Here is a 72,089-nt window from a genome sequence, read left to right on the forward strand (position 1 = left end):
TTCTGAGATGAAACAGTGGGTTTAAATAAAAAGAGCAAATCAGTATAATCGCCCAAATTTATTATATCACTTCACTAAACGCACTAATACAAATCACTCATTTCTTTATTACTATTGTTACTTTGTCACTATTTATATAATTTACACTTGTTTACACAAATGGACATAGTTTCAGCTTACAATGCGTACGATAGAACAATAATACTAAAAATGAGCTCGCATGGCTTTATATGGCGTTATCCCCACCGAAGGCATTCGGTAGTAGTGGCTGTCATGGCGGTACTTGGCTATGATTGGCTGTCATGGCGGTAATTGGCTATGATTGGCTATGATTGGCTGTCATGGCAGTTAGCTCGGAGCGGCTGGTTTGAATGGCACGTTGCGACGGGCTGTGGCGGCGTGGCGTAACACAATATAAATGCCAGAAAGTTTAACCAAATAAAACAAACTTAATGAGAACTTAGTGAGAATGCAAACGGCACACAATTTATAATACATATTATGTTAGTCGTATATAATAGATATTATAGTAGTCGTTCACTTTGGTAATAGTCAGATTGTCATCAGTAAAATTGATATTGGTTGATGTATCGTAAATTATTGTTTTGGTGACAAATATTTTTATAATCTATTTATCTTTGAACAGAATGGAATAGAATGAAATGGAATGGAGTACAATGATAAATTTTTATTCCTGTAAACTTTTAGGTAAACTTCAAAGTGTTTTTTGGTCAGAAAAATTTACCACTGGTTCGGAATGCCGTTCCTACGTTTCTAGGGTTTCGTACCTCAAAACGAAAAACAGAACTCTTATAGGATCACTTTGTTGTCTATCTCTCTGTCTGTCGAGTGTGTCAAGAAAACCTCTAGGGTACTTCCCGTTGACTCAAAACCATGAAATTTGGCAGGTAACCTAACTGCGTAATTTTGACTAGTTTTTTAATCGATAAAGAAAGTTTGCGACATTGTTCAATAAAAAATTTGGATTCCAACTCCTCAATCCTGATGTTGCAGGGGACCTGACTACTAAAGCTAATGGGATTTAAAAAGTGTCGATTATTAATTGATATTGAAGGTATCTATACCAAGTAAATACTTTGTCGTTGACCTCAACCCTGATGCTGTAAGAAATTGCATTCCTAAATCCTGGTGATCCCTCGGGATTTGAAAAGGATCATCCGTTTAAATGTTCTTACGTGATACAGAAACAAGTTGCATCCCGGGGACGGGCTATTACGGAGAGGCAACTTTTGTTCTGGGAAATGAAAGGATCGGGATTTTCAAAAACCTAAATCCACGCGAGCAAAGCTGTGGGCATTAGCTAGTTGTAAATATATTTAAAAGCTACTATAAGATAATAAATAAGGTACTTATTTCCTTATATTTTTATTGTATGGCAGCGCGCGGTTTTAAATTATAAATTGCACGTCCTGTCCTTTTCTGTAATACATTTTTTTCTCAATATCTATCGCTTTATCTCATAGCAAGAGTCCGTAAGACATAATAGAGTGAATATAGGCAAAATATACAATTTTTGCAGTTTCCACGTCAGTACCTGTCGAATTTTTCTAACAGTGTAAGCAACAGAGTTGAGTTTACCATCAAGTGTTGATATGTGGGTGTTCCATAGAAGCTTTGCATCTAACGTTATACCGAGAAACACGGGGTTCTCCTTTATTTTCAACATATGATTATTAATCAATGAATTTATGTCATTTAAGGTCCTGGTATTGGCCAGTGTGAATTGAACACACTTAGATTTCTTTGCATTTGGAATTGATTTGGAAGTAAATTGTTAGCAATAAATCAGAGAGTGACCTGTGATATGGCATTACATATAGTATACATTGTCAAAAATTATAATATTAAAGCTGTGCGTATTGCGTGAGGAATTGCGTATTGGGTGAGGAATAGGTGCAACTTGCAGGGTTTGATGCATGCGCTATTGCCAGCAAACATGAGACATATTTTTATCTACAGGCAACGTCTGAGTAGGTAACGCATACGTCTAACGCAAGTTGAAATGTACCAGTGTATTTAGTTAGACCTATCGACAAGTTTAGAGTCGGGTGTAGTTTAAATGTGGCCCGTGTGTTTAGACCAGTTTAGACTGTCAGTTTCCGCCCCCCGTCACCGTCGGGGGTTGGTCGTCCCCCGCACCTCACCACCCCTCTTGCAGAAATCGAGACAGCACGAAATTTTCAAGATTTCTGGGTGTAATTTCTGGTTTTCGTAGTTCCAACATAATTATAACAATATAAAATATATAACGATAATTTTTTTACTGCATGATATTCATTAAATTTTCTAGGTCTGTGGTTTTTCCAAATTTCATTAAATTGCTTCGTTGTCTAGAAAAACGAGCACAAAGTTGGGCCTTTTTTTAAAGAAAAATACAAATCTTTGAACCCCTGTAATTTTAAAACTACATATTTTTAGAAAAATCTAAAACACCACAGACACAGATATTAGTTTCTAGACTATGTCTGCAAAATTTCATGGACTTTGGTTGCTTAATATTCAAATGAAATGGGAACTACGATTGTATGGAGTAAGTGACGGAGAGAGCTCTGTTAAGATGTTACAAATGACTTCAAAAAAAATACATAAAATACTATGAAAATGCCGTTTGATTTACCTACTCCCATAATTTAAATCTATTATAAGGAGATATTTATAAGGATTTTTAACCCCTTATAAATATCTCCTTATAATAGATTTAAATTATGGGCGCCAGCCAGGTAACCTCCCAGTGTGCCTGGATGCTGCTGGTCCCTTTTGGATGCGTCCGAGGGGAAGAGCAGTGTTCGGGCCGGTGCGCCCCGGTAACATGGCTAATAATTTCTCTTCGGAGATATTGTTGGCTATGGCTAATGACCTGGCAGGGGGGGAGGTTTCTCCGCGTGTCCCTCTGACTAGCAGAGGGCACAGTGGATGAAGCGGAGGATGGGACGCGGGCGACGTGCGCGTCCCTAGGTCGGGGGACGCACTTCGTTGGTGCGTCCCGGAGGTGCGTCGATGGGGACCGAGCAGGTCCCCGGTAGAGGGTCTGCCTTGGCAGACGTCGCTGGCTGGGTCGCGGTTGTTTGCTTCGGCCGTTCCCGTGACCCAGTCGCCAGGCGACGCGCAGTACCGCCGCTGGGGTTTAGTGGGTATTCCGGTCGCCTCTCGGCCGGCGAGTCCCACATACCCTCCCTCCGGGGGGGATGCGTAAATGCATTCCCCAGCGTCAACAAAAAAAAAAAAAAAAAGGATTTTTAACCCCCGACCCAAAAAGAGGGGTGTTATAAGTTTGACGTGTGTATCTGTGTATCTGTGTGTCTGTGTATCTATGTATCTGTCTGTGGCATCGTAGCGCCTAAACGAATGAACCGATTTTAATTTAGTTTTTTTTGTTTGAAAGGTAGCTTAATCGAGAGTGTTCTTAGCTATATACCAAGAAAATCGGTTCAGCCGTTTGAAAGTTATCAGCTCTTTTCTAGTTGCTGTAACCTTTACTTGTCGGGGGTGTTATAAATTTTTAATTTACACTTGTGTAAAGCCACGTCGCATGTTGGCTATATTTTATCATACCTATTTGAAATAAGGACACGCTATTATTTTGCGGCGTTAATTTTCGGGTCGTTTTGAAGCACTTATTGTCAATCCTTAGTAATTAGCAAGTATCACTAGTAATATTACAAAATAGCTGATGCCCGCAGCTTCGCCCGCGTGGATTTAGGGTCTGAAATCCCGTGGGAACTTTTGATTTCCCAGGATAAAAGATGCCTATCCGTAATAGCCCGTCCCCGGGATGCAACGTGTTTCTGCAACGTGTGACCACTTGGATTTCGGAATGCAATTCCTTACAGCATCAGGGTTGAGGAGTTGGGTCCTCGAGGTCAATCAACGACAAAGTTTTACTTGGTACAGATATCTTCAATATCAATCAATTTATAACTGACACTTTCTAAATTCCATTAGTATTGATGGTGAGATCTCCTACAGCATTAGGATTGAGGAGTTGGAATCCAATTTTTTTAAAGAAACAATATCACAAAATTCCTCTATCGATTAAAAAAAAATTACGCAAATCGGTTCAGGAATCTCGGAGATTTCGGTGTACATAGGTAGAAAAACACAACTCCCTTTTTGGAAGTCGGTTAAAAAAGTAGTCTATGTTACTCCCTGGCCAATCCTCTACTTGTCTGTGAAAATTCCGTCAAAATCGGTTCAGCCATTCCGAAGATTAGTCTTTTCAAACAGACAGACAGACAGACACACTTTCACATTTATAATATTACTAGCTGACGCCCGCGACTTCGTCCGCGTGGATATAAGTTTTTCGAAATCCCGTGGGAACTCTTTGATTTTCCGGGGTTAAAAGTAGCCTATGTGCTAATCCAGGATATTATCTATCTCCATTCCGAATTTCAGCCAAATCCGTCCAGTAGTTTTAGCGTGAAGGAGTAACAAACATACACACACATACACACACACACACACACACATACAAACTTTCTCCTTTATAATATTAGTGTGAACAACGGCGTTGGCTCTCCATACTTAATCTCTAAAATTTCCTTAAGATGTCCACGGATTAACTCTAGGCATCCGAAATTGTTCTACATAGCACCAAGCAAGACAAGACATGCTACCAACACATTTATTAGAAGTTGCAACCAGTTCAATCAGCAATTTTCAAATTACGATATTTTTCATCTCTCTCCTTATAAATATAAATCTGCAATTAGGGACATTATATCCAAAACTGACTAGCTTCACTAGTCAGTTTTGTTTCGTTTTTGTTTTTGTTTTATTATTTACTAGCTGATGCCCGCAGCTTCGCCCGCGTGGATTGGTCAGATCCCCTGCAGCATGAGGATTGAGGAGTTGGACTCCAAATTTTTTATGAAACAATGTCGCAAAGTTCCTCTATCGGTTAAAAAAGAAATGACGCAAATCGGTTCAGAAATCTCGGAGATTTCGGTGTACATAGGTAGAAAAACACAACTCCCTTTTTGAAAGTCGGTTAAAAAAGTAGCCTATTTTACGCCCTGGTCAATCCTCTACTTGCCTGTGAAAGTCCCGTCAAAATCGGTTCAGCCGTTCCAAAGATTAGCCTTTTCAAACAGACAGACAGACAGACAGACAGACAGACAGACAGACAGACAGACAGACAGACAGACAAAAATTTTAAAAACGTGTGATTCAGTTATGGTATCGTTCAAATAACCATATGAGCTTAATATGAGGTAGTTATTTCGAAATTACAGACAGACACTCCAATTTTATTTATTAGTATAGATATATTAAGTATAGGTTTGTATGAATACCTAATTATACCGTTATCATGTTAAGCAAATCGAACTAACTGCGAGTAAAAACCAAAGCTTCTTATCAAATTGACCCCTCCGGTTTTTTACGGATATTCATCCTCACATTCATATAAAAAGTCTTTAATTTAAAAGACTAGGACAGTATTGTCAACCGCATCAATTGATACACATCTGCCTAATCTAAAATATCTTTAAATATAAAAAAATTAGAATGCAGAAGTCTTCGTTGTTTATTCTTTGCATCGTCATTCTTTCAGCGATAGTGGAAGCGAAGCCGACACCTAATGCGCCGTAAGTACCATAATTTTTTTATCTAGGAATCTTCAAAAAGAAGTTTTTTGTTCCCTCTGCATACGTTTTAGTTGTGATTTGCTTTTTAGGGTTCTGTACCAATGGAAAATTTGAACAACTTATGATGTGTATTTCTCCGTCCGTCGATCCGTCTGTCAAAATCGATTATAACAACATTGGAATAAAAAAAAATTAAATGGCCTTTACTAAACTTTTTCTTTTAAATAAAACAAATAGGTTAATTTATTTTACATATCCTTTGATGAATGAGGGGTCAATTGATTCGTTGTAAAGGTCCTGAGGTAAACTCTGGGGTAAATTGTGAGTTCATCAGTATAAAAATATGTATAACATCATTCTAGGATATACCAAGCGACAGAAAAACATGTTCACTCCAATATTGCAGCTTTTATTAAGACGGGTTTATTAGTCGGGTTTTAGTTTTCAACTATATTGTATAAAAAATGCAATTTAACAAAATGAAATCAGTATTCTTGATTTATTTCCACGCGGGTATTAATAAGGACAGTCTAGTTGTGAGTTTAATTATAACATTTATTTGAAATATATAAACTAACATTGCTAATTTTTGTAACAGCTGCTCCGGCTCCACCCTTACTATCGGAAAGGGGGACAACAATAACAACACGCTAAGAAACACACTGGCACTGTTGCAAGCAGCTGGCTGCAAAATCGACCTTAGCATTGGAGAGGGTAACAATAATAAAAACGATATATCCTAGTTGGTTATACTTATATTATGCGCTTCAGCTAGAAAAAATGTTTTTGATGTGCACCACAAAAATAAAAAAAATCATATAGTTATTAATTATTTATTATTTATAACGGGTGATAAAACGGACACAAGATCATAATAATAATCTAAACTTAAAACCCAGTTAAGTACTTAAAGCCTTCTGAAATCAATTTTTAATTTTATAATGTGAGTATGAGTTGACCGCATTGTAAATATTACGAGAGTAACTTAAGGTTCTATTAAGAATGTAGTATTTAAATCGATTGTAATTTGTAATATTTTAATTTAATAAAGTGTTTATATAAAGCTGCTCATAGCTCATACTGGTTTACACCTTTTATAAAAAAATACTTGACTGTTACATTAGTGTGTTATTGATTATTATCATAATATAATTAAAAAAATCATAATTTGCATTAAGTCCCTAGTTGTCGGCTACATGCTGTTACTAAATGTAGCCGAGTTCAGAAACGGAATGTTACTTTGGAAAAGATAACAATGAACATACTTTAAACGTTAAGATGTTACAAATAACTTCAAAACGATTTTTGCCATATCATTAAAGTAAAGGGCTCAAAATAGTACCTACTTCCAGATTCGAGAAAAGTGGCAACCATGGTTAATTTTCATATCACGATCTTTCACGAGTTTTCATTTCAAAGACCCATAGCCTAGACTAATGTAAATAAACAGTGTTCCTATTTCCTTCGCCATTTCCTATATTCATAATGTTCGGTATCCTGCGTGAATCTCTGAAAAGAATAACATATGATAAGTATCAAGAATACTTTTTTAAAGCTTATGGGCTAATTTGTACTATTAACTTTGATGACCTCCCTAAAGTAATGGTGAGCGTTGTGGTCTTATTAGTGGGAGGATTGTGGTTCGATTCCTGGCAGGGGCAATTTAAGCAATTTCTGAATTGTCTCTGGTTGAGTTTGGTGAAACGCTTCAGGCGTGGCTAGTAATCACCCGACTTACAAGGCCTTACTGCCAAGTGATTTAGCATTCCGGTATAAATGCTATGTAGAATTCGAGTAGGGGTAGGTAAGAATTTCATATAAAAACTGCAACATCTCTTCCATGTTACACCACTGACAATGCACCCTATCTTGTAGGGCAATACAATCTCTGCACAGCGTCTTTGCCGGCAAGGACGACGAAAAATTCGAAACTGGAAATTGATATGAAACACAACTTTACATCAAAATAATTTGAAATCTTTTGTTCAAATTGTATATTTTTTAACTGACCTGTTTATACTACGATTGTGGCCTTGATTTTCATCCCCATTTTCTTCATTGTTACTAGCTCGGCCCCTGTGGTCAGCTTGACTCCTGAAGCCAGTTTCACCTCTGTTGCCAACTTGACCCCTGAAGCCAGCTTCGTCCCTGTTGCCAGCTTGACCCCTGAAGCCAGTTTCACTCCTGTTGCCAACTTGACCCCTGAAGCCAGCTTCGCCCCTGTTGCCAGCTTGACCCCTGAAGCCAGTTTCACTCCTGTTGCCAACTTGACCCCTGAAGCCAGCTTCACCCGTGTTGCCAGCTTGACCCCTGAAGCCAGCTTGGCCCCTGCTACCGGCTTGACCCTCGTTGTGACTACCGTAGTTGTAACCACCGCGGTTTCCTTTACCAGCTAGCTTTTCATTCTGATTGCCGTCGGCGTAATCCTGGTCACCGTCGTATTCCATATTTCTGTTGTCGTTGTTTTCATTTTGGTTGCCATATTGGCATCCGTTTGTATCTAGACCTCCACTGGCAACTTGAAATGTGCCATTGCCAAAATTGCGAACGGTATTGCCGCAGTCACCTTGACTTCCCGGATAACTCTGTTGCCATCTTCTAGAAATAAGTAGGTATATTAATTATTTATATATTCTCACTTAATAAAAATAATATTACTTTTACTTTTTAATATATTGCATTTTCATTACATTGTTTCATTATCATCATCAACCTATCGTCAGCTCACTACTGAGCACGGGTCTCCTCTCAAAATTTGTAGAGTTTTGCCATAGTCCACCACGCTGGGCAAGTACGGATTGACAGACTCCATATACCCTTGAGAAACACCCTTATGGAGACGGTTTTAATTTTTTACAATTTATTAATTTGGCTATCGTGCACTCACCTGTTTTCATCATCACTAGAGTCTGGATTTCTGTCAAGTTCTTTGTATCCATTATGGTCTTGGTCTTCTTCTTCGTTATTATTTTCGTTGCCATTTCGACCTTCATCTCTATAACTTGGGTATCCTTGACCTTGGAATCTGCTGCCTCTTGGATACTCGTAACTCTTACCAACCTGGTTCTGTCTGCCGTAGTAGCCGAAAAAGCGCCGTCTTACTTCTTGCCATCTATTCACCAAAAATTAAAGTATGTATCATATTTTTTTAACTTTCAAAATTAGCACAATTTTATTAGTTAAATCATCGATGAGTTAAATAGTGTCTTTTTACAATTTGTATGCTCGTGTTTCTCCGTCTACGTGTAATAATAATTTGTTTCTAGGATTAAAACTGTATTATTAATACGAGCATTATTTTATAAGCCTCTCTCTATAAAGCTCTATTTTTACCTCAGCGCGGCATCTTCAAAGCTGTCGTCTTCATCAGATGTTTTATGGTATTCACTACAAAATAAAAATAAAACATTATCATAATAAGGCCACCTATCTTATGCTTATAATAGATAAAAATATTCTATGTACATATCCAGTATGTACGCTATCTCTTTGAATATCATCAAGATCGGTTTTGCGCTTTACAGTCAAAAGGTAACAAAAAGACAGACAGACAGACGGGCAGACTTATATATGACTTAAAAATATGACTTAAAAATTTAAATTAATAGGTAGGCAAATATTGATATTACCTATATGAAAGTTGGATAAAGTATTTTTTTCAGAAAGTAAATTAAATAAAAAAAAAACCAGAACTTTAGTGCTCGAAAGATCACTGTAAGTTATTTTAGTATCACATCACATACAATTCAAGTACCGATTTTGAGCGCGAAATTCACATCTGATTTTAAAATAATAATAATTATTATTGTACTCGTATGTGATTTATCAATTACGCATATTTCTATATCTAATCTCGTATATCTTATTCTTTATTGCTACTAATTCTTTTTATTTTAGGCCAATGTTTTCAACATTAACATTTTAAGGTAAGATTTTTGTTTTTTTTTTTTACGGTTAATGAAAGTCTTTAAATGAAACTGAATGAAATAGACATTTTTATTAATTTTATTATGAGTGTATAAAACAAATTCAATTTTTGTAATTGAAATTAATATTCTAAGTATAAATTAAATTATGTAATACTATTAACTATTCGATGTCAACAAAAAAGCCGATTTTTATTACACTACAAATTACGTGATTGTTTATTTATTTAAAGATATACCTAATACAAATTCTTAACAGTTTTTCTTTGAAACTACATTTTAATCTCCATATAAAAATACTTTATTGTCATTACTAAAACCGTTGCCAATGTTAGTCCGTCTACATCCCCTGCAATCGTGTTTCGGTTTCTCAGTATATTCATGCGAATCATCTTCACTTTCGCTATTCACCCGACCGCGACGTCTGAAAAATAATATTATTATTACGTGCATTATTTCACCTTATTAATTATAGTGCTCGTACAGTTGTTAAAAAATACTTATTTTCTTCAAAATTTTGTTTGATACTACCCTAGTTCTTATTTGACATGTTAATATATTAATCCTATGTACTTATCGGTATTATTATATACAGTTAATATTTGTCTGTCTATCTGTTTGTTACCTATGTGTTTGTTTATCCGTTCATCAGATTGAGATACCCTTTGTAATTATTGTGGATACAGTTTCCATGAAGGTTTCTGATATAGTACTAACAGAGTACAATAGGCAAGTCATATTGCAATGCATGTTAGGTGTGCTGTTTTTGTTAAAATTCCTATATTACCTGTCATCACCACTGTCTTGGTTTCGTCGTCCTTCATTCCTTCGGGTCCCTGGATATCCACGTCCACCTAGGTTCCTCCGGCCGCCGATGCTTTCAAAGCTTTTATTTCCATGACCACCTTGAGGTCTACGGCCTCCCTGTATACCACGGCCAGCTTGGAATCCACGTCTACTTTGATATCCATTACCACCTTCGTCATCGAGTCCTTCACCTTCATCTTGATTTTCATCAGCATTTTGGTCCCCACGTGTTAAACCTTCACCACTGAAAACCAACCGCAATGAAAACATGCACTAATTAAATACAATTATTGTAATTAGTTAGTGAAACTTTAATTATTTAAGTAGACTTTTATACCTACTTAAGTCCTCCTCAGATAAAATCTGTAATGTATAAAATTATACAATCAATCACAGAAAATTGATATTAATATACCTTTTAATTTCAGTATCATCGCCATTTACTCCGATCTCATCGACTCCAAAATCAGCTGCGCCATTGTTTTCACTGTAACCGTTAAAAAATCGTTTGTATAATAGCTTCTTTTTAATTAGTTATTAACTAACAATTTGCATTTCATTTAGAAAGACTTGAAATGTTGTTGGGGTAAATCTATGGGTCAATGAACGATCAATGCAACAACGAGTATTTAAATTCGTCCAAGGCAACAACCTGCTAAAAATCAATCATTCAATTATTTTTAGGTATATATAAATATAATATGTATATTTGTCAAATCATCCGTTTGAACTACTGAAAATATTAATGTATTCTTTGAAAAACTAAAATTATGAAATAAGTTAAGCCAATACACACCTCTCGGTTTTTCCATATATTTTTGTTGGATTATGCCTGAACCTGTAATAAAATTTTAATAATTTTACTAGTCTTTCTTTTAAAATCTAAAACCCATGCGGTTTAGATTTTTAAAAATCCTTGCCATTCCAGGATAAAAAGTATAGTTCGCAACAGATCAACATGGCATGGTATGAGGCGGGAGGACGCCCCACACAACCGTACGTCATCCGCGCTATCCTGCACCGGGTTAGCGCGGCTTTGTGCGGGTGTGCGGGGCGTCTCCACCCCGATTGCCACGTCGACTTGTCGCGTACTACAGCTTATGTTCGTTTACGAGATTTAAGTTATCTCTGTACCCGTCAAAAGTTAAGGGTATCGGTCATGAAAAGACAGACACACTTTTAGATTTGTACGGATGAGATATAATGTAATATTTACCTGATGCGGATTCAAAAGTTCGCGCATTTTTAGGGTTCCGTAGCCAAATGGCATATAACGGAACCATTATGGATTCATCATGTCTGTCTGTCTGTCCGTCCGTCCGTATGTCACAGCCACTTTTTTACGAAACTATAATAACTATACTGTTGAAACTAAGTAAGTAGATGTATTCTGTGAACCGCATTAAGATTTTCACACAAAAATAGTAAAAAAAAACCAATAAATTTTGGGAGGGATATCAGAACTTACCAAGGAACAGCTTCGATTATTGCAAATGTTGCAACAATGCAAATTAAAAAGATCAGAGGCGTTTTCATGTTGTGTCTTATTCACGCTTATTTTGCCTACTGACAACAGACGTGAGAACATCACTTATTTTATAAACATAACTAATATCGTAAACTTTTGCGTTGATAACGCGAGGTTAGCCAAGGGTTAACTCGATGACAAACCGAAAACAATAATAACATAATATTTTGTACCATTTTATCCTTATATGACTAGTGGACATTATTCTTACAGGAATTGTTTAAAAATATTTTGTTACAATTATTTTAATATATATATATATATTAATAATATATATCACACTAATATTATAAAAGCGAAAGTTTGTATGTGTGTGTGTGTGTGTGTGTGTGTGTGTATGTTTGTTACTCCTTCACGCAAAAACTACTGGACGGATTGGGCTGAAATTTAGAATGGAGATAGAATACTCTGGATTAGCACATAGGCTACTTTTTATCCCGGAAAAGCAAAGAGTTCCCACGGGATTTTTAAAAAACTACATCCACGCGAACGAAGTCGCGGGTATCAGCTAGTAATAAATTAAATCTTAAAAAAATATTAAATTAAAAACTAATATATGTATATTAAATTAAATCTTAAACATCATGGAGACCACCGCCCGCAGCGAGGCATCGTACCCAAGATGCTGGCAGCATTACCCCTATGGATGAAACCCTATAATGCTAAACAAAAAAATTATTTCATGTGACGATAGAATGGACAACTTATACAAAAAAAAACATACATTTAATAAACAGTACAGTATAAAGCTATAAATTAAAAATGTTATTCTCATTTCGTATGAACGTTAAAAACACCAGTTTTCAATTTTCAGTTTGTTTTGTGTAAACTTTTCCTACCCACTAGCATATTATATAGTGATATAAATACCTAGCTAATTCGTTGGTATTCTTTTATTTTCCCATAGGATATATTTACAGAATGCAGGAAATGCCAAATATTAAGATCTGATAATTTAAATATCACTTTATGCTCACATGGGCATTAGACCGAAGTTGGCGAAATGCGGAGGTATTTTATTTCCTATATAATTTTTCAAGTTAACAGAAGATACCAGAATGTAAAGTAATTGTGAAACTAGTAGAGGGACCATCGTGAGTGGCACCTATTCAGAGCAAAACTCGCATCTCCATGTCATAGGAAAACTGCGTTAAAAAATAACTGGTAAAGTTTTGGAGTTCCAATTTTGGAGCGTGCTCGGGAACTTCACAACCTTTTTCCTGCTTCAACATTCTACTACAGAACAGCGAGAAACTGAGAACGTTGTTGACACCCCTGTGTGGTCGACATCCAATCTACTCGCACGAAACTTTATGCTCAACGTTTCTGGATACGAACCTGTGATACGAACCGCTAAGATGTGGAATGCCCTTCCGGCATCCGCGTTTTCTACCACGTATAACCTAAATGCCTTCAAGGCAAGAGTGAATAGGCATTTTCTAGATGTAGGCAAGCGCACTCCAATCTAGACCTCATCCTTGTTTGTTGCAAGTCTATCTCGCAATTTAAAATAAAGGAGCGGAAAGTAGTTATGCTAATTATGCTACGATGCATAAAGTTCTATAATATTGTTAAAACAACTCTTAGTGGCTTCCCCAGGTTTCTTGCCTTTTAATTGCCCTTTGATAAGATGTAGCCAGTTTGAAAACCGTAAGAACACCATTCTTGCCTTTACATAAATAATAATAATACATTTTGTGGTCGAACATATCATGGGTTATCAAACTTAGGATTTTCCAACACTGCATTGAATCATTACAGGGTACAAACTGACGACACAAATATCGATACTGGATTTATATTGGATTTAATTTATAACTAAACAACAACATTGTACTCAGAGAAGTTGATATTAACCCGTAAAAAATACTTGACATTCATCAAAAGAATCAGGGGGCACGGCAGTGCCCCCGCCAAGACGAGCCAAACGGCGGCCGGGGCGCTACGTAGTACCTTTTTCTCGAAGTGTTTCGCCGTATTTTCGACCCGTCATAACTTCGGTCTGGATGACGCTAGAAAGCTGAAATTTTCAGTATAAGGTGTCCTCAGCAAATTTACCAAATATACTAAGTATCAAATATCTAGCTTTTATGGTTATAGATTTATCGATACCTAAAATACGCCGTTTTCGTCCCTCACTGATGATCATCACAATTCATAGTCTGTAATTCTAGGGTACTTCCAGAAGTCCTAGAAGGCTGAAATTTGGTATGTAGACTAGAAATTGCATACAAACTACAGGAAAATTAAGAAATTGGCAATGCCTCCCCTCTACGCCTCTTATGAGTAAAGCAAATCTGTAAATTCTGTCGCTAGAATTCTGATATTTTCAGGATAAGATGTCCTTGACAAATTGATTAAACTCATTGAGTATCAATTGTCTAGCTTTTATAGTTTCAGATTTATTGACAGTCAAAACTTCTAGTCTGTAATTCTAGGGTACTTCCCGAAGTCCTAGAAGGCTGAAATTTGGTGTGTAGACTAGAAATTGCATACAAACTACAGGAAAATTAAGAAATTGGCAATGCCCCCCCTCTACGACTCTTATGAGTAAAGCAAATCTGTAAATTCTGTCGCTAGAATGCTGATATTTTCAGGATAAGATGTCCTTGGCAAATTGATTAAACTCATTGAGTATCAATTGTCTAGCTTTTATAGTTTCAGATTTATTGACAGTCAAAACTTCTAGTCTGTAATTCTAGGGTACTTCCCGAAGTCCTAGAAGGCTGAAAGTTGGTATGTAGACTAGAAATTGCATACAAACTACAGGAAAATTAAGAAATTGGCAATGCCCCCCCTCTACGACTCTTATGAGTAAAGCAAATCTGTAAATTCTGTCGCTAGAATGCTGATATTTTCAGGATAAGATGTCCTTGGCAAATTGATTAAACGCATTGAGTATCAATTGTCTAGCTTTTATAGTTTCAGATTTATTGACAGTCAAAACTTCTAGTCTGTAATTCTAGGGTACTTCCCGAAGTCCTAGAAGGCTGAAATTTGGTGTGTAGACTAGAAATTGCATACAAACTACAGGAAAATTAAGAAATTGGCAATGCCCCCCCTCTACGCCTCTTATGAGTAAAGCAAATCTGTAAATTCTGTCGCTAGAATGCTGATATTTTCAGGATAAGATGTCCTTGGCAAATTGATTAAACTCATTGAGTATCAATTGTCTAGCTTTTATAGTTTCAGATTTATTGACAGTCAAAACTTCTAGTCTGTAATTCTAGGGTACTTCCCGAAGTCCTAGAAGGCTGAAAGTTGGTATGTAGACTAGAAATTGCATACAAACTACAGGAAAATTAAGAAATTGGCAATGCCCCCCCTCTACGACTCTTATGAGTAAAGCAAATCTGTAAATTCTGTCGCTAGAATGCTGATATTTTCAGGATAAGATGTCCTTGGCAAATTGATTAAACGCATTGAGTATCAATTGTCTAGCTTTTATAGTTTCAGATTTATTGACAGTCAAAACTTCTAGTCTGTAATTCTAGGGTACTTCCCGAAGTCCTAGAAGGCTGAAATTTGGTGTGTAGACTAGAAATTGCATACAAACTACAGGAAAATTAAGAAATTGGCAATGCCCCCCCTCTACGCCTCTTATGAGTAAAGCAAATCTGTAAATTCTGTCGCTAGAATGCTGATATTTTCAGGAGAAGATGTCTTTGGCAGATTGATTAAACGCATTGAGTATCAATTGTCTAGCTTTTATAGTTTCAGATTTATTGACAGTCAAAACTTCTAGTCTGTAATTCTAGGGTAATTCCCGAAGTCCTAGAAGGCTGAAATTTGGTGTGTAGACTAGAAATTGCATACAAACTACAGAAAAATTGAGAAATTGGAATTTTCCCCCCTCTACGCCTCTTATGAGTAAAGCAAATCTGTAAATTCTGTCGCTAGAATGCTGATATTTTCAGGATAAGATGTCTTTGGCAGATTGATTAAACGCATTGAGTATCAATTGTCTAGCTTTTATAGTTTCAGATTTATTGACAGTCAAAACTTCTAGTCTGTAATTCTAGGGTACTTCCCGAAGTCCTAGAAGACTGAAATTTGGCATTAAGTACAAATTTCAAGAATTATGAACAACAGATAAATTAAGAAATCGGGTCCCCCTTCATCCCCTCGTATATGAGATGCATATCTGTAAAATCTGTTGCTCGAATACCAAAGTTTACATGATAAGATGTCCGTGGCAGATTTATCAAACGTACCAAGTATCTGTGTTTCCTGAAGTCCTAAAAGACTGAAATTTGGTATATCTGCTTCAAAATTGAGTTGCAAGATTCCACCCGAACAAATATACTTACATACGAGTACATTGCAAGTTGAATAAAAGCTTTTAAAAAAAGAGGTAACGATAGAGAGTGGGCCATGAAAATGATGTACCTACAAGAAATAGATCCAAAAAAAATTTAGGGCACCTGCCAAAAAGAAATGAAATCCCACCAAAAACATTTCATGTAAAAAGTTACCCAAGACTCACAAGTTCATAATGTTTTCACTGTTAAAAAGTTATGAGATCTCTAGTAGAGCCAAGCCCCTAGCTGATCTTAGATTTGTGCTGGCCATGGGACCTATCCCAAGTCCAAAGTAATATAGCTCTTAAATGTTCTTGACTATATCACATTTATAACAATAAATAACAAATCACTCTACTTACAAGCTCTGATTCTACAAACCCTATATCTTGGTAAAAAAAGTACGGCTTGGCCGTTTAATGTTCGTAAAACTATTACATGACATAACATATTAAACGTTAAAAGTTATTAAACGGCCAAACCGTACTTTTTTTACCAAGATATAGGGTTTGTAGAATCAGAGCTTGTAAGTAGAGTGATTTGTTATTTATTGTTATAAATGTGATATAGTCAAGAACATTTAAGAGCTATATTACTTTGGACTTGGGATAGGTCCCATGGCCAGCACAAATCTAAGATCAGCTAGGGGCTTGGCTCTACTAGAGATCTCATAACTTTTTAACAGTGAAAACATTATGAACTTGTGAGTCTTGGCTAACTTTTTACATGAAATGTTTTTGGTGGGATTATTATTAGTAGTTATTGTAAGGTTCCTTAAGATTCCTAAGGTAGTTATGGCAATTTGTAAATTCTGAAAAGCTCAGCTTTACCTAAGACCTCTGCTTTTCAGAATTTCAGGTCAGGTCTCAAAGGTCAGGTCAAAAACAGGTGTCCTCTCAGAAAGTCTATACTTGAATAAAATTCTATTCTATTCTATTCCATTCCATTCCATTCTATTCTATTCTAATGTGGAGGGTGTGACCATAGTCCACCACGCTGACTAAGTGCGGGTTGGCAGACTCCACACAGCTTTCAGAACATTTTGGAGAATTCTCAGGCATGCAGAAAAAATATTATGTACCTATGTAGAAAATCTTGAAATGATGCTCTTAAAGTAAAAAATAAAATGGTTGTTCCTACAAAATTATGAAAACAAAATTTACTTAATAATTTTTTGAATTCTAAGTTGTATTCTTACTCGAGTTATTTCATGTTGATGATTTAATATTGTTGTTGTTTTGATTTATTGACTTTACAGCTGTGGCTGCATCTATAGCACTTGGATTCTACCGTTTCAAACCACAAGTGTAAAATAACTTTTGTGTAAAGTACCTATACGTCATCGTCATCTCAATTCTTTGCCGGCCCACTATCATCATAGGTCATACAGTCGAAGATTATGTAAATGATAGAAGACTTGCAGCTCGCTCCATCAATGCACCGACTGCAATTACTTACTTGTAAGAAAGACATTCTTGTTTATTTGAATAAAAATCTTTCTATTCCTATTTAATTCAATCTGCCGTTGAGAAATATTATGTACCTACTTAGTTGATCCCGTTCGCCTCGTTGATCTACGATAGGAGCGCGAGCGTAACGAAATATTATATACGAGTCTGGGTACGGTATTATGTCTTATCAGAGTGACCCGAGTCCGGTTAACCGCAGTCTACGTATAAAATAAGCAACACATCTTTAAAGACCCAGTCATTAAATATATGTGCTTTGTTATGTTACATATCTGAATTGTGTTTATATATTTGCAAAGAAAAAATCTGTTGACGTGAAACGTTTACAGAACCTTGAAAATGAATATATCATTTGTTTTTATGCTTTGCTTCCTCGCTCTGGTGACTTTAAGCGAAGCTAAGCCAAGGTATGGAGAAGTGACAAAATTATGTTAAACATAACCTATACTTAGGTACATTACATTATACTAATTAATAACTTAATATTATTATAGCTAACTGACCCGCCCAGGCTTCGCTCGGGTGGAATTTCTCAAAATCGTTTCTTAGTGGTGGTATCACTAAGATGCAAAAGTGGATTTGTTTGTTGGTTTGTCTTTCTATTAAGTACGTCGCAATTTTGAAATCTCAACCATTTTTAGACTTATCATGAACGTAATCGTATTGAACACAGTATATAAATACAATAGCATGAATTTACAATGCTTGACAATTATAAGATATTACAAGTATATTAACAGCATTTTAATATAAGTGCTACTATTCTGATACCAGTTTGCGGGTTTTGTTAAACGTTATCTTTCCCAAAACACACAACAGGCCTTTAGGCAATTAACGTCAATCCTCCAAAGTTATTTAGGCCGTGTTACCTGTACTGACTTAGACCTATACGTCATACTTGTACCTAAAGTTAATACGTACTTACCTAGTTTGTTAAAAAGCCCCCAGAAGCTTAATAAATAATTAGGTACCTACTATTATTTTAATACAAAAATAAAAGCAATTATTATTTTACTATCTCACTAGAGGTATCAAATGCATAAGGTACTATAAAAGCTATAGAAATGCGACAAACCTATATTCCAATAAAAACCTTTAAAAATTCAAGTAACAGAGACCACACACGCGGCACGTGGCGAATTTTTAATATTGAATTTGAAATTCGAAAATGCAGATGACGTCATCGGCACAAATTCCCAAAATGATTTGTTTTCGGCTCCTCTCGTGAATTTTGATGTGCAAAGTAAAGCTTCATCTACGCCAAAGTGCGACACTGCGGCATGCCACAGGCATATACAATAATTTAAAATATAGTAAGAATATTATCGGCAAATCGTCGTACTGTGAATTCCCATTCTTAGTACGGTGTTGCCTTAACATAATATAGACTATCATGCTGCTGAAGGCCGCTAAATTAATGTTTCCGTAACCGCATTCCGCATTGTCGCATGTTGTTTTGTCAGCTCAAGTTAGGTCAAATCACTTCCCAGCAAAAAAAAGATTTATTGTACTATGTTAGGTTAGATGAAACTTTTGTGATTTCAGTTATCATAAAGAATGATTTGGTTTTACAGGGGTGGCAGAATGGGACGGTATCGGTTTCCCTTTAGCGCAGAAAGTAAAGAAAGTGAAGAAGACTCCAAAGAAGATGCGCCATGCGACGGCTGTACAATAAATAACATTGGAAACGGCTATAAAAACCATAACGAAGTTCACATATTATATGAGAGAGGCTTTCCCAAGTAGAAGAGAAATCTTTAAACACACTAATTATTTAATTGGAAAAAAAGCTTACCTGCATAATTTATTAAGCTTTCTTACAGTATCTAGTGAGGAACAATGGTCGTCCAGGACTTGTGGTGTTTCATTAATTGTGCTGGTGTGTGCAAATTTTATCTTCCTATTTGCATGTGTGTTTGGATGTAATGTAAATAAATAGATATAATCTTAATTCCACTAAATGTTTTGGATTACTGTACTTTTGAACACTTGAATTATTGTCTAAGTAGATACAAATCCATACTAAAGCTTAGTGTCAAGTACCAATATGACTTCCAGCCCTGGCGCGTCACTTGCACCTTGCACGGCTCTTGCACTATACACTCTCAGATCAATTCCTATTTTGTATGCTGCAGAAATTGACATGAAAATGACACTGAATTTTTGCCAGTTCTATTTCCAGTAACACTAATTCTATATAGACACTTAAAATTATTTTACGCCAGAGCAACAGAGTGTAAACATTAAGACATGCCCCACAGGGCCAAATGTTTCAATAATTTAAAATATCGACGTCTACCGTCGATTTTTGCTATATTTCATACCGTAGTTTTCTAACTCTCCAGCACGATGTTGTTACGGCGTAAAATAGACTGCAAAATTAAAGGCTGTTTTACGCCTCGGAAACAACACATGACAATGCGGGATGATACAAATGGAAAAATTAATTATTTCTCGGCCATAAGCATGCGACAGTCTATTTTATGCAAACTTGGGGTCTTAGGTGCAATATGCCAGTCTGCCGATTTAATCTTTTTTAAATACATATTGAAAATTGTGGAACCGGCATTGTAACGTGTCGCTACTAGATGTCACCAATAGCCACTGGTTAAGGGCTAGCCAGGTTGTAAAAAAATATATATGGAAGATTTCTTCATAGTTCGTGGTCCATGGTCTAAACGGGCTAAAGTCAATCCATGGCCGTGCTAGTCAGATGGATAAAGGTTCAATACCTAGGAGTTCCGCTAATTTAATATGTATTAAAAAACCTTCAGTTGTAAGTAAAACACTTTTTAATAAATTTATAAAATAGTGCTGTATTTTATTAAAATTGTTGTACTATCATGTGGCCCTGTGTCATCCTACAATATTGCACTATGTTACTGTGGCGTAAACGAAGCTTAATATTTCAACCAAGCTTTCCGCATTGTCGCATGTTGTTGCTCCGGCGTAAAACAGCTTTTATACGTGACAGTGAGATATCGTGCCATGCAGATGAAAATCGCGCGCTGCCAAGATGTGTTGCATGTGTTTTAAGCATTGATGTAGGATACTAGGCTTACATTTCAGCTAACGAACAAAATGAAGACGCAAAATATTTATATTTTAGGGCCGCTGCACATAATATGGCGGAGCGCAGCGCAGAGCATGCCCGTGAAGTTTTCTAATCGCGTGACTCTTTACGCGAATTGGTACCAGAGAATGCGCAAGCACGCGCGAGACTGCGCGCGGATGCGCGAGTATCCGCACGGATGCACCATTGATTTTAGATATTATTTCAATGAGGACAATGTCGATAATATTTTGACTGTGAAAAATGCGCTGCGCTGCGCTCCACCATATGTGCCCCGGCCCTTAGACCTCTTCTTGTTGGTTTTAAAGATTCGAAAGGGTTTTTTAAAAATGAGAACAAAAATGTTTTTGTATAAATATTTATTACTGGAGGATGTCCGCGGCTTCGCCCGCGTGGATTTTGGTTTTTTTAAATCCTGTAGGAACTATTCAATTTTCCGGGATAAAAAGTAGCTTATGTCCTTCCCCGGGATGTACCCTAAGTCTTAAGATGTACTTCAAGTACTAAATTTCATTAAAATCGGTTCAACGGTTGGGCCGTGAAAACGTGCAAACAGACAGACGAACAGATACACATTTGCATTTATAATATTAGTATGGATAACACCTAACTCCTAAGCAATAAGTCTAATTTGACTAATTGACAAAAATAGAACCAATATTCTTATTTCAATAAGAATATTGGTTCTATTTTTGGGCCGCATTTGAAGCACTTATTTCATATCTTGTACAGATACTCATATCGCTGATTTTAAACTAAAAGCTTATCAACGCTTACGAAGTTACACTACAAAATAAGACGTAGGTGTTTTCGTTAACTCAATTTGCCGTATTGATATACCAAGACGAAAAATCGAATAGAAAAAAGAAATGTCTGAAAAAAATTCTCCTTATTCATGAAGCCGTATTTACATTTACCTTAACAAGATTGTCCTGAACCGCCCCAAAGTTTGTCGTCTCTAAGTGGATGGGTAAATATTATTTTTATCGCAGGCTCGGCTTCGTTGGTGACGGTGAACTCTGTATACACAACCTTGGTTAAAGTAACTACAAAATAGATGCTGCTTGGAACCATTTACACAAAGAATGCTAGTTACTTTTATATGTATTTTGGTCATGGTAGATACCTAGTAGGTATTCTCTGCAATTGTAGACGTACAGTCAGCGACAAAGCTAACACGAGATAGCGACGGTGCCCGCAGGTGCCCGCAGCACAGTCAAGGCGGCCGGGGTGTCGAGGTGCGGGCACACAAGCGGCGCGGCGCATCTAGCTTTTCGTTAAGAGCCCCCGAGACGATCAATCGCGATTGTCAATTTTTACGTGATTGATGCTCATTGTCAATGCCAAATGCTCGTTTATCAAGAGAATTGAAGCAATTGTCAATTGCAACTACGGTATTGAAGGACATTGATGGAAATTTTAATTGATGGCAATTGACGCGCTGTGTATTGACGTTCAATGACAGCAATTGTCAATCGTTTTTATAATCATCCGGCTCTGTTTATAAAGATTTCTTGGTAAATGTTCATTTAAGTGAAGCGATATTTTAATTTATAACATTTCTTGGGCCAATGTCTAGTTTTTTTCGTTTTTTGTGAGTAGAAACTGTAAGAAAAACTATATCTGCGTTTTTAATCATAGAATGGAATAGAATAGAATAGATTTAGAATAGAATAGAATAGATTTTTATTCAAATAAACTTTTACAAGTGCTTTTGAATCGTCAAATAATTTACCACTGGTTCGGAATGCCATATATTATATATATTACATATTTCGAGCGACTTGACTTTCTTCATTGCAGTTCAATATCAGACTGAAGCAAGCGCAAATGATACACCTTCATTCGGAGCTTCAATCGCCCATCATTTGAAATCTTCAATCACGTAAGCATTGTCAATTGCAAATGATCGTTTCGGACATCCTTTACAAATAAAGAGCGGTGCGATCATATAAAAAGTCGCGGCATAGGCGAGGCAAAGTCGCGGCATAGGCGAGGTAAAAGCGCGGCGGAGGTGAGGCAAAGGCGCGGCAGACGCGAGGCAAAGGAGCGTTATTCGCAAAGTTTGGGCGCGGTGCAGGCGCAGCGAGGGCGCTACATGAGCTCGCGCCGGCACGCATCGCCATTCTGTCATTTTGTTTCGAATATTGCTGCGTTTCGACGTTTAGTGACTAATTCAAAATGCTTGACGATATCGAAAGAAATGTAAAATTCATTGAACTTGTGCGTTTAAACACTTATCTTTATATGCAAGGACGTCTTTATATTCTGATAACGACATTTTGGATGATTTGGATTTTTAAGGAAGGATAACCGCCCACGCCTCGACTCCACGCCACGACGTGGCCTCAACAAGATAGCAGTGAGCTACGCGCCTAACACGCTATAGGCATGTAAAGCTGTAAGCTTTAATGGTTTTGTTTTAAAAATCTTAAGCTAGCATTAAATTCGTATGTTATACGAAATAAACGGATTTTTATAATAAGACCATTATTAAATAATATAACTCAACTTATAATCTAACAGTAAAATGTATACTTCTTATAATTTACTTTGAAAAACTTATTTTATTTTAAGTTTTCATAAATAAATTAACGTACATTTCTATAATCATTATTTCTTTATGCGCTATATTATCACAATTCACGAGATGAAGAAAACAACAGCAATGTGCTTTTTACTGAGCTTTCCTGAATAAACAGTCTGAGCCTGCCTTAACTTTAAGGCTGCGCCGTGGTGTACCTATACTGGTGCTTACATTTCAGGACGCTTCTGAAAAGCTCTCTAGTTTTCAGTGAGATCGCGCCTGCGGTGGTGAACGCACGTTTATTCTCCATCGCATTTCTCGGGAATAAGCACGATAAAAACAAACAGTGGGAGAGTATTTGCGATATTATGCTAATTCGGCGTTATTTAGTAAATCAAAGGTAACACAAAGGTGAATATTTTTAACCCAAAGACTTTTTACTGAGAAATCGAAGTTTCAAAACTTTAACCCCTAGACAATATTACCTATAATATACAAGTAAATAAAGTTAAAGTGAGAGTTTTGAATGTCAAAATAAATAGCTTTTTACTAAATTCAGACGAAAGTTTATACGGTACTTATACAACAAAAAAAAATTTTTTTTTCATATTTGTCCGTCAGTCTTTATGATTATACCGGTTATACTTTGACTTTATTGGCTGGTGTTATATGGAGTAACTTAAGCTAGTTTTATTTAAGAAAAAGAATTTGGGTTTCGCGCAAAAAATGAAAACCATGAAGTCCAATATATCATATACTAAATTATTATCCAGCTGGCATCTTGCAGACAAGCAAAAGTTACTTTTTATCCCGAATCAAAGAGTTCGCAAGGGAGTTTTAAAGGACCTAAACCCACTTGAACCAAGTCGTGGGCACCAGCTAGTATGATATTTAGGTAATCTTCATAATAATTAACAGCTATGTTTTAATTAGGGTAGGTTATATGAAATAGCGGGTCAGCACTCAGCATACATTCAAAATTCAAAATCCTTTAAGTACCTATTGTTTAATTTGTTTTATCTTTTCGTTTTTTCTCTCTTGGTGTAATAATTTATCATTGTTAGTCTAATTGGCACTGCGGTTCCAGCTAGATGTAAAATAAATAAAATAAATAAATAAACAAAATGACAATATCACAAATCCTGTTTAACACGACACCTTTTAGCATAGGTTCCTTTTAGCAGGTAAAGTGAAAGGACCTGAGTCGAAAAGTTTGAGTTTTAGCAAGAGAACCAGTCCTCATTTCGTGATACATTAAATTTTCATGACTTGAGTTCTACCACTGAGTTATGTTTTGCAGTTCATGAGTGTAGAGTGTGTGTGCTTGTTGGTTCATCGTTTCTCTCACAATTTCTAAACTACTAACTAACCTGATAAATGAAGTTTTTTTCTGAGGTCTTAACGTTTCGCGTTATACCTAAGATAATCGTTATAATATTAAAGGACAATAAATCCAATATAGAAGATATATAACAAACAAATATATGAGGATGTTTATAGGTAAATGTATTCTTGTAATAGTAACACAACAATGAATATGATTTATAATATATTATGGAAAATGATGATGTGGTCTAAGATGGGACGCGTACCTGGAAGGTGCCTATTCACTCTTGTATGTATGGTGGTATTATTAACTCACAACAAAATTGGAGGACATCGACAAAAGTATTTATTTTTATCCCACACGATCCCTACCGTTTTTCGGAATAAAATCAAAATATGTATAATAATATATAGTGACTAGCTATACCTACTTATTATTATACATACCTAGCGATTAGCTATAAATATGCCAAGTTGCATTCAAATCAAAGACAAAATCTGTTACGAGTAAATTAAAGGCAGGCGGTACCTACTTCTTGAGGTGGCACACACTGTGAGGACTGAGGAGGTTATGTACTCAGAGCCCATGAATTCTACCCCGTTGACAGAGGAACCCATCTCAATGTATTTTTAAGAGTAATAATTATGTATTTTGTGAACATTTCTTTTGAGTATATTGTGAAGGAAAACATCGTGAAGAAACTTGCATGCCTGTTCTATGTTATCAATGCTATGTGAAATCTTCCAACCTTCACATGGTCAGCATAGTGGACTTGGGCCTAAGCCTTTCTCATTCTGAGAAGATACCTGTACTCATTTGTAGACTAGACAAACGCGCTCCATCTTAGGCTGCATCATCACTTGCTAGCAGGTCTGATTGCAACCAAGCGCTTATCTTTTCTCTTATCTTGGTAAGAAAAGTACGGCTTGGCCGTTTACAGTTCGTGGATTTTTATCTGAAATGATATTTAAACCCGGAATAGCTTCTGCGACCATCACGAAGTACAATACAAATTAGTAATTGTCGAACAAACTATTCCTTAAGGCCTTAAAATATGTTATGTCATGTAATAGTTTTACGAACATCAAACGGCCAAGCCGTCCTTTTTTTACCAATATATAGGGTTTGTAGAATCAGAGCTTGTAAGTAGAGTGATTTGTTATTTATTGTTATAAATGTGATACAGTCAAGAACATTTAAGAGCTATATTACTTTGGACTTCAGATAGGTCCCATGGCCAGCACAAATCTAAGCTCAGCTAGGGGCTTGGCTCTATTAGAGATCTCATAACTTTTTAACAGTGAAAACATTATGAACTTGTGAGTCTTGGCTACCTTTTTACATGAAATGTTTTTGGTGGTCTATAAATTAACAAGATAAAGTTGAAAACTGAAACCCGACTGCGATCGTCTTAATAAACGCTGAAATATTAGAGTAAAGTTGTTTTTCTTTCACTTGGTATATTTTAATGTTGTTATATATTTATATCCATGAGCTCAGAATTTACTCTTTCATTCATCACACTCGATATAATAGCAAAAAAAATTTTTTTGGAGTCCTCCACTTTTTTTGATCTTACATCCGTTAGGTCAATTTTTTTGTATAAAATATAGCCTATGTCACCTGGACCTTTACAATGAATTAATTGACACCTCATTCATCAAAATCGGTCCAGTAGTTTAGGCACTACGGTGGAACACACAGAATCTGGATACAAACTAACATACATACATACATATACTGCTAAAATCATTACCCTTCCTTTTGGCTTTGCCGCAGTCGGGTAAAAAAAGGAAGGTAGTAAATAAAGGTTTGTAACTTCTTTACAGATGAAAGCGTGGACAGCGCACGAACAGGACACGACGCTGTCCTGCTGTAGATCGCTGCACGTGAAACACGCCGCGTACGCGAGTGCCCTCTATACACTGGTGAGATGCGCAGTTATTGTTTTTTACTACATGATGCTCGCGACATCATCCGCGTGGATTTAGGTTTTTTTTTAAATCCCGTAGGAACTCTTTAATTTTCCGGGATAAAAGTTGTCTACGTTAGTTTCTCGGATACAAGCTACCTCTGTACCAAATTTCATATAAATCGGTTAAACAGATGGTCCTATAAGAATCCCATGGGAACTCTTTGATTTTCCGGGATTGAAAGTAGCTATGTCCTTCCCCGGGATGTAAGCTAACTTTATGCCAGGCATCAAAATCTGTTAAACTCTTGGGCCGTGAAATGACACATAGACAGACAGACACACGTTCACATTTATATTATAGTATGCAGTAGGTATGGATACACACTTATAGACAAATTTTCGCCATTGTTAATATTATAGAATAAAGAAACCAATTTAAAGAAGGTTGTTAACTTAACTAGGTATTTATTGCGTAAACGTAAGTGCAATACGTGGAAAAGTCATTACTTACAGAATTCTCGTAGCATGCAAATGTTTCCATACACCGATAAATGTTTATGAACAACCAACTTCAATAATAATTCAAACAAACATACTCGTACCGAATGTAGAAGCAACATAAGCAAACATAAAGTGTACGAAACACTAATATAAGCAAACAAGTTTTTAAATTAGATACCTACATCAGAATATCGCCGCATAACAATGTTATATTCTGATGTTATATTGTGATACTAGCTGATGCCCGCAGCTTCGCCCGCGTGGATTGGTCAGATCCCCTGCAGCATCAGGATTGAGGAGTTGGACTCCAAATTTTTTATGAAACAATGTCGCGAAGTTCCTCTATCGATTAAAAAAGAAATGACGCAAATCGGTTCAGAAATCTCGGAGATTTCGGTGTACATAGGTAGAAAAACACAACTCCCTTTTTGAAAGTCGGTTAAAAAAGTAGCCTATGTTACTCCCTGGTCAATTCTCTACTTGTCTGTGAAAACCCCGTCAAAATCGGTCCAGCCGTTCCGAAGATTAGCCTTTTCAAACAGACAGACAGACAGACAGACAAAAATTTTAAAAACGTGTGATTCGGTTATAGTATCGTTCAAATAACCATATGACCTTAATATGCGGTAGTTATTTCGAAATTACAGACAGACACTCCAATTTTATTTATTAGTATAGATTCTGTTTTGATTGCTCACTTGTACAATACATGAAAAGCTACATAATTGGACTTCCTCAGCCTTATCGGATGTTCCTCGTGGGTCTCCTCTCAGAATGAGAAGATTTTAGGCCAAAGTCCGCCATGCTGGCCAAGTGCGAATTGAAATTAAAACTTATGTTTAACTCCACACTAAAATATTAATTTTCAGTTCTATCCGCAACCCAACAAAATGCAATTTTGGAAATTAAACAATCCTTTGACCGAGCCAGGTAAAGTTTGTACGTAATGGCAACATATGACACCGAATTCATGTTCAAAGTTTTGAGCCCGTGCCATCGTTAAAGCAATATCAAAACGTGTGTGGCTTACTATCCAACACATACTGTGTAGTTATTAATAAAATGGCATACTGATCCAAAAGAACTGAAGATTAGAACAGATACGAGAATATACACGGACTTGGAGGAATTAAGTAGGTATATACATTACACACGGACGAAAAACCAACTGTGCCTATTTTTTACCCAACTGCGGCAAAGCCAAAAGGAAGGGTAATGATTTTAGCAGCTGTAAAGAAAATAATATACGTAGATTCACACTAAAAATTCTAGACTTTTCTTTTTTGTTAGAGTCTATTAATTTTCCAAATGTGTTACAAGTACAATCTATTAAGCATATCTTCAATCGACAAGTTATATAACTTTGCCGCAATACAAATTGGTTTTCCAACATATTTGGCGATGCTCTAAGACATCTTGAAATCGATAATATTATCTCCCTTCCTATCTTTTATTCTATCATAATTCAAGTAAGATTAGAACTTAATTCAGCAAGGTGTTTCATAGTTAAAAACAAACTGGTCGTAGAGACTATGTAATATTAGAATTTGACTATCATCTTAATTCTTAATCATAGATATTAAGCTTCATTTAAAAAGTGAGTATCTGTATCTGGGTCTCGAGGAACCAAGAGCCATAAACTACATATATTGATCGGCTCCTTGGTTCCCGTTGAACTATGGTGCTATATCTGTTTGTTTTTTTTTCTTAGTTGTCTTACTGAGGATTTTTATTTTTTATTTTGTCATCATCTCCAACCAGTTTACTTCTAGTTTTGGCCATACCTCTCCTAATAAATGTTACAATCGCTCACCGATCCTCAGCCTTCTATATCCAGCCATTTCTCATCACATCGAGTCCCGTCTTGCTATGCAAAAATATAAAGTAAGGTTTTTTAAATTAAATGCAATCAAAGACCATACTAAGTCTTTACTAATATTTATTTATGTATAGGCCAGTCATTTTGCTATCCATTGTTTTTTCGCAATCAGCAAAATCGACGTTGTTCGTAATGAACCGTTGTGGTATTCCAAAGAGCAGTTAAATTGAACACAACAAACAAACCTCCAAAATTCCGCACATATTTCTCGATACGAAACGAAATGTAAATGAAATTGTATGTGAAATTGTATCGATTTTCGATACGAGCTTTTATCTCTGGTATCGTATTCCAATTAGATTTATTTCTACACAACTCAAAGCGGAGTTGGGCTGAGAACTTTTTTAATGAATCCTAATACGCAAAATAATATTTTATTGTCTCTCAATAAAGCGTTAGGTATTCCTTTGTTCTTTATAGATCAGCTAAGATTCATGTGCATAGTGCCTATTTACTCTCATAATAAAATTTAAATTATAGATTGTAGGGACTTATAAATGTACATACTTATATTATATTATGTACTTAATTAAAATATGTGTTGTATGTTAAGTAGTTTTTCAAAAGAAAGCTCGAAGCTCCAGGATCGTAGTCACTAGTGAATGTATAAAGTGAGGCTTAACAGAATGGTTCCAAGTTGTTTTAATTAATTACTGAGGATTTGAGCTTATTTCCGAGAAGCTTAGTATAAAGGAGCGTTTACACAAAACCGTAAAAAACTGAGAACTTTGACATCGCGCCCCTTCTCTACACCGACATCAATCAGAAAATCAAAGAATTCCCACGATTTTTAAAAACCTAAATGCACGCGGACGAAGTCTCGGGCATCATCTATTAATATTAGGTCGTAAGTGTATCTAGATCTTATTTGTAATATGTTTGGATGTTTAGAACTTCTTCACGCCACAATAAATTGAAAAATTTTAAATAGAAACCTAAAACTCTAAATTAACCACACAAAGGCTCTTTTACTTTTGAAGGAAATTCAAAGAGTCTTCACGGTATTTTTAATAAGTCTAGGTATATCTACGCTGACGAAGTTGTGGGCATCATAAATTATTATAATTAGATAAATGAGTTAGATACTAGGTATTATTATATCCTAAATCTGTGGTTAGACCAGCCAGGGTAGCCACTCGTTTTACTGAAGCGAATTTTAATTTAAAAATAATATGAGGTAACGTATGAATAATATAAAGTCTATTGTACAACATTATAATGTTTTAAACATTGAAATTTTGTACAGTATTTGACAAGGGCAAGATTTTACAAAAATACAAAGCGAAATGTAGGTAAATGGCATACAGTACACATTCCTAAATCTTTTTTAATATGTTTGGTTCTTTGTTCATGTATTTACTGTAATGGATTAGGGGATAGGTTAATTTTCCATACATACCTACTCTTGTTTTACAAATAGCTTTGTTTAGAAAACATTAACGTTTCCTAAGGGACCGTCCTATCCTTTATTATACAAAGGTTTGCCAAAAGATTTATGCTGGCTTAAAACAAGTAATTTACAGTAACATTTAGGTGAACTTCTGGTTTTCCAGCTTTAATTAATTACAGTCCTGTGTCAACAAAACCGATTGTAACGTGTACTTTTGTATGAATATATACTAATATTATAAATACGAAAGTGTTCTGTATGACTACACAGAGAGTCGCTTATCTATCTGCTAGTTTTTACGACCCATCCGCTTAATTGATTTTGACGTAAGGTACTGCGACAGCTTGCATCCTAGGAAAGGCCATCGGCTATTTATTTTTTATTTTTAAGAACCCAAATCCACATCGACAAAGTTGCGGGCATAATTTACTTGACTTAGACTATTTATCCAGGAAAAACAAAAAGTTCCCGCAGAATTTTTATACAGCTAAATCCACGCGGATAAAGTCGCGTGCATCATTTGGTTTTACAATAAATATTAGCAATGAAAATATTTCTTTCTAGCGGACAAAGCTTTTAAGCGCGGCCATACAGGCCGCGTATGCGTCGCGTAAGCGTACACGTAGCGCGTGCCTTTGTGTTGTAATGTATGGAACTGTATAAGACATGGCAGACCGCTGGCGTGGCGTGAATGTTCGCGTAGACGTAATGCGTGCAGTTATGTCTACGGATTCGTCATGTGTACGTGCTTGGTGTGAATCGACTTTTAATGTTGTCTTAGTAATTTTGAAGAGTGTTTCATAATAATCATATGCAGCATATCATAAACAGCACGTACACGTGACACGTGCGTAGTGACGCGCGTAAATCCGTAGACATAACTGCGCGTATTACGTCTACGTGAACGTAACGTCACGCCACGCAAGCGGTATGCCATGTTTCATACAGTTCAATACATTACAACGCAATGGTACGCGCTACGTCTACGCTTACGCAGCCTGTTTGAACGAGCTGTTAACGTGGGAATTGAACAACGTGCCGCACTATCAGAGTGCGAAGTACTATCGATTTGGTTAAAACAAAACATGGCAACGACATGTGCCACCCACCCGCCCACATTTTAATTACAACCGAGACTTAATTGAAACGAATGCTAACAAGTCTAGACAGTTAGGTATACTTATTTTTTTTATTGTACGAAAACTAAATACTAAAACATAAACATTAAAAGGATGCACAAGGATATAACTTATTTTTTACGAAATATCTACGAGAAGCCCTAGAATGTGAGAATAAAAACTTAGCAATTGTTAAATAGTATCACGAGTCACGTCATGACACATGCTTTGCTTTGCTATTTTTCAGACAACTATATGACCCGGAAAATCTTATTTGTTTTATAGATTCGTCAACCTAAACAGGGATCGGATATAATTTCCGGAGATATCCACACGGCAAAACTAGCGCTCTGGGTGCGTTCCCACTGTGTCGTGACGATAAATGGTCGTGCAGTTTATAGTGTCATCATGGCTTGTATATTTGAATAGAGTTTTTCACATAATATTTGTCGGCACGACTCCCTAGGGAACTGTAGGGTACTGTCGGGAACAGCTAGGGACGACAGTCGTCCAACGATAAATTACAGTGACGACATATTTGGGAACGCGCCGTAACTCTGGTGTATCAGTGATGTACAGACGAGCAGCAATTTTAATGACAGGGGTGACTGTTACCGTTGACGTGCGCCGACGGTAGCCACCGACATGCGACGAGGGCAGCAATAGATACTCTATCGTCAACAAAGTGCCGCTCGACTGTATGACCACTAAGTCACCCACCCTACTCGTTTGCGTCTCAAATCTGAAAACCATCAACTTATTAATATATTATAGGAGGATTTCAACTGCTGAGGCCATGCAATAGGTCTGAAACTTTTTATTTGTTACAGAATATATCAATACTGGTAGTGCTGCTGTACAGCTGGAGGATAGGTGTCAATGCAAAGAGATACAAGGAACTTGACGATGTATATTACGGTGAGTTAAAAAAGCTTTTACCCAATCTATAAAGTAAACAATTATTTTACAACAGCCCTGTTGCCATACAAGCTTGTGATCGGTTCTGGAGTGAACTAGTAACAAATCTTATTGCTCAGAGGTAAACCTACCCCGCTCAGATTGATATAATGAATTACGCTTAACATGATCACACTATCACACTTTGTTATCAAAGTTTGTGTGTATATGTGTGTGTATGTTTGTTACTCCTTCACGAAAAAACTACTGGACAGGTTTGGCTGAAATTCGGAATGGAGATAGACAATATCCTGGATTAACACATAGATTACTTTTTATTCCAGAAAATCAAAGAGTTACCACGGGATTTCGAAAAACCTAAATCCACGTGGACGAAGTCGCGGGCATCAGCTAATGGAATGTAAATGTAGAAAATTTTAAGTGCGGAAACCAGCCCAGAGAGAAGAAGATAAATGTAGAAAGCATATGGCTTTTGTTACAATTTTTTGATAGTTGGTCTGTTTATTTTTATATACCTAAGGCGCCATCACCTTTCGCCAAAAATTCGATACAAACTCTATGAGCCAATCTCCACAGGGCGATACTATCGCGCCGACAGTTTGTATCAAATTTTATCACACGGCGAGACTATCGCTGCAATTCTCTTATCCGTGGAGCTGGCCCCATAGTCTAGATTATTTTCACATTTCGAAAGTAAACTTTAATCTTAAACACTAAGTTATTCAGCTTTGATCAGGATCACCTAAGATCAAGACCAACTTGACTTTTTCACTAGAATACTTGAGTATTGCGCGACTTTTTGTCGTGCATCGCAGTCGCATATCGCGGTCGCGTGGCTCAAAGTCTACATTCACCAAAGGCGTTTTTAAATTGCTTTATTCAATGATCCTTGTAATTTAATTTTGGAGAGGAAAATTCTCAATTTACTGCCATTTGCTGAGATATCTTAAGCGGGATTCCTTCATATATTTTATCAAGTTGAGCGGGGTAGGTTAAAGTAAATACCTCTGGGCAAAAGATGTGATCGATTCTGCTCGATTTGTTGGTACACTTCAGAATCGATTACGTGCTTGTGGTAACGGGGCTGTAGTTTGACGACCTCCCTAGCGCAGCGCTGTAGTCCTATAAGTGGGAGGAATTTACAATTTCTTAATTGTCTCTGGTCTCGTATCGTGGGAGGCTCCGGACATGACTAGTTACCATAGTTACCACTTTACCAGCAAAGCCGTGCCGCCAAGCGATTTAGCGTTCCTGTAGGTACGTTGCTAATAACTAATAAGGGATATGGGTTTATATATAACACTTCCATAGCCCTTTCAAGTTAGCCCGCTTCCATCTTAGACTGTATCATCACTTACCATCACGTGAGATCGCAGTCAAGGGCTAACTTTCATCGATAAAAAAAACCCTTGTTTATTTTCTAGATATACTAAGCACAGATATGCTATTCAGGTTTGGTGTAGTCTAACCACGCTGGACAAGGACTTGTAGAATTGCAGATTTCAAATACTTTTAATAATATTTCCTATTACCTAACGTGATTTAATTGAATTTAATCAATGTCATTGTTTCAGGTGTACAGATAGCATATTTTGCAATTATAGGAACGCAAATGTTTATGATTATCCTCAGCATATTCCTGTTTTACGGGATTTATAAAGTAAGTACTTAGCATAATACCTTTTATTACCTGTATAATGTGAGATTATTATCATTATTCATCGATATAGAATCATTATCATTATTAGCTACTCGTGTTTAAAACTTTTGGGTGCATTTTTATTAGAAACAGCAATTCTTTACAGAAATTACCGACTTTATGGACATTATATAATAATTACTAATTAGTTGCTGGAAATCTTTTCTTATTGAGGTTTTCATGGAGGCAATTCATACATGTTCCATAGTTATAAAGACATAGGTAACATAGTTATAAAGACTACATGTATGAATTCCGTCCATGTTGGTAACTATTTTTTTAACTAGCTAAGTATCAAGTTTCTTGACCCAGTGGTTTGAGCTATCAACGAATAATAAATAGGTCCGTTGATATGTCAGGCAGTCAGTTTCTCCTTTTGTCCGCGACTTCATCCGTGATACAAGCATAAAATTAATAGTATCTAGCACTCGGGGATAATGTAGCTATCTGTCGTGAAAGAATTTCTGAAGTCAGATGAATAGTTTCGGAGATTACCTCCTAGATCCAAACATACAAACTTTATTTCTTTATAATAATAACAGTGTAGATAGAGTTTTCAATTTAATAAATAAATAACAAAACTACGTCTAAAAATTCAAAATAAGAAAATTCATTTGTATTTTTAAATTCTGACTCAGAGTCAGTATTTTTAACCCCCGACCCAAAAAGAGGGGTGTTATAAGTTTGACGTGTGTATCTGTGTATCTGTCTGTGGCATCGTAGCGCCTAAACGAATGAACCGATTTTAATTTAGTTTTTTTTGTTTGAAAGGTGGCTTGATCGAGAGTGTTCTTAGCTGTAATCCAAAAAAATTGGTTCAGCCGTTTAAAAGTTATCAGCTCTTTTCTAGTTTTCTTGTAGAAAAGAAGGTTAGATAACCCTTAGGTTTATAATATTCAAGTGTCAATTGACAAATGTCAAGCTGTCAAGATGGACGTTTCCTAGATATGCATTATTATTTATTTGAAAATGATGTTTTGAAAAACTCAGATACTTTGGATCGTAGGGGCGGAATAGTCCAAGAAAATCGGTTCAGCCGTTTGAAAGTTATCAGCTCTTTTCTTAACCTTTACTTGTCGGGGGTGTTGAAAATTTTTAATTTACACTTGTATATTCTGCTACGGATTCGGTCTATGCATTTCTAACATAAAGAATACGTGAAGTTTCAACTGTTTAACTTTGCAAGCATTCTCGTTGGGCCGAGAGCTCGTGCGAAAGTTTGAGTAGGTGCTTGATGAAACATGAAAGTTTGCTAAGTGCTACTTTTGTGATACATGAGTATGGCAAACTAGGCCTTTTAGCTAGACAGTTGGTTCGCGAGTTAAGTACTATATTTCTAAAATTACAAAAATTTGGTAGGTACGAGTATTCGTGTTTGTTCGGGCTAATCTCAGAAACTTCTCATAAAGAAGAAAAAGAGGGATTATCTAAAAAGTCGATGGCTATAATTGGGTATTTTCCTACTTTTGAATTTGATACATATTATTACTTTATTATAAACTAGGATAAAAATGATGACGTACGCTGAAAAAAATATTAAAATCCAACAAAGGTTTACAAAGTCACAGGCATTTTAATATTGGAGTGGGAGGGCCTTCTATCCCTTTCTCGCAAAACGAAAATTTGTATCCAACCGCACGAAGCTACTATGGCATTAGTGAAGGAGTGACATCAAAATGCTATTATCGCTATCTCTGTCTAATCTGAAATATATAAATCCTTATAACTTTTTTGTTATTTGATCGATTTAATTAGTTTTTTCAGTTTACGTCATTATTTTTATCCTAGTTTATAATAAAGTAATAAAAAAATTAGAGTAAAATACCCTATTTAGGAACATTTTTTTTAAATAAGCTACCGTTAGGTATAGTGATAATTATTTTTATACTGTGAATTAAATGTAAAGGAAACGAGTTCTTGGTTTTTGGCACTATTTGTTACATTACAAACCTCTTGATAAAAGATGACGGTCTCAAAACAGCTACTGTTCTGTTTGCCGGTCATTTTGAATAACATTTGTGTTTATTATATACTAGCAAACCGCCGTGGCGTTGCACGGGAAGCTTATTACAATTTTGGTAGGGATCTAATTTTTTTGAAAATGAATTAAATAGCTTATGTCACTCAGGAATAATATAGCTTTCTACTGGTGAAAGAATTTTCAGAATCCGTTCAGTAGTTCCAGCGATTACTTCCAACAAACAAACTTTACCTCTTTATAATATTAAGTAGGCATAGATTACTGTAACTTCCATCCAAAAAAAATTACCCTCATGTAGCAGCTAAAGAATTTTTACTTTAAAAAAATGTGAAGAAGAGGATAGAAATAAAACAATCTGACAAATTAACCAGTCGCTAGGTATATTTAAATGTTTATCAAAATGAATATGGAAACAAGGTTCAGCTACAAAGTTATACATATATTAAAGTATAATAAAACCGTTCTAAATTAAGATTGAGTGTCAAGTAGGGTTTTATGAGGGGTTTCCACTTTATTTTATAACTTTATCGCTGTGTTATAGCAGTTAAAAAGAGCTTACTTAACTGCTTTTGTAAACTTTATTGAGTCTCATACCAAAATAATTATGTACTAGGTACATTAATTTTGGTTTTATAAAACTTTACAGCACTGAAGTAATTTTATTAACTAGCTAAACAACAACAAGCAGACTAATAAACCAAATTATATGATATCTACCTACTCGTAATACAAGAAAATAAAAGTTTAGCAGGAGCTTGTAAAGGTTGTCACTTGTTTCAGGAAAACATCGCATTCTTGGTGCCATGGGTCGTTGGTTGCATGACCTTTATGGCCTTAGAAGCGATGGCCATGGTCTACTCAAACATACTCCGAGATCACGTCAACAAAGTAAACTATAATAATATTTTTTTATTACTTTAGCTGTCAACTTCGCGATGGAGCTTTATTTTTAAGTACCATTGACGGCTCAACCTTCCTAGAAGAACCATCACGCGCACTTGATTATAATATCTATTATGAATAGCAGCTTGTCAGCAATAATAATTTTACTACATATAAGCACATAGAACCTAGTACTATACAACGTGTTCCGGACGAATTCCCATAACTTCGAGGTATTGAACAGACCACTTTTATAGGAATTGAACTACATAAGAAATAATTTTTTTGATTAAAAAAAAAAGAAAATTCAGTTTTCATACAAAGTTATCCAACTATTTCTGACTCTCCGTGTTACACACACGTTTATGTAAAGATTTACATCGTCGCATTTTAAAACATAACTTATGATTTATCAATGAACGCTGTCTCTTCCTTGCAATTACACCGTTTTGTTTGCCAGCTGGGAAAAGTGAGATTGAGAATTTCCCTTTTATCAAAAAATCAAATAAAAGCGAATTGTTTCATCAGGTGTGACAAATATTCCACCCTCAAGATATTGTTAGTATTGATCAATAAATTACTCGCCCTTGAAAGTTATCTTTCCTTCACACGTAATTCAGCGCTTGAACTACTACGTTACTATACCTACGGTTTTCCATTACTAATCCATTACTAAATGACCAACAAACTTTAACCAACGCAATAATGCGTCGAGTGGGACACGTAGGTATACTCTACTTAATTGCATAATTACTTTAATGCTGAAACACAGCTGATGTGTTTTTAATTTAATACCGACGTAATAAAAACCACGCCTTTAACAAATAGGTAGAACATTCAGTCTGTTTTATCACATTGAAATGATGATAATACCAGCGTTGATACCGATCGTTTGTTTTATATTCGAGCAATATTTTATTCGAGAATTTTGCATTTTGGCATGCTTGAATATTGCATTTTTGAACAAAGATTGCAATTCGAAAATTTTTGAAATTTTTGCTTTTATAATTAAATAGGAATCGTAGGCCTTAGTGAATGTGAAGCATTTTCTATCATAATACTAGTTGACCAGCTTCACTCGAGTGGAATTTTTGAAAATTGGAATAGGGGTGGAATTTCCAAAAATGCTGAACTATTTCTTTATTTTCAATCAAAATTTTCGTTCTTACAAGAGTTAATTAAAAAGCTTATTATATTTATAAGCAACATTTTCTCTTGAACTAAGTATGGCTCTATTAGATTTCTCAACATTGTGTATTAAGTTCAGAAATTAATTTTCTTTTGTTTGTATACTAAATTAGATGAGGCTTTTTGGGAGGCAGTTAAAAGTAAAAGGACTACAAAAAATAAGAAACTGGAAATCGGATTTTGCAATAACATACCAAAAAGTAAAATAAGTAAATAGCTCGCAATATTGCTTAAGTAAAGCCATTTCAAGGCAATTAGAGGTCTGTTTTGATATTTGTCGAGAGCGTTATTTATAAGACATTGGCTTCCTTTTCAGGGAGTGCTCTGTTTGATTCTTAGCACGTACCTCTAACTTTTAAAAAATATGTGCGTTTTAAGCAATTAAATATCACTTATTGTAAGCGTAAAGGAAAACATGGTAAGGAAGCCTGCATACCTGAGAGTTCTCTATACCTAGTGTTCTCAGAGGTGTGTACAGTCTGTCAATCTGCACACTTTATTCTAGAATCTAGAGCCTTCAAACAAAAATCTTTAATGTTCATGTAAGAATAGATAATTATCATTTGCCATGATATCTTGTATATAAAAATCTGGGGTAAAATACTCAGGCCTTGTAGATACCAGTAAGAACTAGAACAGAGTAAGCTTAAGAATTTTTTTGTTTCAGCAATTCGACGCGATATGCAAAGCGGAGGTTTTATTTTTAATACCAAGAGTACTTCTAAATGTAAGTACGCCATTAGACTGTGCCTTGAGAGTACGATAATTTCTTAATCCCTTTCATTTTTGCTGAAGTTTTTAACTTTTCTTTCTAATTTTTCTGAAAATTTATTTTTTGTACTATTATTTCCTTGCTTTGAATGGAAAAGATAAGAACGCTTGAAAAATAAAGCCTAGAGAAAATTATTTTGTTTTGATGAAACGAGTTATGTAAGATGATAAATCTTAACGCTATGTAAAAACAAGCCCAAAAAAAAGAATATTGATGAATTGATGAAACTCTTATAAGTCCATTTTAGCGGGCAGTAAAATTATTCGAGCTTTTAAACTAAGCGCGCTCTCATAATATTACCAATCTGCCCCCCGATTGTGTAAGAAAAATGTATTCATGGTTATCGTTATCGTCAAGAAATTCTGCCCTTTGATTGGTTCATTCGCTGTTTACCTTTTACACAGCCAATCCAAGGGCAGAATTTCTTGACGATAACGATAACTATATGAATACGTTTTTTCTTACACAATCGGGTCAGTCCGTTGTCAGTTTAACGAAGTGTTGTTTCTTGCAGTGTCTATGCATATGGTGCGTATTACGCCTCTACCATCTCCTAAGGGCCGGCATCACGTGGAAGGGTTCCGCGGCTATCGAGCTGTGACTAATGCCGCGACCAGACGCGCGACCCGACTCGCCCACCCGCCCCCCTCCGTGTGAAACAAGCCTATTACTTGGCGGTGCTGAAAGTGATACGGATGCCAGTCTGCATTCGCTATGACAAATCTTCCGTTTGTAGTAATTAGTTGAAATAACTTTGTATTTATTCACCGTCATTATTTATGTTTAATAGTTGATCAATATACTAAGGTACCATAAAAATGTACACAATTATTTATTTTGTTATATTTTGTTCTGAATTTGGGAAATAGCGCAAAGTGCAAAATATCTTATTCTACAATTCTACCAATGAGAAACGTAACAGAGTGAAATAATAGCGCGTTATTTAACGTATTTTCTTCTTTTTTACAAGTAGGTATATTATGTATAAAAATTAAATTAAAAATTTAAAAAACCCCCGACACATAAACCTCTAAAAAGTAAAAAAATAATAGGTAAATATGTATGGGCCCTTTAAGAATAGTATAAATAGTAAATTTTTATCCAAGCGCTCGTTGCGCCAGGGGACCGCTACCTATCATAAACTATGAAAGTCATCTGTTGTAGAAAGAATAGTCTTTAGCGGTCCCCCGACGCAACGAGCGCTTGGATAAAAATTTACTATTTATACTATTCTTAAAGGGCCCATACATATTTACCTATTATTTTTTTACTTTTTAGAGGTTTATGTGTCGGGGGTTTTTTAAATTTTTAATTTAATTTTTATTTCACGCTTTTTAAACTTTATTCATAAATTACCGTTTATTTGTGCCATTCTAAAACCCAATTTCTATAATAATATAAATCCAATAAGGCAGCTAATATCTCTTCAAAAGTAACATCAATGTTATGTTAATTATACGTTCCATAAAATATTTTTGACCGAACATCACTAAATCAAGAATTATCTGAATGACTCACATAGTCTAACACGACCAAAACGAAATATCTGTTTCTAACATGTCGTTGCTTTAAAAATGTACCCATTTTACGTAGTCGTATAATAGTTCGCTTTTCAAGATATACCTACGATTAAATTGAAATCGACTTTCACCCGATGAAATAAGGAATAAAGTGGCGTGTATTTCATTTTGTTTGTCATTGCATGGCAAATTTTTCATTTGACATAACTTTCAAAAACCGGTCAAGTGCGAGTCTGCCTCACACATGAAGAGTTCCGTACAAGTTTTTTTTTATGTAATGACAATTCAGTTGTCGGATTTTTCTCTTTACTTGGGCCACAGGAGTAGAGTGCTTGGGCTATAAGATATTGCTACCTGCCTTTCATGATTCTACGTAAACGGGAAGTACCCAATTTATAAGTTTTGATTCTCTTGAATGAGATGACACACAGACAGACAACGAAGTGGTGAAGGAAAACACCGTCAGGAAACCTGCATGCTTGAGAGTTGGCCATAATGCTCCCTCAAAGGTGCGTAAGGTGTGCCAATACGTGCTTGGCCAGTGTGGTAGCTTTCCATTCTGAGAGGAGACTTGTGCTCAGTAGTGAGCCGGCGATGGGTTGATCCTGATGATGATGAATTTTAAACGTATTTTGTCAAAGTAAATAAGCTGAGTTCTAGCAGATAAAATAAAAAGAAGGTGCGCCTGATGCATCATCCAAACCTGCGCGACAAAGCGATTACGATGCGGGAACCTCAGCCGCGCGGAGGGTCATCGCCTCCTACGATATTTAATGGTGCCATGCACAACTGTGTGACTACAACAGTCGAGGCTACCTACAACATCTTTTTTTTTCTACAGATACCTACTGAACCCTAAAAATAGTTTGACTATGGTTTGGGTTTGGGTTGATTGTTCGTGGCCTTTGGTTGACTGTTGGATATTATAATTGAATTGATGTTTTCTCGTTTAACTGTGATTATAATATTTTATAAATTAGAAACTCCGCGCCTACGATCCAAAGTATCGGAGTTTTCCAAAACATTATTTTCAAATAAATAATTATGTATCTAGGCAACGTCCATCTTGACAACTTGACATTTGCCAATTGACATAATATTATGAACCTCTGTTACAATAGTGAAAGATCCCAGGGCCACCAGCCGTCACGTATTTTCTGACGAACGAAATGTGGACGATTGAGTAGTGTTACTATGTACTAAGAACGCATGCCTACAGACCTGCTAGCTTGCTTAGATGGCCAATTTTCAGGTATCAGGTAATCAAGGTACATAAAAACATTACTTACCTCACGTAAATTCTCCAATTTTTTAATTTTTAGCAGATTTTTTTTAATATTAATAATTAATTGACATAAGTAAACTATAAGAGAGTGAGAGAGAAGTCAATATATCCTAATACATGTCTTACTCAGTCTCATGCGCGTAGATAATGATGCCCTCGCGCTCAAACCCACAGAGGCATTAAAATTGAATTTAGGGGATGATTGACCCTCTGGATCGGTCTGTCTTCTTGTAAAAGGTTTTAAAATAGTTGTCTGGTGGACATATATAAAAATGGAGCATCACAATTTACGTGCAGTTAAGTAATTACTTATTTTGGGAGCTTTAAAGCGTCTGCAAAGCAATACGGCCGACGCGGGAAGTGTCTGGGAGTATTGGCGACATATTTTTAAGGATATTGCCTAAAATATACGTAAAAATCAGTTTGGCGAATTTACGTGAGGTAAGTAATGTTTTTATGTACCTTGATTATCAGATACCTGAAAATTGGCCGTCTAAGCAAGCTAGCACGTAGGCTAGGCATGCTTTCTTAGTACTTACTAACACTACTCAATCGTACATATTTCCTGTGTCAGAAAATACGTAACCTCTGGTGGTCCTGGGATAAAAGTAATAAGTAAACCAGAAAAGAGCTGATAACTTCCAAACGGCTGAACCAATTTTTTTGGATTATAGCTAAGAACACTCTCGATCAAGCCACCTTTCAAACAAAAAAAACTAAATTAAAATCGGTTCATTCGTTTAGGCGCTACGAGGCCACAGACAGATACACAGATACACAGATACACAGATACACAGATACACAGATACACAGATACACAGATACACAGACACACAGATACACAGATACACACGTCAAACTTATAACACCCCTCTTTTTGGGTCGGGGGTTAAAAATAGAAGTAGCTATACGTTACATGCGTATTGAAAGTGAAGACTTCTACGACACTTGGATTAGATTCGATTTGCATAGAGCGCTATCTCTTCTCGTGCGTTATAACTTCTGTCTTACTCATCCGCGAGCACGAATTTTATACGCGATGGAAAATGCACGTAAAATCTCTATGGTATACTTAATATCACTGAATTCTACAATATACCCACATATCCTGCATTATAAATCTATATACAGTAATTAATGATAATATGATACCAGCTAATAAATATTAAAACAGTATGATCATAGATTATTAACTAGCACTTAAGATCATCTCTTTGCAAAATGATAGTTTAGTGAATCTTGTAATATTATTATGTTAGTACGAAAATACCCAGTACCACCCTATGTTTACAGAGCCCCTATCTCATATTTGTATAAAACATAATATATTATAATTCCACGTCTACAACACACCCCCGCATTGCTGTACCAAATTACGCAAAGTGTCTTCCAAATTGCTATGCATTCATGATTATTCGAAGCACAAACTACGAGTACTTCCAGAGAAATGTTTGAATAATTTCAAATTATAAAGGTTCGTCCAGATCATCGTAAGAAGTTATAGAACTTGTATTGCATTGCATAACTCACCCACATTGTTTGATGTTGATTTAATAGCATGTGTTTACACTTTGATGAAATGTTTATTCATTGTGTGTAGTTTTATATCATGATTCATGGTTGTATAGCATTATGTTATACAACTATGAATCATTATATAATACCACGATTTAAAACATGTCAAAGTCAAAGTCATTTATTCAAAGTAGGTGTTCGATTTATTTTATTTTTGTTATTTTATATGGAATACCCATGTCGTAACATTCCAATAGAGCCTTAGCCCAATTAGCTATACAAACTCGATTTCCTTTTCAGCAAAGTAGGTACGTTCCAATGAAATGAGCACGTTAGAAACTCCACATTTTTTGACTTTGACTCCACAGCTGCACGTCACATGACGTGGTTATGTGTTTCTGCTATGAATCTTAAATCTTTACAACCTCACTGTATTTTGAGTGCCTTATTATATTGGTCACTAAATTATACCGTTATATTTTCATTGTACCTTAATGTTATTCGATGTAAACTGTACATTACAAAGGTGTAAAATAATTATATTGTAAAATATAAGATGTAAATATTAACCTAACGAAATTGTTCAAAACAAAATTCCATATTGTATATCGCTTCAAAGGATGAAAATATAAAGAGGACACAAAGTGAGACAGAGTTTCGCAATTATTTATTAAAAAGCTTGTTTTAAACGAAATGTAAATAGTAGCTAGCTTCAACGAGGGTCTGTATATAAATTAGGTACATCTGTTAAACCACTTATCCGACCGCTGACGATTAGCGAAAGAGTTGAGCTAAAAACTAGAAATTAGCAGGTGAGCAACGATAAGCGAGTGTATAATTGGGATAATTTTGTTTCTGGGCTATGAGCGAGTTTGACGGACGATTACTCGCACCGGTTGCCGAAACTCACATTAATTATTTATTTATTAATCCCTGTGCAAACTGCGCGATTATTTTGACCGCCAAGAGAGCGTCACTGAGCGAGTTTTTTTTTTTTTTGACAGCTCTTATCGTTGCGATAAAGTAGTGGAGGTGCGCACAGTCAGCGATCAACTATTAATATAATTTTTTTTTATTGAGGTAGAAACCGTGCGTTTCTTGAGCGGAAAAATAATCGATAGCTAGTCGTCTATGGTGGGACAAGTGCCTAAGAGCTTTTCCACATTATCCGATATGATATCGAATGCTTATCGGTTCCATTAGGATCTGATGAATATATTATCATGAAAACATCTGACACTTCTGAACGTGGCAACAAAGGAGTAGTATTTACTTACAAGTTACAAGGGAGGGTTTTGAATACATATCAGAAAAAATCGGAATGGTAAGACTAGAACCCACCTTTCTCTGGCTAATTTGATAATGTAGACTGGCCTAGCCAATTTCGTCAATGTTTTCTAGTCAATCAGCATAATTTCTCACATAATGAAATTATTGTTGTATCGTACAATGTGGAAGAGCTGCAAAACTAATGGCAATAATTTCGCGCATGTTTACCTATCGGTAAGTAAGTATACCTAGTTTGTGTTATATTGTATGAAAAATAATTTCGACGAACACAGTCGACAACCTGATGTATAAACCTAATAAACGATATTATTGAATGTTGGATCGTCTTGTTTGTTTTTTCTTACCACAAATAATCTCAAAAGCTCTTGTTAAGAAAACAATAATATTTTCAGTTTTATAATCCAATACCTAACTCAAAATTTTAAAACCCCCCGACTCAAAAACCTCTATAAGAAAACTAGAAAAAAGCTGGTAACTTCCAAACGGCTGAACCGATTTTCTTCGATTGTAGCTAAGAACACTCTCAATTAAGCCACCTTTCAAACAAAAATCTAAATTAGAATCGGTTCATTCGTTTAGGAGCTACGATGCCACAGACAGATACACAGATACACACTTCGAACTTATAACACCCCTCTTTTTGGGTCGGGGGTTTAAAAGCAAGAGAATGTCATAAACTAAGGGGTGTTACAGGCTATCGTATTTTTGGCATAGGCGCTGACACGCGCGTCAATGCATATTTGTGAAGACTAGTATACGTTTTCCTTCATATACGTGTATAGTCGTCGAGGCTAAAGATATAATACGGACCACATATTATATCTAGTACTCCTATATACAATAGATATGTATACCTACTTACTAAAACTAGAAAAATGAAAATATATCACAAGGTACTAGGTGCTAAATTACATACTCAACTCGAATATGTATAGTCGTTTTCAATGTGGTTTTGTAACATCACTTAGAAAATTTCACGTGGAAGGTTTATATTTGAAACACATTTACAGTATATACATTAGAAAAGTAAGTGCACTTGTCAAACCCTCTTCTTCTTCGACTAAGCGTTGTCCCATCTTGGTGGAGTCCGGTTTCCTACATTTTGCCGCCTACTTTGCCCGGTCTGAACATCAATTTTTTGATTCTATTGGCTCGTTTTAACTGAAACTGAACTCTAAGCAAAGTCAAAGCGCGCTCTATAGTTTTTAACGTCAGGTATTCGCTCACAATGCGATGTTCTAGCCTGTGCTTTCTTGGGAGGCCTCGTGATTGAGTTTTCTGAAACATCTGGTACCTAGCGACCGATGTGCACTCGTCAAACAAATCCTATTTAAGGAATATTTTAAAGAGGTACCTAAGTAATAAAAAGACTTAGCAAGTCTCAAAGAAAGGCAGAAGTCTCAAACAAAGGCAGAACATTTTGCACAAGATTTAAAGTTTCTCAGCTCGAATATTATAGACTTGGCCAGATGCCAACCGCTACAGCGCTTCTCAAGATTTTGAAATGTATCCGTACAACATGTTGCAACTTATTTTGTAAACATTAGTCTTGTACAAAAATTTCATTATGAATTATGGACGCTAAATATATATTTTTAAAAACTATTAAGAGCCTCATTTGTGACTATCAAACTTAGTTTAAGATATTTTTAATAAATATGGCGCTCAGCACCAATCAGCTCTATGGAAATGTAGCTCTTTTCGTACTACCCATTCCACGAGGATAGAATTTCTACAAATCCATCTAGCACAAATAATATCTAAAACATTGTAAAAGTACTGAAGCACTTTAAAAATGATTTTACTTCGTCTTTTTGATTTTTGAAAATGATTATTTCTGCAATTATCTTAAGAAAAAACTGTTGCCCTTTTAAAGTTACTGCATTTCCATTAGTCTGCATTCTCAATACAAAAACTAATCAATTCCATTGATCGGTTCAGGAAAAAATTTAGGTAAAATAACAAAGTATTTTGTTACAAGGTTAATCAATAAAAAATCTATCAAGCAAAAATCGTGTGCTATGTCATAACTCTTTGCATCTGATGAACTAGTCAAAAACTCTCCATACTTACCTACATCATTTAGGTAGAGCGTTTATAGCACCTGTTACACTTTCCTACGAAAAACAAATAAAATAAAAATAAGTATACTTAAACATTTCCCTCTGAACATTTCGGTGCTTATGTATTCACATAAATTTCTCTACAATGTCACACCGCACCCTTACACGACTACCCTCGTATCTTTTGTTAAAATGTTCCCCAAATATCACAGGCTTTACCGAATCGCCAAGATTCAATATCAGAATAGAAGGGTCACTGTGGTAACATAAAGGAATAATATCATATTAAAGTTATATTTATAATAGCTTTAACTTCAACGGGAATAAATAGCTTTTAGTTTTCTTGATATATCAAAGGGAAAGGTAACTGGCTGACTGATCTATCATAGTACAGCTCAAACTACTGGACGGATTTGGATGAGGCATGCAGATAGCCATTATGACGTAGACATCCGATAAGAAAGGATTTTTGAAAATTCAATCCCTAAGGGGTAAAATGAGGGTTTGAAATTTGTGTGGTCCACGCGGACGAGGACGCGAGCATAAGTTAATTTTGAAATATAATAAGAGTTTTGCATTTATTAAAGCTAAAGATTTTTATACTGATTTGTTTTATTGTGTCATTAGGTGACTAGACTCTAGTCTGATCTGAAGCAAGACCCTACCAAAAATGTGCAGATAAGTGATTTAGAATTTCGCTATGATGCTGCATAGAAACATACATAGGTACTGGTATATGGGTTTGATTATAATACCGTTCCCCTTCCAAGTTAGCCCATTTTCAAATGAAGAAACCGTACATAAATTTCAAAATAATGGCCCACTTTCATATTCCTTCACTTTCTTCAAAGCAAAGCCCAGCGTCAGCGTCGGCAACGTAAGAATGCTACGTCGTGGCTACATCAAAGTCTATGTTGCTACAAGCATATGCTATGCCTACAAATAACAATTTTCGTAGCGCTACGCCAATTTGGCAACGCGCAACGCCATACATTATATAAACTTATACTAACTTTATTTTATTTTGTAAGAATACATAAGTGTATTTGATGAATTTCCAGAATGCATCTATTGCTAAGATACATTCTGAACCTTGCCATGTTACGAAAAAAATCGAACGTTTACCATAGTTAAAGCTTTTAAACGTCACACCTTTCATTTCTAATTAACAGAGCTCTCTCCGTCACTTACTCCATACAATCGTAGTTCCCATTTCATTTGAATATTAAGCAACCAAAGTCCATGAAATTTTGCAGACATAGTCTAGAAACTAATATCTGTGTCTGTGGTGTTTTAGATTTTTCTAAAAATATGTAGTTTTAAAATTACAGGGGTTCAAAGATTTGTATTTTTCTTTAAAAAAAGGCCCAACTTTGTGCTCGTTTTTCTAGACAACGAAGCAATTTAATGAAATTTGGAAAAACCACAGACCTAGAAAATTTAATGAATATCATGCAGTAAAAAAATTATCGTTATATATTTTATATTGTTATAATTATGTTGGAACTACGAAAACCAGAAATTACACCCAGAAATCTTGAAAATTTCGTGCTGTCTCGATTTCTGCAAGAGGGGTGGTGAGGTGCGGGGGACGACCAACCCCTGACGGTGACGGGGGGCGGAACTGACAGTCTGAACTGGTCTAAACACACGGGCCACATTTAAACTACACCCGACTCTAAACTTGTCGATAGGTCTAACTAAATACACTGGTACATTTGAACTTGCGTTAGACGTATGCGTTACCTACTCAGACGTTGCCTGTAGATAAAAATATGTCTCATGTTTGCTGGCAATAGCGCATGCATCAAACCCTGCAAGTTGCACCTATTCCTCACGCAATACGCAATTCCTCACGCAATACGCACAGCTTTAATATTATAATTTTTGACAATGTATACTATATGTAATGCCATATCACAGGTCACTCTCTGATTTATTGCTAACAATTTACTTCCAAATCAATTCCAAATGCAAAGAAATCTAAGTGTGTTCAATTCACACTGCCCAATACCAGGACCTTAAATGACATAAATTCATTGATTAATAATCATATGTTGAAAATAAAGGAGAACCCCGTGTTTCTCGGTATAACGTTAGATGCAAAGCTTCTATGGAACACCCACATATCAACACTTGATGGTAAACTCAACTCTGCTGCTTACACTGTTAGAAAAATTCGACAGGTACTGACGTGGAAACTGCAAAAATTGTATATTTTGCCTATTTTCACTGTATTATGTCTTACGGACTCTTGCTATGAGATAAAGCGATAGATATTGAGAAAAAAATGTATTACAGAAAAGGACAGGACGTGCAATTTATAATTTAAAACCGCGCGCTGCCATACAATAAAAATATAAGGAAATAAGTACCTTATTTATTATCTTATAGTAGCTTTTAAATATATTTACAACTAGCTAATGCCCACAGCTTTGCTCGCGTGGATTTAGGTTTTTGAAAATCCCGATCCTTTCATTTCCCAGAACAAAAGTTGCCTCTCCGTAATAGCCCGTCCCCGGGATGCAACTTGTTTCTGTATCACGTAAGAACATTTAAACGGATGATCCTTTTCAAATCCCGAGGGATCACCAGGATTTAGGAATGCAATTTCTTACAGCATCAGGGTTGAGGTCAACGACAAAGTATTTACTTGGTATAGATACCTTCAATATCAATTAATAATCAACACTTTTTAAATCCCATTAGCTTTAGTAGTCAGGTCCCCTGCAACATCAGGATTGAGGAGTTGGAATCCAAATTTTTTATTGAACAATGTCGCAAACTTTCTTTATCGATTAAAAAAACTAGCCAAAATTACGCAGTTAGGTTACCTGCCAAATTTCATGGTTTTGAGTCAACGGGAAGTACCCTAGAGGTTTTCTTGACACACACGACAGACAGAGAGATAGACAACAAAGTGATCCTATAAGAGTTCTGTTTTTCGTTTTGAGGTACGAAACCCTAGAAACGTAGGAACGGCATTCCGAACCAGTGGTAAATTTTTCTGACCATTCAAAAACACTTTGAAGTTTACCTAAAAGTTTACAGGAATAAAAATTAATCATTGTATTCCATTCCATTTCATTCTATTCCATTCTGTTCAAAGATAAATAGATTATAAAAATATTTGTCACCGAAACAATACCTAATTTACGATACATCAACCAATATCAACTTTACTGATGACAATCTGACTATTACCAAAGTGAACGACTACTATAATATCTATTATATACGACTAACATAATATGTATTATAAATTGTGTGCCGTTTGCATTCTCACTAAGTTCTCATTAAGTTTGTTTTATTTGGTTAAACTTTCTGGCATTTATATTGTTATGACGTTTAATTGGCAAACAGTCTGTTTATTGGCTGAAACTCAAAAATTCAGCCAATCACAACAAATAAAATATTTTAATAATGATTGATGCAGCTTTCTGTAATCGAAAACAAAATATTTGACATTAACTTGAATGTGACAGTGATTTCCGAGTAGGGTTGCCAGAGGCCCCGTATTTTACTGGTTGGTATTTCAGGATACAGAAACCCGTAATTATGAAAATAAAATATGAGGCAAATAAAACTAAATATTTTTAGGGTTCCGTACCTCAAAAGCAAAAAGGAAATAGGATCAATTCGCTGTCTGTCTGTCTGTCCGTCTGTCTGTCTTTCCGTCTGTCCGTCTGTCTGTCTGTCCATCTGTCCGTCTGTCCGTCTCTTCGTCTGTCATGTGTTCATGAACAAATATTAGTATTTTCAATTTTCAAAGTAACTAAATATTAAATCAAGTGGGTTATTATATGAAAGGACTTTACCAGTACATTCTAAGACAGATTTTTATTTATTTTTATGCATATTTTTTTTAATGCATAACAGTTTTGATTTCTTGTGTAAAATGTCGAAATAAAATACCCGAATACGGAACCCTCGGTGCGTGAGTCTGACTCGCACTTGGCCGGTTTTTTACAAATTCAGCCGGGCTGGCTTGCGAAACCAAACGCTGACGTTATGTCCAGTAGAAAGAATACATATTTTCCTTGTGCGACAATGCGTAGAATAATACCTGCGTAGCCGAAACCCACTCGATTTTGATCATGGCCGTAGCCAAAGAGGCGGAGGTTGGTTTTAGGATCTAAGCCTTTTTTATACAAGTTAGCCCTTGACTTTAATCTCTCCTAGTGGTAATAGTGCAGTCTAATTTCTTGGCCGGTAGGGCCATACTAACCATATAACTAGCCATGACCCAAGCCTCCCACCAGACCAGAAATTTAGAAATGGCCACTGCGTCTGGGAGACCGTCAAAAACCTAAACCTAAAATAATACTTACACTATTTCTTGCATTTGCTTACCAATTTTTTTTGGAAATATATCAAACATTTCGCGCTCGCTTCACTCGCGTTTTGAATTTGTATTACTTGGTGTATGCCCCGCAATTTCGTCTGCATGAATTTAGGTTTTTAAAAATTCCGTGGGGGATTTTCCGGGATAAAAAGCTTATGTTCGTTTCTGGGGTGCAAGTTACCTCTGAATAGTAAGTATCAAAATTTTGGTAAAGAAGTATCTTGCTATGGCTAAACTCGTTTCCCTTTCACTTATTTTTTTCTGTATTGAACCAAAAACACTTACGCTCACTGCGCTGCGCTTTTTCATTGTTGTATTTTATTCCACTATCAAATTGAAAGGCGAAATTCAACTAACCAGGTAATTAGCCCATAAAGTTGAGCGAACGTATTTTTCCTCATGACAGGATTCAGTTCCGGCCCTGATAAAACCTCTCCCGAAATCAATTCCTGGCTACGGCCATGGTATTGATACTTTGAAGGTGGAATTACAAGTTAAATGTAATTTTAAGTTAACATGCATTTTGTTTTACAAAATGAAGAGTTTTTAAAAGCTATTGAAATAAATAAATAATCTTTTATTTAAAACCACATTGCAAACACAGTTCACCGATCAAGACCCGGCAACATACAGAGAAAAAATACAAAACATACAAATAAACTGAAATATCTAAATAAGCTTTCAGAGAGAACCACCGCCTATTTCTTCAAATACAATAATAAACAATACAATAATACAACAATATATAAGAAACAATGTCTCCCGTAAACAAATCTAAACCCCGTACTTTTGATGGTGGTAGCCTGTAAATCTAAAAGAGGCAGGTGGCAACCCTACACCTACCCTACACCTAGACAGAATGAAAAATTTGTTTTCATTACTCGGCAGGCCTACTGCCAAAGTTTGACAGAAAGTGTGGCGGTAGTTGTGACCTCTGATTGGCCGACTCTCTTTCACTATTTGCTAAAATTGATGATTGCAACAACAATTTTTGCTTTTTTGTAATCGAAAACAGAACACGGACGTCAAACAGGTTGACTAATTGCAATCATTTCTGACCGGCTAACATTGTTCCGCTAGTGGCTCAAACTCACTGTCGCAGCAAGAACATGGTAAATTCAGCCAATCACAGCAATTTGAATTGGATATCACAAATGTACCGATCTAGGAACCGAGAATGCACGAACCAGGGCAAATAGAGATAAGAACAATAATATCATACGTAGGAAATCGACGGGGGCTTGTTGACAAGTATCCTCTTAAGAAAATCAAGCTTCAATCAAAGTGCTTCATTAACAGGGTGCGAAACGCTTAATATGAGAATCACTGTTCCAAATTCGATGCAATAGCTCTCTTTGTAATATGAAACTCTGTTTATATACGTATTTTATGATTGATTTGAACCTTCCTTCATGGGTTTGTACTGACCCGTACATAGTGTAACACGACTCAGTATGCCTAGTCTGCGAGCAAGCATGCCAGCAAATTATGTAGTTATCTGTTGGAGTCAATCACATCTTGTACGGTTCCAAGTACCCACGGATCGCGCTAAATTGTTAATAGGGTAATATCGTGGAAGAATTAACTAGTGCCACAGGAAACCGACTTTTATTGCTACACCGAGGTACACCAGTACTTTTCTCATCAACCCTTAGATAGATAGATAGATAGAAACTCTTTATTGCACACAAAAACACATATAAGGATAACAACACAGTAAGAAGAAAACAGAAAAAAACAATTGTGTGCAAAGGCGGCCTTATTGCTTGGAGCAATCTCTACCAGGCAACCTTTGCTGAAAGGAGAAGTTCTAGGAAGGAGGTTGGATAGTACCAATACCCTTAATACCCTTAATAGTACCCTTAATAGGATAAGTATCTTAAAGTGGATGAATATTCTAAAGGTTTATAAATACAAAGGCTAATATCCTAAATCTATAATATTATTATAATATATAACCTAATATCCTATTTATATTCCAAGAGTATGGATTCTAATGTTTGTCATGTAGATGTAGGAAGTTCCTAAGCATGGATTGCCTGGAAGAGGTTGCTGTAGTGATAAAATCACCCTGTGTTTTTATTCTTTGTAAATATTTAGCAAAAAAGATGTTTAAATAAATAAAGTAGGATACTGTACGTTAGTTTTTTCTGCTAAGTTACAACTTATTACTTTTAATCTATCATTGTGAAAAAAAAGATTCGCCAATCTACTTACTTATTCTTGGGAAATATTATGGAATAGCGTAATCCGCTTATTCCCTTTGAAGAAACTTGTTAGTATTTCCTGGAAAAATTGATTTCTGTAATCTTTTAAGGCTGAAGCAAACGCGACAGCGTTAATAGTGCGCGTCTGTTCTCTGTGTGCTTAGTATGAGATATTTTTACATCTCACCAGCGTTAATAGGATTCGAGCGAAAAAACACAATAGCGTTAGTGTAAAATTAACCTAGACACCCTTAACTTAAAGCAACATAAACATTGTTACCGCTTAGAGTGCTGGCGGCTGGTGCTGGTGGTTTAGGTATGTGGACGGGCGTGAGCTTTAAACCAAGGTCGTTAGGGTCCATTTTACTTTGACGCTGAAGTGTTTCGATACTCGAATTCTATCAATGTTGATGAGATGTAAAATCTTATACCTAGGCTTACTGTAGCGGCGCCCCTATAGGTACGCGCCTCACTGTGTGAAAGCGTTCTGCGGTTTGCAACCGAATTGATTGACTGCGGCTGACGCAACGATACTAAAACTATACACTATTAATAATATTATAACCCAAAATTTTAAAAACCCCCGATACAAAAACCTCTATGAGAAAACTAGAAAAGAGCTGATAACTTTCAAACAGCTGAACCGATTTTCTTTGAATATAGCTAAGAACACTCTCGATCAAGCCACCTTTCAAACAAAAAATACTAAATTAAAATCGATTCATTCGTTTAGGAGCTACGATGCCACAGACAGATACACACGTCAAACTTATAACACCTCTCTTTTTGGGTCGGGGGTTAAAAATCTGGGCGCCGAGTGTCATTGTCATTGTTTAACACAAGAGGATCAGCAGCAGTGCCATACATTTTTATTATTTAGTATTGCCGCGTCAGCCGCAGCGGGTCCGTCAGTCAGTCAGTTTCAGTCGCTTCGGCCGCGACCCACAGAAGTTTACCTTACAGATAGAAACGGCTAGAATCCACGTTGAGTAAGTTAACATTCCAAAGTGTCACGGTTCCATCGCGCTTTGAGTGTGATTGAGGCTTTAGCAGAGCAAAAGACCTTACTTAACCTTTGTGCGCCTAGATCACAACTTCAAGTAAGTAATTAAGCAATTACAAACAAATGTACTCTCTAGAAAGTTTAACCTGTGAAAATAGTTGATTGCTAAAATTCCTGGAAGCTGAAAAGCGAATGTTCGTACCTAAGCTTTATACCGATTACGTTTCAATCGTTGATTCCTATCGCAATTTCACGAGTGGAAATTGTTACGATTGAATTGGATGTATCGATAGTTGCTAGTTTAATCAAATTCCATTACCTATATTTGGTGTACATTTTACGTCTGTCTGTCAGCGGGTGGTATCTCGTAAACCATAATTGGTAGGGAGTTGAAATTTTCACAGAATGCGTATTTCTAATCGAAAAGAAAATAGTAGTAGTTTTATAACATATTCCCGGTGGTGTTATTACAATTTTATTTATTTTTCGTAACAAATGAAGATCGTGGACTTAAAAATTTAAACATAGTTCTTACTATTGGAGCGGAGCTTTGTAATTCAGTAAAATGCTATAACTATACAGATATATAGGTATATTGTACTGACAGTCGCAATCCATTGAAATAATACCCGAATCGATTGAAAAGTTCAATATCGAGCATAGAAGTGGCCTCGAAGCTCGTTGTATCCTGTTCGTTTGAAGTGGGATATGTCACAACTTTGTGAATCAAACTTTGAGAATTGTACCGGATATCAAACGCTGGCACGGGTTTATTTATATCCAAATTCCCTTCTTGAAATATTTCATCCGAACTTTAGTTTGTTCCAATTCCAGCCGAATAAAAACTGTACACCTAAGTATACAAATAGCAAATACAAATAGTAAAGCCTTAATAGCTCAAAGGTTAGAAGCGGACTGAAAACTGAAAGGTCGATGGTTCAGCGTTGTACTATTTGTCGTACAACGCTGAACCACAAATATCAATATATAGCCATAGAATATTAGCCATCTTAATCATGGCTTATATCTTTTTTAAATGATATAAGGAGTAACTAACTGAGTGACATATTATCAACGTACTGACCTATCAAACAGCTGGGGTTAGAAGCTCAAACAAAACTTTTGAAAAATACCAACGGGATTATTATAAGGATAACCATAGGATTTCACCTCCTACGCAAAAAAGTATAAAGTTGTGTGTGTTTGTGTAAAGCCAACGTGAGGGACTATGGCCAAACCCTTCTCTGAGAAGAGACCCGTGATTAGTAGTGGGCCGAGGAAGGGTTGTTGATGATGAAGCTCAATAAGTACAGAAATACGTAGCAAATGGGTAGCTGGGGTGTCCTAATGAATGTTTATAACACCCCCGACAAGTGAAGGTTACAGTAACTAGAAAAGAGCTGATAACTTTCAAACGGCTGAACCAATTTTCATGGATTATAGCTAAGAACACTCTCGATCAAGCCACCTTTCAAACAAAAAAAAAAAATTAAAATCGGTTCATTAGTTTAGGAGCTACGATGCCTCAGACAGATACACAGATACACACGTCAAACTTATAATACCCCTCTTTTTGGGTCGGGGGTTAAAAACATAAGTTAATGAATAGATGACGTCGTTACTTTCTTAAACTTTTGATGCGATATTTGTAAGATAACTTTGTAAGTACTAAACCCCTAAAATCTCTAAGTCTCGAAGTAGCAATCGCCGAGATAAGGTCTTTATAACTAATTTCATAACGTCTTAAAGTGAAAGCCAATCATTAACCTTACTTGAATTTCAATCTCATAGGCATAAAATCAATTTAATAGTACTTTGTGATGAAATCTTAAAGTATAAGTGGAGCCTAAACTCTATAATAGTGCCTAGTTAATATTCAAAAGACCGTACATACCTACAATCCTGGTAGAGGCATTCGGGACCAGTGGTTGATGCATTTGAAGATTCAAAAGTACTTGTAAAATTTAATTGAATAAAAGATGTTTATTTATTTATTTCCAAATATAGACATAGCTATAAATAGCACATTCGTTCGTTTTTTGCTACAATAGATAGAACAAAGCGTAACATAGTTTAGGTCTAATATTTAGTTAGAAACTAGAAAGAGATATGCTCCAAATATCAGCTATCTTTAAATACAAGCTAATTTTGATTTTATTCACATATCTGTCCTTCCATTTATACCCTTTTATCACGGCAGCTAATTACCATTTTACATTAGTAGCCTCTTTTATGTAGCGTAAACGTCCTCGGTTTTTTTCACACAATAATTAATCTGTGTGGCGTTGTCTTGCCAGGCTATAAAATTAGTCACAGCTGAAACTTCCCACCAAATCAGACCTAAGTAAATTTGCAGATTGACCCTACTGGTAATCGAACCTGGGGCCTCCTTCCACCCTCCCGCCATCATAATACCATTCAAGACTACGTCGTGGAAGTCTCAAAAGAACACTACATAAAACAAATAACTTTCTCTCGAATAAATCACCCTGACACAATTTACTATTGTCCTATAAACCTATGTCCCGGGTTATATAGGTTTTATACGAGCAAAAGCAAAAGAACTCTTTGATAGAGGGTCGTAACTAACGCATCAAGGCTTTACGACCTCGGTCTGATATTTGAGCTTACGTTTTCAATTTAATGGAGTCTACTCGAGATGGCTTTCTACAGAGTGTCTCATTTGGATTAGCCAGGCGATTTATAAATCCACACGGTCTTAAGTATTTCTACCTTATTCTAACTTATATTTCATAGATCTTTTCTGATAGCGTTTAATTCATAGACCTTTCTGACGGCGCGCGCTTCATAAGCGCGCAGAATTGTATGAATTTAAATTGGACAAACATTTGGTTAAGTTTATATCAACAATTTATTACAGGTATTAGAGTTTCATTTATTACGCCTAAAAGTTTTCACTGTAATGTTAATTTTTGAAAAATCTTGCATTTACAAGATTTTTTCGACTCATTTCTCTAAGATTTTTGACCGCATTCTTGCTGTCACCTAATCATCGGAAGAGAAATTCCGAACTCTTGGGAAATTTACTCTGGAAAAATCTTAATTTTTTAACGAATCAAACTCATCCCTCGCAACTCACTACTAAGCAAGCGTCTACTCTCAGAATGAGAAAGGGTTATGTAGGTAATTCGAGTAGGTAGCGGTAAAATATCAAATACCATAGGTACATATGCCAAAAATATTCATATTCATGATATATTTCGAAGTTGTGAAATAATTATAATTTAAATTCATAATAACAATGAGCAATAAATAAGCGATGGCTCCGTTGTTTGGTTGCTCGTGCACGATCGTGGACGTGTAGTTATTTGCTTTCGATATTAAACACAAATTGGAATGCTCTGGCAGATAGTGGAAGGCTGGTTATATTACGCCTATACCGCTTAAAATTAAAATGTTGGTTGGTTTGGCCCAGTTTCAGCAGCGCATACTTAAAAATATCAAAATACTAGCTGATACCCGCAACTTTATTTTTTTAAATCCCGTGGGAACTAAGTCACTATGGAACTATGTCACTTTATGGAAAAAAAATCTATGTCACTTTCCAGGTTTTTAACTACACCCGTGCAAATATCACGTTGATCCTTTGCTCCGTTACGACGTGAGTAAAGGACAAACCAACAAACAAACATAGATAGATAGAAGTCTTGCACACAAAAACACATGTAAAGGAACACAACACAGAAAGAAGAAAACAGAAAAAACAATTGTGTGCAAAGGCGGCCTTATTGCCTAAACATACTTTCGCGTTTATATAATAATAATGGGAAGTGACGTATTGTACGGGTTGGGGCTGTGGCATCTGAATTACCCGAACATTCACAATACCATACTTACCGCCCTAAACAAAGGTAGGTAGGTACTTAACACTGTGGACCACTTCTAGGCAAGCGCGCTCCATCGTAGCACACGCGTAGCATATCTACTCGTGTAAATCAATGAGTTCCCAAGGGATTTTCAAAAACCTAAATCCACGAGGAAGAAGTAGTATCTATAATTTAAATAGATGCGTAGCCCAAAATAAATAAAGGGTAAAAGAGCGACCAAAATAACTTGAAGGTACAAAATCTGTGCCGAACTAAAAGTGTTCTCGTCTTACACATAATTTAGCCAGCTCTCCGGGGATATCTCGACAAATACGAGTATTACAATCCCTTCAAAGAGACGTCGGCTAATGGCGCGGCGGAGAGAACCGCGTGTGCATGGTTAGAACGATTCTTTGCAAAACGTCGCTTTGCTCTTAACTACTCCTAAATGCAGAGAACTTTTTCCGTCTCCGTTTCGTTTATCTTGATTACTAGTTAATGCCTGCGACTTTATCCGCGTGGATTTAGGTTTTTAAAAATCCTGTGGGAACACTTTAATTTTCCGGGATCCAAAAATCACGTCGATCCGTAGCTCTGTTGTGGCGTGATTGAAGGACAAACCAACAAACAAACACACTTTCGCATTTTATAATATTAGTATGATTGTATGACTGTATTTATGGTATTTTAATGGTAAATTATTTTGATGGTATTTTGTTCAAAATCGTTCGTGTATCTTTTAATTTACGAAGGCACGACCTCATGGATTGACCTGATTTTTCATGGATATATTTAAATACATGGAGAGTGATATAGCATACTTTTCATCCAAAATAATGAAAGGATTGCCACGAGATTTTTAAAAAACTTAAATCCAAAGTTGCGGACATCAATTAGTATTTCATAAAATATGTCTTCTCTATTAAGTATATTATTGTGTTAGTTTGTCTACTCAGTCGATTGTTTGCGCTGATTACCAACTCAAAAATAATTGAATCAATTAAGATAAAACTTTACGATAATAAAAAAAAAGTTTCAGTAATGATCATCATTAAATTGGTTTTATTATTTAGCCTTTCAGGTTCGTTAACCTCACAAATTCTTTTAAATGTTCCAGCTTTTCCCTAGTTACCTACCACCTGGTGAGATAGCAGTCAAGAGCTTGTAATGGAATTTAAAAAATAAAAAAGTTGAACGAATGTAATATCAATCCTCCTTGAAGATAAAAGGTGTCAGGAATTCCAAGGATAAATCAAAAGTAAGCCTTCAAAGACGGTCCCAGACTGGTCCTATTGGAGATCCTTAAGAGCTTTTGTCATTACCAATTGGGACTGCAAATCCGTCTATCTCTGATCGCCGTTTACGATTCGCCGGTTTTGTTTAGCGATGCAAGATTAGATATCCTACTGTTCTATTCCATCGGGAATACCGCTAGGTAACGTTATTGCTTTTGTGTTTATGGCAGGCAGCGGCTTCTCCAGTGCAGCGAAATATTTTGCCTTTAGGGCAAAATCCACGATAAGTGATAATTTATAATGATTATCTTTTCTAAACGGCTTATTCCTTTTACACACTCTAAAACAGCCGTCCTAGGGTGTATAGTCGGAAAGGAGTATCTGTCTATAGATCCCGAACTAAAAGTCCCGGCCAAGTGCGAGTCGGACTCGCACGCATTTTGCACGATAAATCAAAAATTATTATGCATAAAAATAAATAAAAATCTGTTTTAGAATGTACAAGTTAAGCCCTTTCATATGATACCCCACTTGGTATAGTTATCTTACTTTAAAAAAGAAACAATTTTTTTTTAATGATGTAACCACAAATTCGCGGTTTTCAGATTTATTCCTGTATTTGTGCTATAAGACCTACCTACCTGCCAAATTTCATGATTCTAGGACAACGGGAAGTACCCTAAGGTTTCTTAACAGACACGACGGACGGACGGATGGACGGACGGACGGACGGACAGACAGACAGACAGACTGACAGACAACAAATTGATCCTATAAGGGTTCCGTTTTTCCTTTTGAGGTACGAAACTCTAAAAATATTTACGATTTTCGTTACCTATTTATTAATATGAGAGGTTGAAGACTAGATCTGAATTATGACTACGAGTTCTTCGGACTGTTAGATGGATTGTCAAATGCTTTTTCTCAGGTAGGTACATACGTGAACTTTTTGATAGCAACTTTGAGAAACGAACAATCGATATGTTCAGAACGCTTGTTGCCTTTTAACGGTTGAACGAATCGGTGTCTGTGTGGAATACGATGCTGTTGCACATTAGTTCCAGTTCGTTTGCTCTGAAATATGGCGCGGGGTTCGCGCGATACAACTTGTTTAACATTCTCTTGCTCTGGATAAAACCTCTTGTAAATAACAATGCTACCCTGGTTTAGATTGTACTTATTAGGTACTCGCTTTTCTAGATAAACTTTTAAAAAGCTGTTTCTCAGTCTAGTATGCCCCTAAGGTTTATTAATTATTTTAAGCTAATTTCTGGTTTGCAGATGATGATGACAGAATAAACTGGAGATCCAATAGCGCGGCGAGAAAGACATTCCTGTCGCGCCTCACTTCGTTCCACTAATGAGTCAGTTCAAAGTCAGAGTTCGTTACTTGACGGCTTGCGTACATAACTATAACAGTACCACAATGTAGATAATAATATTCTACTAACAGTATCCACCTTGAAGCAAAATGCGAGCAATTTCATATAATTATACCTTCGCATGTCTAGTAAAGGTCAGGGGTCGAAGTAAACGAGTCAGAAGGAAAGTTTTATGAACCACACTTAAATAAATGGCTTCCGCGTAATATACTACTGAAAAAATGATATTTATTACATTATGACTGTCCATAATATGTTAGAAATATTTACATTCGAGTCTAAAAGTTACAAGGGCTCAAAGATTTGGTGCACACAAATCTTTGGGACCGGATAACTTTTTAACTTACATATTTTTATGTTTGTTTCTAGAATATATTATTTTCAAAATTTCATTGAGTTTGATTGGGCAGTAGTACTGCAGCCGCGCTGTCTCCGCGCGGCACTTTGTGGCGAATTTGAAGGCGCCCTTATTCAGCGTCACGGGCGTACATCTCCAGACAATCACACTTTGGACTTTGATACTAATTTTAGGTGCAAAATAATTCAAAACATACGTCGTGACTTGAAGCCTGATGTTGTTTATCGCGAGCAGAAAGACGGAAGGCAGCCATGAATAATTCACGCGCCTCATTGTGGCAGGTAATCCATTTGAACTGGAGATATGCGGGAATAGCTCCAAATAGCTAATAAGAAATGACACCGTAAGGAAACGGCAGGATTCATATTTTTCTTTATTTATTTTTACACACTTGCGCGTGACTCAATACCCACGTACGGTCTAATCCACACATCCATGAAACTAAGAATCAACTTAGCTTATTACTAATCTTACCGCTCTTTTGACGGTATTTTATACCACAACATGTGAATCTTTGTTGATAAAATTAATTTTTCACGATTTACTGAAGTTAATCTTGTTGCATTTTGATACCGAGGTAGCAAAGTAGCTTGGGTTGCATCTTGGAAACGGACATGCGACTTTTTATGTCGGAAAAATGCCATGGGAAAACAAAAACTTATAAAAGTTCCAATCAAACCGCGAACGAAAGTGAAGCCCGTATAAAATATTACAAAATTCATTTCGAAGGTAAGATGTAAAGTCATCCACATTCAACGGTACTACGAGGAATAACAATTCCTTCTCGTGCCATTGGTGGAACGAGTTGGTAGCACGACGAGGGGGATTGGGTTCTGTATGTCTCCAGTCTCCACTGTGTTTTGGTTCCAGTACACTAATTTAAACCATATGTGAACATTGTTATAAAGCTGAGTTTCAGTGTCATTAAAAATATTAGGTTCTACTCCACTCCGTCTGTATTTATGGACTTATTTTACAGAAAAGAAAAATAATTTCTTAAGTTTATATAAGTCCCATCTGTTACGATAAATTATTTTCTCACTAAATGAAAGCTGCAAATGAAGCTCTTAAGCATTTCAGACGTTTTATATCTCAAGAGAGCTGGACTAAATGTCAAAAGAGTAATTGTAAGTGATTAATAATGCAAAAGTGTTTCAAGGTACGTGTTACTTTATATGGTGTTCTTTAACGAGATGCTGTCGTTTTTTCGACTAAGGAACAGAAACAAAGGACTTTTTATATCTACCCACTTGTCAGCTTGCAAGGATCGCATTTTGAATAAGGCAAATGAAGTAAACCACCTTCTCAAAATATTTCTCTAGGGCTAAGAGCCCTAACACACTGGGATGCCGTGGCGACGTCACTAGCTACGTAGCCATGGCTACCTCTGGCTACCTACCATAGCCAAATTATGTTGTCAAATAAGAAGCACTACAAAATAATACTATAGTAATGTTTGTGATCAAATACGCGGGCGTCTGTCCTGGCAATGAGTTAGCCACTGAGTGAGAAAGGCATCACTTACTTGCACTTATACAAAATACGGGCAACTTGGCTAAGCATCGCCAAGTCGCCAGATTATCCAGTCTCCACATAGGGGTTGGTCGGTTATAAAATTGGTGACCTCGCCATACCGTAGCCAAGTGAGTTAAGTGTAATACATTTCAATACGAATTGCTTGGATACGTAGTCAGCAACGTCATTATGGTGACCTTGTGTTAGCGCTCTTAATCAAGATTTACGACATCCTCTGTTTCTAAGGTAAATAGGTGCTTACAGTTTAAGACTGTGTGAATATAAAGAGACAATTACTTTCCATATTTATAAAAGTTTACACACACCACCACATTTTTTTACCACATTTTCCGCCCCCTGTTCTATTAGGAACATTGAATTCCATCTAAAGCCCACTCAATGTAAAACAAAACTGAATGGAAAAAATCTATATTTTCCCTCAACTTATAAAGGATCATATTATTATTACCTCTTAATCTGTGTTACTAGTTTTTATTTGTCTAAGCAATTCTCTTTTAGGAGGAAATATTGTGAAAAACGTGTCTCTATTGCGAGTTATTGTTTGATGTAGGTATGACAGAACGACGTTAGTTCATGTTGAAACATAATATGAACTGGCAACCTTTAAGCCTGCCTGTCTATAATTAATGAAATAGCAGCGGAACAGAAAGCGCTCTTAACCCTGTTACGACATTAAAAGGCTTATATCCTATATCAAGTTAATTACAACACATTTTGTGCCAATATTTGGAGGAAAACATGGACCTCGATACATTTGCACGCATTATGAGTTGTGTAAGTGTGTCTATATTTTTAGAAAAATCTAAAACACCACAGACACATAGATATTAGTTTCTAGAATATGTCTGCAAAATTTCATGGACTTTGGTTGCTTAATATTCAAATGAAATTGGAACTACGATTGTATGAAGCGAGTAGAAGCGAGTGACGGAGAGAGCCCTCTTAACCGCTCAAAATGATACCAATGTGATCAAATGTGCAGCATTCTGGGCCGCGGTCACATATGTCATTGCAGACTTACCTTTTGAAATTCCACTGTGAATCGCTGTTTTCCTATAAATATTTTTTAAATTAATTTCGTTTGTTTATTTCAAATAAATTAATTTTTTAAATTAATTTCGTTTGTTTTTTTAACTACTATCGCGTCTGCATCCCCGTGTGTTTCGGTACTTCAAGAATTGCATGAAAACCTAAGATTTTCAGGGATAAAAAGTAGCCTATGTCCATCTCCGTGATACAAGTAATCTCTCTATTAAATTGATGATACCCAGGGACTTCATCAGCATTGATTTAGTTTATCAATCATGTTCAAAAATCGCGTGGGAACTCTTTGATTTTCCGGGATAAAGCTATCTCTGTTTTGAAGGATGCAAAATTAACGTGCCAAAGACGGTCGTGGGCTACTTATTTTTTGTCCTGGAAAATCCAAGAGTTTCCACGGGATTTTAGAAAGACCAAATCCACGTCGACGAAGTCGCGGACTTTATCTCTTTGTTACAGAGACACTTTATTTGTAACAGAGATACAGTAACTTGCGTCGGAGACAGAGTACTTTTTATCCCGGAAAATCAGAGGTCCCACTGGATTTTAAAAACTTATGCCCACGCTAACGAAGTCACGGGCATCGTCTAGTTATCCATAAATGCTATACAGAAAGTCCACTTTCTAAACAAATCCATACGCAGTAGAGAAACAAATCTCGTAATGATTTATGGATGCTCGCTTTTTCAAATAACTAGGATAATAAATCAACCGAATGGAATTTATTGGTTACTTCCAATATGAGAAAACAAAGTGAATTATCAAAGTTTGTTTAGGATAGCTATTAGAATGGTACCGAGTAGGTTTATTGGTAACGTTTTGTTTTATTTTTCTTAACATTAAAATGATTGCATGATTGATTGCAAGACAAGCGTAAAAACTGTACCCGTAACTTTGTCTGCGTAGACTACACAAACCTCTATTTCAAATCTCTGATTTACCCCCATAGAAGTTGAATTTTCAAAAATTCTTTCTTGACGGATGTCTACGTCATAATGATTAACCATGCCTTTCAGCCCGATCCGTTCAGTAGATTGAGCTGTGCGTTAATCTATTAGTCAGTCAGTCAGTCACCTTTTCATCTTAATATATTTAGACTAGCTATTGCCAAGTTTTCTCTCAGAACAGATATTAAGAAAGTCTAATAACGAGGTCTCGTCCGCAGATCTATTTCAATTCGCGCGTAGATTGAAACCCATCTCATATGTCCCGTGTAATGGACTCCTAAGTTCGAGTGATACCGGCCATTAGTCCCTTAATTCTCCTCCACTAACAGAATTAAGGTTTTTTTGTACTAATTTCGGACGAATTCTTTCGTTGGCGCGTAATTAAATTTTTCTCTTCATTCCCTCTTCAGACTAGGAAAAGCGTAGGTACCTACTTTCTTGATGTAGCGTAAAGGGTTGTCGACTTTGTACGGAAATGCATTCTAGCGCTATTTGAGTATCATACTCAAATTAATACGAGTAAATCTTCTAATCTATTCATATTATTAGTTTGTCCATACTGATATTATTATAAATACTAAAGTATGTTGGAGTCTTCATCGCTGCGCTCCGGAGCGCAGCTATAATCGGAAAATGATCTTCAATAACATGTTCGCAGAGCATTGTATTCATTATATTCGAAAGATCTATAACCGAATACAATAAATAGAATAGTTTTCAACATAACTCTATGAAGGATTTATTTGAAAATCAGTCAACCAAAAGGGCTAAACAGGTTTTGACCCTTTGATCTCCCTTGCTGATAAAATACGAAAAGGATAATCCCAATATCTCTGAATAAATTAAATTAAAGCCTCTATTCAAATAAATTCCATTCAAAAGGGAATAGACCATGTAAATTCGATATTAACACATGACGACCCTTCCAGCTTTCTCGTTCAACCCTTTAAGGTTAGAAAAAAACACATTATCAAAGCGTAGTCAAGATCCACGCTATAGATGTGCCGTGAAAACATCAGGATACAATCATAGCAAGTCTTTCGTATGTTTACATTACCACTGCTTTCTGTATTGCCTTCTAACGACTCTACACATGAAGCGTGGACGTTTGGACTGTTGATGGCCGCTGAACGATCAGACTCACGTTATTGGCTTGCACCGTTTTTCTTTCTTTTTTTCGTTGCTGCCGTCACTCTTGCATGTGCACGGCAAAATACTTTTTAGGTTTTTTAAATTCCCTTAAATACAAGCTCTCCTTTGATTAGCGCTTTTTATAATTCTGCCCATAATACGATTCATATGAGACGACGTCTTTTGTTTTGCAATTTTCGAGTTTTACATAATATTTCGGCAAATATATTTATTGTTTCTCTTGGAGTCCTGTCATAGAGCTCCTCACATTCTAGTACCAAGGTACTAGAATGGCAACCTCAACCGGAAAGCGCAGCGTTAGAAGACCCCCATGTCCATCTAGGGACATACGATATCAAACGAGTCGCAGGGAGCCGCTGGATCCAGGCGGCGCAAGATCGCTCTAAGAGACTTAAATCTCTTAGAGTCTAGCTGTGGACGTCTACGTCTATCGGTTGAAAATGATAATGATGATGGTGATATTTTTCTTGATTCGTACACGCAACTAAATTTCCAGATTTATAACGAGCACAAAAGCTTATAAGTATAATAAATCAAAATTCAGAATTTTAGTTTACCCGTAGTTTTGGTAGCAAAAACATATTATGTAGGTATACCTCACTTGGCTTAATTTATTTGTACGGATATATCGTGCAGTGTAATATGGACTTTATTAGCTAACCCTCCTACTCCCACGTCGGTCTTAATTGAATGGATACTCCTTATTGACAAAGATACTAGCGCTGCGGTCCGTTTCAAATCATGTTTACTAATAGGTATAATATGACTCTGATGTAGAGTTAGAGGTTATAGACTTGGGTAGCATATTTTGCTTGGTTCAACAAAAATATAACTTTTTTACTATTTTATAAACGTACAAGGCTAATTGTCCCACATCTCTTCGAGATCCTAAAAAAATCTGAATGTGATCCTTTTTACTCGCGATGAAAATTTTTTATTTTCATTTTTAGTTAAAAACAGTTTTATGTTCACCTTTTAAATTGACTTATCTCAAAATCTATTCAAACATGTTATAATTTTCAATTAAGTATATTAATAATTGATTTTTTTTTTTTTTTTTTTTTAATTATAATAATGTGTGAAAATATTACAATAAAACTTAAAGCTAGCCTTATCTAATTACTGTACAAATCATGCCCGCGTGGAATGGTGCCAAGAATACTGGCTGCATTTCCGCGTTGGACAGCCAGGCTGATCCGTTGCGCAAAAAATGAGCCAGCCCTTCTGTCACCCGATGAGGCTATTAAACGCGGTGAAATGTCTCGTAAAAATTTCTTTGCACTAAGACTCCATGGCCCCAGGGTCTCCACGGCAAACGGAACAAAAATGTAACTCTCAATAAGAGAGGCATACTTGCGCCGCTTGCCGTTTTCAGCCATTTCTGCTGCGGCTCCCGGTCTTGATACTGTCTCCCTGATATGACACGGGGCCAATGTGTCAACGCACGTTGCGTCCCACATTAGCGCCCGTCCCCGTTCCCAGGGAACCAGCGTCAATCCATCAGGTCTCTTGCCATCATCCCGACTAATCCCTGCCGGCTCAATGAGCGCAGGAACGTCTATGGTGGCAAGAGCCCTTTTGATCGTGTCGTTAAGAGAGCCATGCCTAAATAGCCTACCAGCGCTCCTTTGGCAAGAGAGTCCGTGAATTCCAAATTTATCAACCTCTTTTCCACACGGACATCTGTGCTGATGGCACAGCGGTGTTCCCAATCTGAGACCTAAAGCCACACGAAAACTTTCATTATCTAAAAGGGTGCCGAGATTTTTGGATGGCAAGGCATGAAGCCAATACCCAGATTCCTTTTCCGATAATGCTAGGAGCCTGGCTTGATCTCTGTCACTTGTAAGATTTTGCAGCAAATTTGAATGTGTCAGCTGAACCAATGGCAAATCCCAAAGTTTTTGTGTAGAACGTTCCTTTGGAATATCGACATTGGGACATCTGACCTTCCAACTCTCTAGGGCCTCTGTGGCATAGGTCAATGATATTGAATTTGATTTGAGAATTTGAGAGCTAAGCTCTCTTATACTATGCACAGAGGACAGAAAAGCTGGAAGAGCTACACTGGAAATTTTCCTCACGCCGATGCCACCGTACTTGACCGGTAAAGTAGCTTGGTTCCAGGAGTGCTCATCAAAAGTTAAATTTAGAATTTGTTCTAGTGTACTTTTAAGGGTGGCATCCATATTATCGAGTAGTCCAGGAAATTTCCAAATTGGGCTCGCGCGAAGGATATAAATTAATTTAGGTACGAAAAGGCAATATTTTAGGATCGAAAATGCAATGTGAGAATTTAGAGCGCCCAATTTGTCGGTATTAGCCGAAAATGTTCTAATTTTTTGATCCAAAAGTGGTTGTATGGATTCATTATAAAGAGGAGCACCAAGGAGGCAAAGTGAATGTTTATCGAGTATCTTAATGCTAGGGGTAATTTCGTTAAATAAATCAGAGGCCAATCGTATTCTATCTTGCGACAGTTTTTCTGTGAAAAACAATTCGCATTTCGAAAAATTTAGTTCTAAACCAATTTTGCCAAACTGTTGCTTAATATGGTTAAGATCTTTTAGAACGTCATCCACGTTGCCCCCAATGGTTCCATCATCAAGATACCATATGTTAAATTTAGATGTTAAATTTGAAATATGGTTATGGATCCCTAAGCTGAACAGGGCCGGACCTAAAGGATCCCCCTGCTGAACGCCTACAGAAGACTTAATATCTTAATAACAATAATAATAGACTTAATAATTGATTTGTACTTATTCGTAACTGATTTTTCTGTTCAAATATAATATTACCTATATTTCGTTCTAATTTTTTGTGAATCCTCCGCACAATGTCGTCGTCTAATTGGATTTCGGAATCACGTTTCAACTACTTAGTGACTGATTGACACATTGAAGTCGGAAGAATACGACAGAATTAAGGTGTTGAGAATCGAAGTGACACCTTTAAAAGATTTTTTTACATACAAATTTTTGAGCCCTCACTTTGAAACTAAATCTGGCAAACCACTGATATGAGTTTGATTGTTTAATATTATTCAAAATATTATTAGAACAAAACTACGTCGGTATGGAGCACGCCTGAGAAACGTCTCTTAGCAAAAAGTAGGTAAACACCCTGTGTGATGTTCTTAATTTACAAAATAAGTCCTGTAAACAGAGCTCCAATGGCTCCACTATACGTAGTATATTTTATGAATACAAATCTCTACATATCATGACTACAGTATCTACGGGCGTCTGCGTTAATTTAAACCTACGCCAAGGTTATGGATACCATTTGGACGCGCTAGTATCATAACGTTCATGTTCATGGACAATCATTACTTCTGTATACGACTCCTATAATATTATTATCTAAATAATAATCGCTCATATCTGTGATAAGTGAAAAACAAAGTGTTTGTTTTTGTTCTGAAGTACCTACTTAGGTTTAGAACGTCATCAAGTTCCTGCTCAACCTTTAGATAAAACAATAGAAAACATAAATGTAACCTTGTTTCAGTCCGTATTGTGAAGTGGAAATATGCATAGTGTTCGAAGATCAGTTACGGTAATATCGACTGCTAGGCAGTTTATAAGGTCAGTACATGTGTTTATAATTATATACCTACTTAAACTGGTAACAAATCTACATACAAAGATATAAAACATAAAAAAATGCGTATCTACGCAGTGGTGTTTAATATCTGAGTTCCAAACCCCAAACTAGGTTCCCTACGTGCTATGGAAAGACAGTCTTTCTCTTGATTTATTACCTAGGTAACTATTGTTACACTGGATAACTATTATTGTTTATCCAGGTAACTACTTTTGACTAGATAGTTAATTTGCTTTACTTCAAAAAACCGAAGTAAATAAATATCTATTATTTTTCTTCTCAATTTATTAAATAATTCCATATGTTTTGAAAGATTTCTTCCTTTAGGATCAATAATAATATTACAGAGCCGTGAACAGCGCAACCATCAGTGCAAATGAGGAAAACCATAACCTAAAATCATGGCAAGAAATACCAGGTCCATCATCATTACCTATAATAGGGCAATTGCATCATTTTTTACCCGGAGGTTGGTTCTTTATGATTCTAGGAAATTTTATTGTAATGTTCATTAAAATATACCTATAGTTAATTAAATACTTAAAGAAAAAGATTCACAGTAAGCATGATATTAACACACCCAACCCGCGCTGCGTAAAAGGTAATCGAGTTTTTAATATTAATTCAATAAGTAGGTACTTTTTCAACATTAATTATTGAAAGGCAAGTAAAATTGAAGCATTAAAAAAATATTGTATGAGTAAAAACTTTAATATAACTTAAAAAAGAATAGTAGAGTCACGGTAAAATTATTTATGTTTCAGGTTCTTTCTACAAGAGCGAAGACCTGATAAATACAGTTTTATATAATACATTTGGACCCATCATAAGGATGGACGGTTACTTCGGCGCTCCTTCGATTATTATGCTCTATGATGCAGAAGCTGCAGCACTTGTGAGTAGGCTGTAATAAATATAGGCATTCTTGCCTCAGTTGTGATATACCACTGTACGATGTACTAGGCTATCCTAGAAAATCTAGAATCAGTAATGCACATCCTCTTAAAAATAACTATCTGCTTGTGCATAGTTCTTTAGGGCATTTTGCATAACTAGAGCGAAAAAGTCTATGGTTACGACATGTTATCTATGATCATTTATTAAATGCCTATGAATCATCATGATAGTGTTTTTACGATACGACTTTATTTGCATGGGTTTAGGTTATTTAAGGTCCCGTTGGATTTCTTACAATCCTTTGTTTGTGGAAGCCTTATCATAGAAAGACCCCGTGTACAAAATATCAAATTTCTGGACCCAGACCTTTGAGCTGTATGTTCAGTCAGTCAATTTCTCCTTTTATATATGTATATCTTGTTCTGAGTAAATAAAAGATTGTCTATCCAATTTCCAGGTGCTTAGGGGCGAAAATTGGATGCCGATCCGCCCGGGTTTTCAATCGCTTCATTATTTTCGAAATAATTATTACAAGAAGCAAGGTGCTGCCCCCGACGCGCCGACTGGGCTGATTACAGAGTAAGTTTTAAAAAAATATTCCATGCTTAAAAATATATTCCATGAAATAGTAAAAAAAAACTGAATGCTGAAAGGCAAATGTCCATTCCACAAAGAGGGGACAAAGGGACCAATGAAATAAATTATGTGAACCATATGATTAAATCATAGTTAAAGATCTTCTACACTACTTCATACTTATAGAAGTAGCACGAAGTATATAACTATTGACAAGCCACCCATGAGTAGCGGGTACGAGGTCCAATGTAAAGCCGTATCGGGAGCAATAACAGGAACCATAATAGTAATCAAAAGAATGATCACATGGCTCACAAAAGCACAGAAAACATTGAAAAAAAATCCAGGAAGTATCTAGTTCTACTCATTTTTTTATTTGTTACAGCCATGGTGAGATATGGAAAAAATTTCGATCGACCGTAAATCCCATTTTGTTACAACCAAAAACTATTAAACTATACACCAATACACTTAATGAAGTAGCTGAAGACATGATTGAAAGGTAAAGCTACCTACGTATTTATAGATTGAAAAGACCTTAACCAAATCCAAAAATGTAAAATTACGTACTAGTAAATAAAAACTACAAGGAAACAATTATTATCCATCCATCCATCCATCCGTCAGCTTGTATGCGTCCACTGCTGGACATAGGCCTTTCCAAGAGCGCGCCACCAAACACGGTCCTCCGCCTTCCTCATCCACCCGCTCCCCGCCAACGAAACAATTATTTATAGAGATATTTTAAAAAGTACAAAACCTATTATTATTTACAGGATGAGACTTATACGCAACGAGAAAAATATGTTAGAGGGAAATTTCGACCTTGAGATGAACCTATGGGCATTAGAGTCCATTGGTGTTGTAGCTCTTGGCGGTCGTCTGAACTGCTTCGATCCCAATCTACCTGAAAGTTCTCCTGCAAAAAAACTGATACACTTGGTGCACGATATATTTAGCGCAGCAGATAAATTGGACTTCAAGCCAAGTCTGTGGCGATACATTTCAACGCCTACATTCAAAAAGGCGATGAAGTTGTACGAGGACCAAATTAAGTAAATATTTTGATATATTTGAGTAAATGATTTTAATTAATATCATATTTATATGCTTTTAATATGAATCTATTAGAAACATTCCTCACATTGAAATTCACATTGAAATGAGAAATAATAATTATTGTGAATGAATACTTCATATAGTGCAGAATACTTCTTAACTTCGTAGCTATTTATATCACATCCATGGACGTATATCGTGCATTATAAATATTTTAGGATAAGTAAACACTTCATCGCAGAGGCTATGAAAAAGCTCGAATCCAAGAACCAGCCTTCTACAGAAGAAAAAGGCGTTTTAGAGAAATTGCTTGAAATTGACGAGCATGTAGCAGTTATTATGGCTAGCGATATGTTATTTGCTGGGGTCGATACGGTTAGTTATTTTTTGAAATAGTACATGACAGTCCAGGCTTGAATAAAGTCTTTACTG

The 72,089-nt window shown here is 36.1% G+C and overlaps 3 protein-coding genes and 3 long non-coding RNA genes across 11 annotated transcripts in view; 4 read left to right on the forward strand and 2 right to left on the reverse strand.

Moving 5' to 3' along the window:
* Positions 1-5,413: 5,413 nt before the first annotated feature.
* LOC123866453 lies at positions 5,414-6,903 on the forward strand. Its single transcript, XR_006796194.1, has 2 exons — positions 5,414-5,609; positions 6,208-6,903. It is a non-coding gene; the product is annotated as an uncharacterized LOC123866453 (long non-coding RNA).
* Positions 6,429-11,964, reverse strand: LOC123866431 (uncharacterized protein DDB_G0290685-like). Of its 4 annotated transcripts, none has more exons than XM_045907996.1 (9): positions 11,811-11,964; positions 11,139-11,180; positions 10,758-10,829; positions 10,323-10,586; positions 8,943-8,996; positions 8,497-8,721; positions 7,866-8,207; positions 7,620-7,685; positions 6,429-7,118 (listed from the first exon to the last, which is right to left on the reverse strand). In XM_045907996.1, the coding sequence occupies exons 1-9, from the start codon at positions 11,876-11,878 to the stop codon at positions 7,043-7,045; spliced, it is 1,209 nt and encodes a 402-aa protein (XP_045763952.1). In that variant the 5' UTR covers positions 11,879-11,964; the 3' UTR covers positions 6,429-7,042. The 4 variants fall into 4 exon arrangements, with proteins under 4 accessions (XP_045763952.1, XP_045763954.1, XP_045763951.1 ...); XM_045907998.1 differs by having other exon boundaries at positions 7,792-8,207; XM_045907995.1 differs by having other exon boundaries at positions 7,620-8,204.
* A 5,689-nt stretch (positions 11,965-17,653) lies between these two features.
* On the forward strand, positions 17,654-19,591 carry LOC123866452. Its single transcript, XR_006796193.1, has 2 exons — positions 17,654-18,047; positions 19,215-19,591. It is a non-coding gene; the product is annotated as an uncharacterized LOC123866452 (long non-coding RNA).
* Positions 19,592-21,737: 2,146 nt separating this feature from the next.
* LOC123866443 lies at positions 21,738-39,768 on the forward strand. Of its 3 annotated transcripts, XM_045908022.1 has the most exons (8): positions 21,738-21,831; positions 23,509-23,651; positions 26,397-26,495; positions 32,201-32,288; positions 33,863-33,948; positions 36,749-36,856; positions 38,706-38,765; positions 39,325-39,768. In XM_045908022.1, exons 3-8 carry the CDS (start codon positions 26,397-26,399, stop codon positions 39,409-39,411), a joined length of 528 nt encoding a protein of 175 aa, XP_045763978.1. In that variant the 5' UTR covers positions 21,738-21,831; positions 23,509-23,651; the 3' UTR covers positions 39,412-39,768. The 3 variants fall into 3 exon arrangements, with proteins under 3 accessions (XP_045763978.1, XP_045763979.1, XP_045763977.1); XM_045908023.1 differs by lacking the exon at positions 21,738-21,831 and having other exon boundaries at positions 23,251-23,640; XM_045908021.1 differs by lacking the exon at positions 21,738-21,831 and having other exon boundaries at positions 23,254-23,651.
* Positions 21,831-40,585, reverse strand: LOC123866461. The gene is made up of 3 exons (XR_006796202.1): positions 40,575-40,585; positions 34,924-34,928; positions 21,831-22,210 (listed from the first exon to the last, which is right to left on the reverse strand). It is a non-coding gene; the product is annotated as an uncharacterized LOC123866461 (long non-coding RNA).
* A 28,228-nt stretch (positions 40,586-68,813) lies between these two features.
* The window catches only part of LOC123866010 (cytochrome P450 CYP12A2-like), a 6,847-nt gene continuing 3,571 nt past the window's right edge, over positions 68,814-72,089 (forward strand). Inside the window, exons 1-7 of the mRNA XM_045907302.1 lie at positions 68,814-69,106; positions 69,473-69,594; positions 69,890-70,020; positions 70,480-70,601; positions 70,984-71,100; positions 71,375-71,653; positions 71,876-72,032. Of these exons, the coding sequence (XP_045763258.1) occupies positions 69,051-69,106; positions 69,473-69,594; positions 69,890-70,020; positions 70,480-70,601; positions 70,984-71,100; positions 71,375-71,653; positions 71,876-72,032 (984 nt within the window). The 5' untranslated portion in view covers positions 68,814-69,050. The remainder of the gene's footprint in view (positions 69,107-69,472; positions 69,595-69,889; positions 70,021-70,479; positions 70,602-70,983; positions 71,101-71,374; positions 71,654-71,875; positions 72,033-72,089) is intronic.

This window comes from Maniola jurtina, chromosome 6, assembly GCF_905333055.1.
Source record: "Maniola jurtina chromosome 6, ilManJurt1.1, whole genome shotgun sequence".
Classification (NCBI taxonomy): Eukaryota; Metazoa; Arthropoda; class Insecta; order Lepidoptera; family Nymphalidae; genus Maniola; species Maniola jurtina.

What these genes read in the sequence shown, in the direction of transcription:
- LOC123866431 (XM_045907994.1), bottom strand. Translation starts at nt 11,878, where the DNA reads ATGAAAACGCCTCTGATCTTTTTAATTTGCATTGTTGCAACATTTGCA. An exon ending in GATGATACTGAAATTAAAAG is followed by an intron (nt 10,587 to 10,757) that starts GTATATTAATAT and finishes GTTGGTTTTCAG; the next exon opens with TGGTGAAGGTTTAACACGTG. An exon ending in CAAGACAGTGGTGATGACAG is followed by an intron (nt 8,997 to 10,322) that starts GTAATATAGGAA and finishes TTTATTTTGTAG; the next exon opens with TGAATACCATAAAACATCTG.
- LOC123866443 (XM_045908022.1), top strand. Translation starts at nt 26,397, where the DNA reads ATGAAAGCGTGGACAGCGCACGAACAGGACACGACGCTGTCCTGCTGT. An exon ending in TCCGAGATCACGTCAACAAA is followed by an intron (nt 36,857 to 38,705) that starts GTAAACTATAAT and finishes TTTTTGTTTCAG; the next exon opens with CAATTCGACGCGATATGCAA. An exon ending in TACCAAGAGTACTTCTAAAT is followed by an intron (nt 38,766 to 39,324) that starts GTAAGTACGCCA and finishes TGTTTCTTGCAG; the next exon opens with TGTCTATGCATATGGTGCGT.